Source organism: Thermobia domestica, chromosome 7, assembly GCF_964235325.1.
Source record: "Thermobia domestica chromosome 7, izTheDome1.hap1.1, whole genome shotgun sequence".
In the NCBI taxonomy this organism is placed as follows: domain Eukaryota; kingdom Metazoa; phylum Arthropoda; class Insecta; order Zygentoma; family Lepismatidae; genus Thermobia; species Thermobia domestica.
Genome location: NC_137460.1, coordinates 239,604,777 through 239,676,865, shown reverse-complemented (window position 1 = coordinate 239,676,865; position 72,089 = coordinate 239,604,777). Strand labels below are relative to the sequence as shown.

The window sequence follows — 72,089 nt, the reverse complement described above, 5'->3', positions numbered from 1 at the left end:
GTTTCCTCCCACTTTCTTCATTCCACCATTTCATTCATCAATCATCATCACCGTCTCCTTTAGCCTAACCGGCATAACCGTGGGACGTAAAACTCAAAGATTTCATTTCATTTCATTTTTTGGTTTACTTGAAAGACGGGTTGTGGTTCGACCGAGAATTGAACACGGGACCCCTTGATTTAAAGGTAAAAAGTAGATAAACATAATGCAGATGGTTTGATATGTGGAGACATCACCGTGAAGTTCACACGATTTAGAGCATTTTTCGTTTTCTTTTTTTTTTTTTGTTTAAACCATTTTTTTTTAAAACCAGCCAACCCTGTGTGTGGGATTTAGTTTTCCAGAGTACTTTCACCAAGAAAATAATGTTCCACAAGGCAGTTTCCTTAGCGTCATGTTGTTGGCTGTCGCTGTCAACTGTATTTCGCAGATTCAGTCTCCTGGCGGTAGGCTACAGTATGTAATGACTGTCATTTGCTGTCGCTCCTGACACTTTCGCTGCATTGGTCGATAGCTTCAGCCGACTTTACATCATCTTGTTCACTGGCCAAACGAAACAGGATTTGGATTTTGCGCCGAGAAATCTGAAATGTATGCACTTTCGCTGCCATTTGTAACGCTCCTATCCACCCGTCTCCGCATAAGAATCCGAAGCAATTAATCAAACCAAATTTATCAAAAAAAAAAAAAAAAATTCCTCCGGACTCATACAAGGAAACTAATGGCAGACGGAGCATTGAGGGAAGTACAGGTCTCAGCCGAGTTCTCTTTCGCTATACATCTATGATCCAATATTCGAAATTTGCATAAATATTTATCAATAAATATAAACAAAACACAACAATTTAGATGTTCATATAAATTTTATTACAAACTGGGGTGGTGAATATGCAGTCAATCGTTAGTTGACCATATATACACACCGTTAAAACCAAGCAGGCAAAATACACTAGAAAGCATACACTAGAAATTCGGTTTAGTAGAAATTTAAAAATGAGAATCCGGGCTCTAACTTCTCCCAAAAATTTCAAAAAAGCTATCGATTGGAATCTAATTCCAATAATTGATCAACTAAGCAAAAATATGAAGGAGATAATGCAAATACTAATCAACTGTGTAAATACCGACCAAAAATTTTTCAAAAAAGGCAAAAACAATTCAAAATTACAATAATCTCGTAGTTCGCAAAAAAATATATAAATCCGAGCTTTTACTATCTATTACTTTACTAATCGTGATTCAAATTTCAAAGAAAAAACTCAAACTCTGAAAAATTCATAAATTTCAAAGCTACTTGACTGAGTTATAACAAATTACAATTAATATTTGGAAATTCAGAAAAAGCTACAACAAGGTTACCTCAGCAGCCAGAAAATTCAAAATAAATTCCAACTTCGATATCTCTTATCAATCAGATGAAAAATAATCCAACAATAGCATTAATAAAAAAAAAGTATATGAACTTTTGAAACAACCTAAGAATTTATAGAATTAATCGGGAGAAAGAATAATCTTCCAATCAATTTACTAATTTATCAGTCTAAAGAAATTCAATTCTCGATATGTTGAACTATTTAAAAAAAATGTTAATACTACAAAAATTCAAAACAATATAGAAAAACACAAGTTGTATTAAGTTTTAGCCTTAAACAGTCATATATCCTGCTTTTCTAACTAATCTGAAGCAAAAATACGGCAATGAATGATTTTTCAATTTTTAGTACGAACTTTCGAGTCAACCTAATATTTATTCTGAATTTCACTTAAATACAAAATCACTTATACCAAGAACTTCCATTCCGTAAAGTCAAAAAATCGGATTAGTTTTACATAATCAAAGAAAGTTATGATTTTAAACTTACTCGTTCAATTTCTAAATCCTGAACGATCAAATAAAGTAACTGGTGTTCAGAGCATTAATTCACTTTTTCTCGGCCAATTCAAAACTATCGCAAAAAGTACAGGAAAAAATATTCTTAAATTAAGCAGACAGGAAGGTAATCAAGAATACTGGATCATAAAACCACGACTCGACATTCTTCATGGGGGGGAAATTCTGTAGAGAAAAGAAATTAAAAAAAAAAATTGACAAAATCACAAGAGACAAGCTGAAAGACCAACCAAAATGGACTAATCTACAACCCACTCTTCGGTAAAGCACTTCTACCCCTCTACATATGCAGTCAAAACAGGTCACTTACCATTAATATTATAGACGTAACAATTTTAATCCTATTCGTTTACCTGTCCCAGACTTCTGAATCTGCACCCTTTGGTCTCTTGGTAGACTTGTATTTTTTACACTACTGACCGATCAATGGAATTATAGCAGTGTAACGTAGTTTTTGTCAAAGCGAGCCTACTGTTCAAAAAGGACTCTCGAGAAAAATCCAAAGCAGCAAAAACCATTAATATTGTGCAATAAAAGGCACAAAATGAAAGCACAAACTTCAATAAAATAAGCTTGTAACACACTCATTACTATAGGTCAAACAGACCATGCTGCCCACTTGAATCACACCCGACCATTTTAAACTTTTCTTCCTTTTTAAAAAGAAAGAACAAAAAAGCACAAAACAAATTCGTAATCTTTCACTCGTATTTAAACAGAATTAAGCAGCACTGAAATACGTGATATTGCCTTTCATAAGTCACTCATTTTTAAAACCACGCTACACTGTCGATCCACGTCAACCATAACCAACTACACGAAGCACAGCCAAGAGGCAGAAAACAAGCAAAAGAACAGAACTCAAGGCTAAGACATGTTGTCTCCGAGGAATATAAAAGTCAAGTCATCGCCGGGAAGCTTCCTCCCACAAACGACAGCTTGAATTCGAATACAAGGTTGCCAGCTCTGAACACCAATTTTATTCTCTCGTTCTTTCTAACATTTTTTTTAAAACTACCAAATGATTAATACATTTGAAAATCTTAGTTATATTATTTTTTATTATACAAACAATGAAATCTTTTAAATTTTAAAAGTCGGCATTTATGAACCACTCAGAAAAAGATAAAAAGTACATTTCTTTACAATATCAATTCTCCTTTGATTCAAACCATAACTGAAAAAGGACATCAAAGATATTTATGTAACAGATCGTTACACATTGCACTTGCATTGTTAATCCAGACTTTTATCTGGGTGGCCTTCGTATGTTGATACGGTCCGTTTTATAGCACTGTTATTTGAGAGTCAATTGACCTGTCTCTTTGCTCTGAATCCATTGTATGTTCTTTCCCACCGCACGTGGGGTGCTGATCGTACTGTTCAGTTTCGCTTATACCATAGTCTAATTTATTCCAAGTTAGACTATAGTTGTATTGCTTATGCGTCAGCTCGCTCTTCTCTATTGAGACAACTTGATGCAGTCCATCAGCTGGGTATTCGATTAACTACTGGCGCCTTCCGTACTAGTCTCGTTCCCAGTCGTTGTGTTGGAGCCAACGAACTTTTGTTACGATATCGTCGTGGGCTTAACCACGTATATATGCGCTGTGTTCTTGACTGCTCGTTTAGATTTTCTCTCCTCCTGCTGCACGTCCTCACGCTACATGCCCATGGTTCATCCATGCTTGAGAGAGTTTTCTCCGTGACGATTTCCTGTGTTCTTCTATCTTGTTGCTTACTTTTTGTGCTGTAGCGCATGGCTGCTTTGCCCACTATGACTCGATTGCGCTTATCTTGGCATTCGAAACAACACACCGGTTCCTGGGTATACTAGCAGGATTTTGCAGCATCGTTGGTAGAGCAGTACCCCGATTATAACATTTTCTCTACTGATGGTTCTGAGGATGGGAATTATTTTGGCTGTACCTTTGTGACCGACGAGGGCAGCTCAGAATTCAGTCTGCATCGCGTGTGTTCAGCATTTACTGCTGAACAGTGCAGTTAAGCTTGTCTTTAACCATGTTCTTATACTATCGTTATGTCGTGTGCTCGTTTGCACTGGCTCTCAGAGCGTAGTTATGAGCCTACAGAATGTCTTCAGTAAGCACGCCCTCGTTCAAGACATTCCTGTGAAATAACATCAACTGCATCAACATGGTTGTGTCTTATTTGCTGGGTTTCGAGTCCTGTCGGCATTCGGCGAAACGAGCTTGGTGACAGAACTGCCAAGCACGCTGCATTTGCCTATGTTAGATTGAAGGATAGTCTTCCTTGGTCCAATCTCTGTAGCTATTTTCACATCACGATGAGCTGTCGTTGGCAAGCGGATTAGGACAAGCAAATTAAAAAAAAAAAAACACGCAGTCAGGCCACTGCTTTGAGAGTGACACACGTCATCTCGCTCTACTCGTCGGTATGAAGTGGGGGCGCGGTGGCTCAGTGGTAGAGCGTTCACCTCTGGTGCTTGGGGTCCCGGGTTCGATCCCAGCCTCCGCCAAGTGAACTTTGTGGTGGACAAACACCGTGCTCATGGGTTTTCTCGGGGTTCTCCCGTTTCCTCCCACTTTCTTCATTCCACCATTTGACTCATGTCTCATAATCACAGTCTCCTTTAGCCTAACCGGCATAAGCGTGGGACGTAAAACTTAAAGATTTCATTTAATTTTTTCGTCGGTATGAAGTGGTGCTGGCGTGTTTGCGTATCGGGTACTGTCATCTGACACGTAGTTATTTGCTGCGTAGTTTGAATCGTCCGTATTGTGGGGAATGTATTACCCCACTGAGTATGCGGCACATTCTTATCGAATACTAACTCACAGAGCGTTACGGGCTGCCGCTTACACTTACCATGCATTGGGCAATGATATTAATATTGTTCAGCGTGTATGTGCTTTCATGTAAGCATATTACGTTGCTCAGTGTTCTGTGAAATAATAATAATAATAATAATAATAATAATAATAATAATAAAAAAAACAACTACCCATTGCTACTGCAATTTTATTTTCTATTCCGACTTTTTTTTTTTTTTTTTTTTTTTTTTTTTTTTTTTTACTATTTACTGTTGTATGTTTCATTTCCTATATTTGTTGTTGTATCACCTATTTGTGATTTTTATTTCTGTTTAGCAGCACTTTTTTCTTATTTATTCGTTTGTAGAATTTTTGTTTTATAGTCTATGTGTGAACAGTCGTGTTAATCGTGATGGGAACACACAGCCTCGATGCTGACGTCCCTGTTTCCCCCCATTCATTTATTCATTAACGAAGTTGTAAGTGTTAGTTATTAAAAATGATTTGCTTTGTTCAGATTTTTTAAATTAAAGTTTCTTTTGTTTGTTTTTTGGTAAGTAAGACATTAAACTCTATTTAAGCATGTTATCTCTTTACCTACTTCTGGAATCGGCACTTACGTTCAAACTGCATGTTAAAAATTTAACCCAATTTTTTGCTGGTATTTGAGCTGAAGCTTACAATGAAATAATTTCTTTTTGATCTTCGGTCATAATTACAGGATACGACAGGGTTCATTGACATGAGTAACGTGATGTAAAAAATTTCATGGAGAATTCGCCTTTGTAAAAATTTTAATGCAGAAAAGTGACATTCCTAGGTATCTTTTTCCCGAAAAATTGGCCATACTTAGAGAGCTATCTTATCAAGAGTAAGTTTTAATATCCTGTTTCGCATATGAACTTCTTCGTGGCTAAGCGGTTAGCGTACGCGCCTTTGGCGTGGGACACCCGGATCCGATTCCCAGCGGGAGCTGACGTGGTTTGGATTCCACGTTAATCAGTAGGTCTCGTCTCATATAGCCTCGCTGCTGAAAGGAATGTTAAAATCAACTCAACCTGTTTCGCATATCGCGTTATATAGTATTGATTCCTGTCTTAGAAGAGATTTGACACAGAATACTTCATTTTCTGCAATAAAAAATAATAAAGAAAAGAATCTTCTTTCTTCTGAGGATATATATTCTATAAAGAAATTTAATAATCAAAATCAATTTTGTTTTAATTTAAAAATAACGTAAATATGTACACCATTCATCATTCTAATTAAATATGGAATTAAAAGTTGCTCTTTAGCATTGGATGAGTTAAATAGAAACGGGAGCGTAAAGGACACAAGACATTTAAACATATTCTTATTTAAGCATTTTTTTCGGAAAGAATGTAGAAAATTACTTTCTAGTGTACATTATTGACAAAAAATGTTAATTTCTGTTGTAAATAATTTACTGTTGTAAATAATTTATATAGCTAAAAGACTAATGATGGTCGTTCTACGTTGAGCTGCCTTAAAATACCTAGTTTTTTAAAGCATAAAATTTCTTTTAGAAGAAATATATTTTCAGTGGAAGCTGAATAACCACAGTTAAAAGTAACATACATTCATTTTCTGTGTTGAATAATTTTATTCCTGCTTATCTTTTTTTATTAATATTAATAATTGTCGACGGTAAGATACAACTGCAGATGCAAAGCTCCTTCCTGGTTAAACGGTTAGTCTACAGATCTTTCGCGTGGGAGAACTCTTTCAATTCCCGGCGGGAGCTGATTTCTGATTTCTGCGGGAGCATGTGCTTCTGGTTTGACATTAAGATGTAGGTCTTGGTCTCACATAGCCTTGCACTGAAAGGGACGCTAAACTGGAAAACCAATCGGATCAAATTATGACTACACTACGGTGGGTGGTGATGAGAATTAAATCATCATTATTGAACGTTGTAGGTACCACTTCTATATAAAACTGACATTACATACACATATCATTGTTAATATCTTTTAGTACATTACATCAGTGTCTGTTATTGAATTTTAGCATCGATGCTTTTCACCTCTGAGACTTAACCGTAGAGTTGAAGGTGTAATTCGAACCGCCGTAATGCTTTCGATTTTTGGTTCTCTCCCATCGCGAATTGAAGGAGGAACCCCGTGCAAAGGTGCTCGTACTAGCTACTAGACCAGCAGGGAGAGCTATTTCTATCGATAGCATTGATAAAATTATTTCGTAATTTTACAACACTTTTGTTTTAATATTTATTAATTATTGGATTTGTTTGAAAATCCTTACTGTTTATAATAATAGATTAGTTTACCCATGTACGTAACTTTATCCGTTAAATTTTTCTTTCACAGTTCACAGCAAACCTTGTATAGTATTGAAAATTGTCATTTTTGATTTTAATTTTAATTTTGACCGTTACGTTTTCCTTACATTAATTTTTAAATTTAACTCTTTTAAATTTATGCTTTTTTAAAGGTACGGTAAGTTATAGACTTTCACACAAGCAGCTACAGCATCATCTCTATTTATCCTATTATCATGGTTCGTACCTCATTCTCTTCAGAATACAACCACCTTCCGTATGATGTCACTGAGGCTGGAAAGTTTGTGAGAAGTCCGGATTTTTTTTTTTTTTTTTAATTTCTTTTGGCCCCTCTGGATTTCCCTTCTGTTAACGCACAGATCTCAAAATCAACTGAAAAATACTAAGGGGTATACTGAATGTCTGTACAAAATTTCAGGTTTTTATCTTGAAAAGCAAGGTAAAAAAATATTTATCAATGTGCTAAGAACATCCCCACAATACCTCAGATTTCCGCATAAAACAGGATCTCAGGTAAAAATTTCCTGAGATATCCCTATATATCCTAGGACCATGGTTCAGAATGGAACAACCATTCAATGGTACCATTCACATGTCTCCGTCTTGTATTAGAGGCGGGAAAATCGTGAAAAAGGATTTTTTTGTTTAACTTTTTTTTTTTTTTTTTTTTTTAAATACGTTTTTCCCTCTGGATTTTCTCCGTGTTAACGCAGAGATCTGAAAGAAATCTGAAAAATACTAAGGGGTGAATTGAATGTGTGTGCAAAATTTCAAGTGTTCTAGGTGCAAAAGCAAGTCTGCCCAAAATAAAATTAAATAAATAAATAAATAAAATGGGTATAACAAATAGTAATAATAAGTCATGAGTCATCATCCCATATGTCCCGACGCAGAAAGGTATGAAACCATACGTAACGTGCTTTACAATGCCTCCTGGCTTTAAAAGAAAAAAAAAATGTAGAAAGCTTTTATTGGTACTTTTTAAATCGAATGATGAAGACACAAGCCTATCGTGTAAAATTACACGATAAAATTTAAAAGGGTTAGTCAGTTATTTTTTTCAGATCTTCAATTTTTAACTTTAATTCGTAAAATATTTTATTGTTTTTTCTCACTGTGGAAATAGGTAAAGTTTTATCAGGGAAAACAGTTTACAAAAATCTGGAAATCTTGTTGTCAATGGCTTACGGTATCTTTTCGGAAGTTACCTAGAAGTGTCATATCTATCCTATAAGTACAAGGTAATATTGTGGATTTTTTATGGACAAAAAGTTTAATGAAAAATGAAAGTTCTAGCTTTACGTTCCACGATTATCTGCTTTAGGCTAGAGGAGACTGATAACAGAGCTCCCCTCTCCCCCCCTCACACAAATAAAAGTTCTGTGTACCGGACACCAAGGTATGGATTCAATGTATCTGGTTACACAGAATCCAAATTTCGAAACTTTAGGACGATTAACCGTGTCAATTTTTTGTTACGGGCGAAAAATTTGAGCGATTTTGGATAAGGAGGACAAGTTTTTCGCCCATAAAACAAAATTGACACGGTCAATCGTCCTAGTGTTTCGAACTTTGGATTCTGTGTAACAAAATACATTGTATTCATAGCATGCGCTCCGCTGAAAAATAAAATGAAATCTTTGAGTTTTACGTCCCACTGTTATGCCGGTTAGGCTAAAGGAGACGGTGCTGATGAGTAATGAGTGAAATGGTGGAATGAAGAAAGTGGGAGGAAACGGGAGAACCCCGAGAAAACCCACGCACACGGTGTTTGTCCAACACAAAGTTCACTTGGCGGAGGCTGGGATCGAACCCGAGACCCCTAGCACCAGAGGTGAACATGCGGTCCGCTGCACAGAACTTATATATATGACTGTGTTAAATGTATCCTACCTATTCAAAATTCTCATTCGTCCATTAAAAAAAAAAAAAAAAAAATTGAAACTTGGATTCTGTATAACAAAATACATAAGAGTCCATACCCAAAATTGCTCAGGTTTTTCTCCCATAAAAAAAAAAAAAAGTACGGTCAGTCGTCCTGGGCTTTCGAAATGTGAATTGTGTTTAGCAAAATACATGCAATCCATACTTTGGGGTCCAGTGCATAGAACTTATTTTTTTTTGTGTGTGTGGCTGTGTAATTAATGAAGGAGAGACAACGAAAGTAATGATGAAATGCAAATATAGGAGGAAAGGGATGAACTTCAAGAAAACTCACAGATGTGAAGGACAAACATTTAGCTTTGTTATAAAATAAAATATTAAGTAGATATGAAAAAACTATTTAGTAGATTTGAATATTTATGGTTTTAACCGATACTAATAATCGGTGTTCAGTGCTAGGAAAACTCGATTCTCCTCGCTAATAGGTAAATATAGGAACCGTGACAAGCGGAAATTGTTTCGGAATACTGATTTCGCAAGGGCGTGGTATGCTGCTGAGCAGTAGTGTGTTGGACTTACTAAGAAAAAATTGTCCGAATCCTGGTCGGAAAAAAGCATTTTTCTGCTTTATTCTTCAAGGGGAATTACTTCTGGATGGAAACATTAGAATGCTCGAGAATATTAAAATTAGTATACTAAAATTAAGAAAAGAAAGTGATATTACACTATAGGCAATTTAAATCATATTTGCGGCTCTGTAGGACGTTCACAAACTGCAGTTTTTCACATTTATTTCTTTTGTCGCGGTGGCTCAGTGGTAGAGCGTTCACCTCTGGTGCATGGAGTCTCTGGTTCTATCCCATCTCGTGCAAAGTGGGCTTTGTGGTGGACAAACACTGTGCGTTCTTCCGTTTTCTCCCACTTCCTTCATCCCACTATTTCATTAATTTCTCATCATTTCCGTCTCCTTAAATCCACCCGACATAAACGTGGGATGTAAAGATTTCATTTCATTTTTTGTTTCTCACTTACTGTGTAAATCGAGAATAGTGGTTTACTAAATGAAGTAGATGCTATATGAGTAATATTATTTCATTCTTCGTCTTTTCTCTGCCTGATCTCTGTATAGAAATGTCTGGCAAATAGATTACAAAGTCAGTTTTCAAAGATAAAAAATATATAGAGAATCCTACTCTCTTGAGAGATCATATTGCACTGATGTTGCGAATCTGAGCCGTAACTATGTAGACCTACTCCTTACTTTCCTATTCAAATTATCAACTCTATTACATATTCTTATGCAACCCGTCTTCCTAGACATAGTGGACAGGAACACACTTTTTGATCGTGAGAATATTAAGACTATTCATGGCTTTGGATTGATTATTTTAACAAAAGAAACACTGACCAAAGCTGAAAACCCACTTTATTTTAATGTCTGATTTAAATTCAATTTAAAATTTATTTATATTTTTATATGTATAAATAAAATATAAATAAATATAAAAAAATAAATAAAAAATTAAAATAAAATAAAATAATAAAATTTAAAAGTATGGCTATATATACGTCTATTTTCATTTATTTTCGATAGTGTCTGAAGAAGGATATGCTAGATATCCGAAACAGTTACAAATTATAATTTAAAATAAAGTGGGTTTTAAGCTTTGGTCAGTGTTTTTTTTGTGAGAATATATTCTTTACTTTTCCGCAATAATAGGATTAGGAAATAGATATGTGGGCTTTTGACATCTATGTCTATGTTAGCCCGTAACATACGAGAGATGGTGTCCCTCGGCGATCATACTACCCGGCGAATTGATGAGAAAGAAAGGAATAGGGAAGGAGGAAGCAGCGTGGGACCATTAGTAGGTACCATCCCAGTATTTGCCAGGTGGGAATGAGGAAAACTCAGGAAGATCTCACTCAGAAAGATATTATAACTTTTCCACCGTGCCTCTCCACCGGGAATCAAATTCCTGAATACCACTTTTAACAAGTACACGAACAATAGTAAAATAGAAACACATGTACTCAGTTTACGTAAAATTATATAGATGACTGGATTTATTTAGATTGAAAAGAAAAAGCGTGGGAATTATAAGTAGAAACAACGTGTATGTATACTTACATATTTAGTTAGTTTGGAGGACATCCTCTGTGCTTTGCAGCAAATAATTTTATTCATGATAATTCATTCTGTACGTATTTCTTTTATTGTTTTTGCCATATACATTCATTCTAATTTTGAATTTAACTAACTACCTCTTGTTAATGAACTACAAGCGTTGATTCCAGAACCAAAGATGCTTTGAAATAATCTTGAGGGAATCGTTAATTCGAAAGCTCAGCTCCTGGTGACAAGCTATTGATAACATATCTGGTGCCATTAGTTGAGGTTACCTCTACATTGAGAATTTTCTGGAATTAGTGAAACTTTGGATTGAAGAAACGCGTCGCTATGTTCATCGGCTTTCCAAAGACATACAGGGTAAACAAATGGAACCACTTCATGAACGTAGTTTTTTTCCTTCTTTATCCTGTAATCAGGGTGGTATTCTGGTTATTGACCTCTCACTGTCAGGACAGAACGTGAGAATGCGTTCTTCCAATCACAAATACAAAAAATCTGCCTCATATACTGAAAGTTCAGGAAATATTAGAGAGTTAAGGGAAAGGAATATATATAATATGCTATTTGCTTGGCAAAATAGTAGACGTAAATTTACCATTAACATCTTAAAACAAACACTGCTTCAATGCGACCAAGTCCCAAGATAGACGGGTGATCTACCTAATAAGTAGTGCATGTCTTAAGAGAAATTGCAGGTTCAAGAAAAATGAGACCAAGATAAGCCAGTGCTCAGCTGTGAGAAGTGACAAAGTCAACAGGTTTCACTGTATTAACACATGTTAAAATGCTACTGGTCCTTAGAATGTTCTAATAATGATTGCCCTCGTTTGAAAAAGGGTTTTAAAATGCTGTTCTAAATTAGTTGTTTTACAGTTGAATTTTCTATTTTGCTGCTAATTCACTACCCCCTTCCCCCCTCCCTCGAACGTAAGTCTTGAGTGTTGCTGTTTAATATTTACATGTATATCTTGTTTGTAGAAATGGGGTGTAAGCGGTGCTCCTTTGTGAGCACTGAAATGCCAACCTCACTTCCTCGTAGTGCACCCTGGAAACTGCATTCATTGCAATGCAGGCTAACGAGGCTCTGGCGACTGGTCACACCAGGATAATCAGTGGCTGATAGGAATTGAGTATTTTTTTATGGTTGAATTTTCGATGTGATGGTGTGTCTGTCTTAGTATGAGATGGAACACTTTCTATATGGAATTGATAGCCCAGCTTTGTAAGGGCTTAAACCGAAGTAAGTTAATTTTATTGAAATATTTGGGAATTGGTGAATTTTGGTTTGATAGTCTTTCTGTTTCAAGTACTTCTGTCCATAGCTTGTGACACAGAGCACTTTCTTCGTATTTTTGTCCTTTTAAGTGCTATAATTTGTACTTTGTGTGGGTTTTCTGACATGCTTTGTCTTCTGGTATTTTAATTTTATGTCGCACGCTTTGAAATCATTGAGATGTTCTTTTTTGTGAATCTTTCCGTGTGCAGACAAGCAACAGAAAATAATAAATGCTCACGAAATACAAAGAAATAGAACAGCTTTCTCGTGCTACTTCATTCGCACGTGTGTTGTTGGCTTGATGTGTGCAATTCATGGATTATATCTTCAGTCTGTAAGTTAGTGGTTCTGCAGATTTTGTTTTTTCATGGTCGTTAATTTATCGAAAGTTTCGTGGTGTATAAACAAACTTTCGTAGCTGTGCCCAAGTTTGTGACCACAATTTCAGAGAAATTGGTGACAGATTTTCATTATTTTCAGTTCCTTTTTTAAGATATATAATAAAAATTCTATTGTTCTTCGAAAGGAAATAATATAGTAAGTTTTCAATGGAGTCAAAGTTAGTAGTTGATCGTGTGATATTCATTGTGTATCCATTAAATGACACGAGTATACATTTTATATCGTTACACACGCCACTTATCGCTAATTTAAATATTTGGACACGTTACTGTTTACCCCAAGGTCTCTTGACGTGACAAATTATCTACTTCAGTAACATCTTTGAAGTTCAACTGACTATTCCTTGATCTGCAACCAATCGTCAGCTTGCTCACTTACCATACAAAAGCCTCGAAGGCGTCATGAAATCAGAGGGGGATGGAACGAAAATTAGACAGCAACTTGGACGCAGTTGGTATGTAGTAGAGACACTGAAAACGTTGGAATATGGTGTTAGTAAAAATGATTATAAGAGATTAATTATCGCAACTTCTTGCATGGGGTAATTTTAGACGAGTGCTTGAAGAGATTACCCTGTGTTGCAAAAGACGTTCACGTCGCACAACAATCTTCCATTGAGTCCTTCTGACGGCGGACTGAAGGTTGTAGACATAGTCTACTTAGACTGTAGACTGCATGGAGTCACCCTGAAAGAGAAAGCTAGGAATGCTGCATATTGGACCTCCAAAGAAGCCTAATTTTCACCATTATTTGGCCTTCAGTCTAGGATAGAAGTTGCCCTGGCTTCTTGCACATTGGATCTGGAGTCACCACTGAGATTCCTGACAGGAGTTGCATGTAGGACCTTCTTACCTCGTTGGTACTCCAGAAGGATGACGGGAAAGCGGAATTTATTTTCTTTTGCCATGGCACAGCATCAAACCACATTGCCTGACGGAGATACAAATAATCATACAAAGGGAAAGATCGTGGAACGTGTCTCACGACATACAGTTATGAAAGATGCCACAGAAAGAACTGCTAGCAGTTAGAATAAACTCATTGTTATGCTTGAACATCTGTAACATAATGTCAGTGGAACCTTTTTATTCGAAAACTTAAATGATCCTCTTGTACAGACTATTAACGATAAACAATCAAAGTTACTGCGGAAGTGCATTTTAGTAGGAGTCCTGATTCAAGTCGAAGCACATAACCAATATCAGCAAAGGTGTTGTTACTTGTTCACCCGGTGGATTACTTGAACAGCATTTTGTATTCACCACGCAAGAGTGGCGAACTGCAACCTAGTTTCATACCAGTCTGCTCAGTGGGAAAGGTGACTACTAGGAAATGAAAGACAATACTACTGTTTTTTGTGGACTGGTAGATTAATATACCATTTATTCAAAATATACATCTGTGTCAGTACATGCATTGAAACTATTCTAGAACTTGGTGAGGCAGTATTGACACTCCTGTTTCGGAATTTCCTCCAAAATTGTAATCGAAGGCTTGTGGATGTCGGGAATGACGTCGAAACGCTTTGCTTTCAATGCCAATTTCAGTTTCAGAAACAGCCAGACGTTGCGTGGTAACAGATCTGGAAAATGTAGGGGGTTATCGAGCTCCACGACCCCATTTTTTGCCCACAAATTTGCGTTTCGTTTTGGTCTTGTGGACGGGTGCAAAGTCGTACAACAGAGAACATGAGTTTTGTTGCCGATATTCAGGTTAAATTGTACGAATCCTGGCCAATAGATGTCTCAAAACAACCACAATACTCTGCGTTACGAGTGTTAACCTCTGGAGTGAATTCCTTGTGGACGATGCTTTTGGAATCGAAGAAAACTGAGCAGTTCTGATTCGGTTCTTCTGCATGCGCACAATCTTCGAGTTTAGAGAACAATGCCCTTCTATTCCGAGATCTGACACTTTGTTAGCGGTTCTTATTGGAAGCACCATGTTTGATAACCTATTACAATGCTTGATATGAATCCTGAATCTCTATTAGTTGCTTGTTTCACGTGCGTAGTATTCCACTTTGCAATGCTTTTGTTGGTCGCTGAGTGTGAGGCACAAACAGCGCACAGAACTATCGTTTTCGCAAATTTTCGATTACAATGAAATGAATAATTGTCTGAGGATGTCGCTACGTAGTACATACCCCTAGTTCTCTGGCAAGAGAATCAGTCATAATTTCCACTGAACAGACTATATATCATTACATTTGAAGTTTGACCTACATACCGATATACTGTAGATTACTGCCGCGTAGAGACGCTTTGTACTGTTTAAGATGCCATTATTTTGGCTACTTACCTGCTTTACAATGCCTCTGCAGTCTGGCAGTGTTCTGACGTAGCACATTGTCAAACATAGTTTATGACTCTGCGTAAATCAGGATATTGTAAAGCAGCATATCTGGCCTGGGCTAGATACTGCTCGACATTCAAGGGCTAAAAAGTAATTCGTGATGACTGAGTGCATTCAACCACCCAGGTTAAATATCATTTGAAGCGCGCGCACAATTTTGCATTCATTTTTTCATTTGCTGTGAAATTACTTGATCCCACGGAACACTGTATATGGGCACTCAGACGGGATTTTCCTGTTGCATTAGCAGCGAGCACTGGACAAGTAGTCACCAATGTATATATTCCTACCCAAACTACCACTACTACTTCTGGAGAAATTCCCAGGGATCAAGTTCAACGAACCTTGAGGGAGTTTTTAGAGTAAGCTAAGTCGAAACGAAATAATAAGTTCATCGGACCATGCAGTGGGATAATTTTTAAATCTGATTTGCTCCCTTCACTTGCATTATTTAATTAAATGAACTTGTACATCAGCAGTCTCTTTGAGTCCGGATGAGGAAAACAAATACTGAAAAAGAGCAATTTCGCTTAGTGAGGATCGTGGAACACAGTCTTGATAATAACCTTCTTTTCTTGAATATAAGGAACATGAAATAGAAAAATGGATTAAAAGATTGCGATCTTGGTCAATAATTAATTTTACACGACTTCGGACGACTGCTTCCAGGAAACTGTGACCTATGCTCATGTCACAATTTGATCACAACCTCAACAGGAAGTTGGTTTTGATCAGTTTTGGCACAATTCATCAGTATCACATGAATCTGTTACGGATTTTAGACAGTTGCTGGATGATCGACTGTCATCCTTTCTGGCAGATCCCCTTCTTTCAGCTTGTCTCGCTGGAATAATAACCAAGTGATTTTCGTGATGACACTCAGTGATGCGTTTAGAAAGGTGTCCTCTACATCGATATTCCTGCGGAGCATCACACGAGTGCCGACAGAGACCTACTATGTGTTTGCCAAGGTTTCTGTTTTGTTTACGTCCGCATACACGTAGCTTGCAGGAGCATGTTGGCGGATTTTATCGTAAGGGAATGCGAAGGTGTCTACTGCATGAATTTAGTAGACTTTTACTCTCCCGTCGATTTCAATCTGTTGTAACTGGATTTGGTTGGATGCGTCCACGACCTTTCGTAGGGTAAATTCGAAGAGCATTCCGGAACGAAATATCTATAATCATCGAAAGTCCCTCTATGAAGCGTATTGGTATCTTGTGGCGTTAAATTCCCTTCACGTAGTCGGTTAAGTAATCCAACAAAAGGATTCCCGTCTCGCAGCAAATTTTCAGTCAGCTTGAAATAGCTGAAAGTGGTCAGAGGCTGGCTGTTTGAAAATCAGGTTCCCGTGACAGGTGGGAGTTGAGAAAGGTTTCCAATTATAATTCTGTTGATTTCTCCGAAGAGGAGATATTTATAGCTTGAAACATTGTAATCTCTTGTTAAACTGAGTTCTGCTAAGGGATCCGGAAAGCCATGGGAGGCTGTGGTGCTAATTCTTCTAGGGGATTAGGCGGGAGCATACACAAGGGGAAGAGGCGTTCAGAAATCGATCAGTGCTGATGTCTCAGGACTTGTGTTTGGCTGCACTCAATGGATTCTCAGACTTCTTCGTGTTCGTCGATGTCGCCGCCCGAAAGGGCTGGTGTGGGGGTTGAACAGTAAACCCAGGAATATCGGTAAGAGAGGCGTTGAATCGAGCGGTCCTCCAGTCGTATTGGATGGCAATGCACAATGATTTGATGTCTTCCAATGTGAATTGTTGATTTGCTTCTGCCATTTGTTCCAAGGAAGGGTAGGAGATGAGGATACGTCGGAGTTCGGCCGCATCTCGTGGTTTCAAAGTAAGATCACTTTGTCGGCTCTACAGGTATGCCACAACAGCTGCTACATCAAAAGAGGCTTTATATTGGTGAACTCAGTGTGTTATTTGTAGTTTCAGACTGAACTTCAGAGGTGATGAATTGTAGAACATCCAAGAGAGCTCTATTTGCATCCGGCGTGGTGGGTCGTGATTGGTCATCTTCATTTTGCACCGTTCGTTTCCAAAAAAATATGTAAAGATGATTGAACTAAGCGGCGTGATTTGTCCGCAGGACTTCACGTCGAAGCGACGCTAACACTATCATTTGGAGTACTGGCACTAATCAGTCACTAACGGGGTTCCAGTAGTCGATGTCACTGGTACAAACACTGTCGATCAGTATGACAAAGTTCCAAAAGGAAATGCCGGTAAGGGTGCAACTGGATGGAGATGGTCATCGATGGTCATTGCAGGCGGCGGTGCTCGTGACGCGTCGTAAGCGACTACGTGTATAGGAAAATCAACGTTATAGCGATTGCTAACACAGGCACCGAGACGTTATGGTTACTGAGCTGTTACCGAAGGAGTAGAAAGACTGGAAGATAGCCGGAGAGGGAGCGGGGCTCAACGTACCAATGACGCGGAACTTGATAAATCTATGGAAGTCTCCATGCGTGCGGCTGCTCTTTCACACTTCCCTCACACCTCGTGAATAGGCTCTGCTACCTGGTTCCTAGGTTTTGTTCTCCTGGCAGCCAGGTGGCGAGCCCTGATTGGCTGAGATACTAGATAATCGCCAGGAGTGGCCAAGCGAGCTAAATCAGTAATTCGTGGCAAAGTGGCATGAGATACTGTTCTATAAAATTGTGTCCACTGAGAACAATCGCGTATGACACGTATAAAATTTGATTTCGGTATGCAAAATGTAGGAAAGGCGCATTTCTCCTCTGAGGTACCACTGTCGGCGAATTGTAGAAGCACGGGCAAATACGCTGGTGCGGTGCGGCGAATTTGAAGAGCCTGCGACGGTGGATTATGAGTGACTTCGGAAACACAGCAAAACGTTCCCGGGGTGTCGAAGTGAATATGTTGGGGAATTATTTTATGCACTGAAAAGTTTGCAAACAGAGATTCACTTTGAGGATATTCTTCATCCTTATATTCACTGTTACTCTCATCACTATCACTAAAATATTGGGAATCCGCGGTGGTATTCTCTTGACGGTCCGAAAGAATTTGTATGTTTTGCCTAAAATGCCAGTCATCCTGGAGAACATGCCACGGTTCCTGAGTACGTAAATTCTGTATGATGTCAATGTTGCACTTCTGTCCGGCCAGATACAGGAAGAGAAGTCGTGTCTTGCGATGGCCACTGAATGTTCAGGTTGAAGATCCAGTTGCACAATTTCTGCTAAAGGATCCGGTAATGCCATGGGATTCTGTTGGTTATTCTAGGGGATTGGCGGGAGCACCCTCAATGGGAATAGGCGTTGTGGTGGGCTAAAGTGAACATGTTGGACAGCCAGATTTCAAAATTAAAATACTTAAATATTTGCACCACAATGGTGGAGTGCCCTGAATGGACAGTCCCAAGAAGTATTTAAATTAAGTAATTAACAGAAGTTATGTAAATGAATTATATGAATTACTTGTGATTAGTTAAAATATTAAAGATATAAAAGAAATATTCGGTAGAGCTTTTTTTTTTTTAAAAAAAATAAGTGATTTGAAATATGCAAAATACTCTTTAACTCAGGTAATCAGTGGCTTTACTTCAACTCAGATGCTCCATTGAAATGGTCAGGTTACAACCATACACCCTTCTCTGTACATGTTCTTGCCATGCTGTAAAAGAAAAACATATGCGAAATTTTCTACATACCTTAATTGATGTCTGGAATCCGTACAAGAAAGACTTCCATGTTATTTTGTCGAATTTTTAATGTTGATAAAATTAAAAAAAAAAAAAAAACACCACCACTCCTCCACAGAGATCATACAGATTTTAAACACTGATATTCACACACACACAAAAAGAAATTATTTTATATTCACACGAATATTAAATTGAAGTGACCGGTCAAAAAAATATTTTTCTTTTTATGAAAATTTGGCCATTATATATTTCTGTTCATAGTTCGTGCACGTATTGTTTCGACGTGTTCTTCATTGTCTTCTTCTTTCAGTCCTTTCTCTTCTCACCGAAGTTCGCTCGTCATCCAGAAATCTCCTAGAAGGTATCAATTGCTGCTACTGGGTGCTGCTCTGGTGTCTCTCTCTCAGTATCTCTGGATCCATTTGAAGACATCTGGTTTATGCAGTGTTACTGGATAATTATCATCTGGATTGCCTCAAAGTCTCTGAAAATGTTCTGATTCTATGATCCAGTTCCAAAGTTCTCACTACATCGGCCACATATGACGCACTTAAAATTTTACTTATATGTAAAAGATTTTATACATATATCACACGGCAAACTACATACGAGAGTTATACGCTAGTAGTCATTGTCCTAGCTGCAGATTTAAGACTCGGTCTCTGCTTTAAAAAAAATATTCAAACTCTCCTCTTTTTAACATCTCGTCTCGCAACATGTGTTGCCCGTAAAGCATACACCGAGATTACGTTAAGTTCTGAGACAGTCAGATCGAGACGAAAGAAGAAGAAGAAGAAAAAACTCAATCTCGAGTAACACCGCGATTCTACTATTTAAATGTGCCTGTCTCACAAAACAGACCATTGTCACGATGAGTCTTGCACTAACTGTCACAGAGGATGACCTCTGTATATCGCGTCTTAACACCAACTAACTTGCTCCTTCCCTGTCAAACAGTTTTCTTTCAGAGGAAACAACACGATTTTCAAAGGCTCGCTCCTGACCTACCCAAAATTCAATGTATAGTCCCTTTTCGCGGACCCTAATGGTTTTGTCGCCAAAATGTCTGGGTAGTACACTTTTATGTAATCTTTCATTTATTCTTAGATTATTATTGCTTGTCATCTGTTTTGAGTTTGACCACTGGATAGAGGAAATACTAAGCTTTAAAACGGTGTATCATACACTTTGTTATTCAAATGTTAAATACTTGTTTTCGTATTGTTTTCCCCGGCGTCACTGTACATTTTCTTTGTAAACAATCTTCCTTGCCGAACCAGTCCATGTGCGTTTGTTTACATCGCCAGAGTACTCTAGCGGTGATCTCTCGCAACCTCCACACACACATTTGTTCATGGTTTTTCACTTTTTTTTCACAATAATTATCATGAATCAACAATATATTCTATATTACATTGTACCTAATATTCCTCTGATTATATTTACATAGGATTCCAGCAGTGACGTTCAATTTAGAATTAATAATCAATAAATATACACATATCGGCTGCTATGACATTCACGGTACTGCGTATCGCTGTCGTCTCAATTACAGCAATGTCAACACCAAGCACAGTAAAGTAATAAGCTTTTGTTTTAAAGTTAAGGTAACAACGAAAAATCTTTTCTGACCAAAATTACATCTTATCTTACATTTCTACAATTCTATATATGTAATAATGCTAGGATATGACTGCATTCATAATTTTCAATGGGGGGAAAACCCACTCGCAGGAAGAGCAGAAGCTCTTCCTTGTCGAAACCACGCTTTGAAGAAAAAAAAAATATAGGATAGTTTTCTGGCGGGATCCAACCCAAGCTTTCGAAGTTTCTAGTGTGGAAAATGGTCACTTGAAGAAAATCTAACGCCTTATTGTTCCCAAGAATTCTAACCCACTTGCTAAAATATCTGAGCAGAAATATACAAAGGTAATGGGATAGGATCTATGTCGCCAGGCCACTATCTGCAGCAACGTTAGCAACTCTGCTCACTTCTACCTAACTAAGTTAGAAGTATGATTTAAATATATGACCTAGATAAAATTTCTCTCATATCACAATTCTTCTTTAACTTTAGATAGCAATCCTGGGTGCACGTACACAGCTTTTAACTGCTACGGAACATTTTCTGTTTTTTTTCTTTCTTTTTTTTTTTTAACTCAGTGGAGCTTTTCCAAGTTAGGTTTTCTTTCCTACATATATTTTTATATTCCAAATGACAATGTTTAATTCACCTATTTTATATACTAATTAACCTAACTAACTTATATATTCTTAATTAACCTATAGATATGTAAATTATTCTAATATTATGCAAAAATTTCGCTTGAAATTAACATAAAAATTCTAAATAAAACATAGCTATATGTGTGCCTCCTATAGCGTCCAGAAATCGATCAATGCTTGTGTCTCAGGATTCGTGTTTGGCTGCATTCGATGTTTTTAGTCTTCTTCATGTTCGGCGATGTCGCTGTCCGAAAGAGATGCTGTGGGAGTTGAACAGTAAACCCAGTTATGGCGCTAAGAGAGGCGTTGAGTGCAGAGGTCCTCCAGTTTTATTGGATGGCAATGCAAAATGATTTGATGTGTTCCAATGTGAACTGTTGATTTGCTTCTGCCATTTGTTCCCAGAAAGGGTAGGAGATGAGGATACGTCAGAGTTCGGCCGCATCATCATGCAGCGTTATGTTTTGCAAGAGCTATACGCTTACAGTAGTTTGTTAGATAAAAGTAAAGTGAATTCCTAATTATATATTCATAACACGTAGCAAGCTGCTTTACTTTTCTGCATGTTAAAATCAAACTTGACATTGATGACTAGCTTTGAATTACATATTCCGTGGAGATGTTGTACATAATAATTGTTTTTACGGGCGGTATTTTTATAGTATGACAGTTTGAAGAATGGATACACCTTTTTTCCACATATTAATGACACAGAAGAAATACGATAATGTATGCAAGTGCGGCCGGAGGTTGTATAGAGAACATGACATATAATAAATGTTTTCCGGTGAAAGAAATGTTAATTGAACAAGCAGAATAGAGAAAGACCTTTCGGAAATAAAATATGCAGATCACACACGTAGAACAATTTAATATATTAATATGCATCACATGTAACGCGGTAGCTGTTGGAGAATATTCTGGAATTTTGATCGTTGGAATGGGATATCACGTGATGGACGAAGCATATTAAATATCCAGTGTTTTTTAGTGAAAAATAGTTATAGATTGGTTTTAAAGCATGGATCTACCGAAACCTTTGAATTTTAGTACAAGAGGTGAAAGTGATTTTGCAGAATCATCATCTTTGCCGGGAACAGAGGTTTTATCCCAACCGGTGGTGATCCCGCAACCTCCGCCACTGGAAACAGAAGTTTTCCCATTACGTGATGTGGATCATGAAATAGAAGAATATCCCCCTGCACCTTCACCAACAGTGAGTAATTCCCCGGTGGAGAATTGGGAGTTGGAAGAATTTTTGAATTTACCATGTGACTGTACTGTGGAACGTACATCATTGGATTGTATAAAAGACTGTATAATACGAGGGGCATTCAATAAGTAAAGAGACAAATTGCTATAGCTCAATAAATATTTATTTCAATCTTTCAAAACTAAGGCTATTTTTCAATATAATCCCCCTTTACAGTTATGCATTTGTCCCATCTTTCTTGCAGCTTCCTAATTCCCTTGGCGAAGAAATCTTTCGATTTACCCCGAAGCCACCTTTACACCGCTGCCTTAACTTCCTCATTGTTAGCAAATCTTTTTCCACGTAGGGCGTCTTTGTGTGGTCCAAACAGGTAAAAATCAGATGGGGCGAGGTCTGGGCTGTAGGCAGGATGAGGTAAGACCTCCGAACCCAATTCTTAAAGCTTATCTCGGGTCAGCTGGGCTGTATGAGGGCGGGCATTATCGTGCTGAAGAATGACTCCTTTTGACAAGAGTCCACGGCGTTTGCTCCTGATAGAGGGTTTAACTTTGTGTTCTAGCATCTCAGAATAGTATAGGCTATTGATAGTTCGCTGATCTTCAAGGAAATCGCAATAGATTGGACCCTGTGAGTCCCAAAAGATGGTCAGCAGCGCTTTACCAGCGGAAGGTTGAACCTTGAATTTTTTGCGAACTGGAGAGCTAGTGTGTTTCCACTCCATACTCTGCCTTTTGGTCTCAGGGTCGTAGTGATGGATCCAGGCCTCGTCGCAAGTCACTATTCTTTCAAAAAAAGCGTCTCCTTCAATCAAACTTCGTTGCGTTAAGGCATGACAAATGGAAAGCCTTGATTCTTTATGAGCGTCAGTAAGCTGTCTGGGAACCCATCTGGCACACGTTTTTCTGTACTTTAAAATGTTCCTAATGACATTGTGAATAGTTCCAACACTTACTTGAACTTCCTCAGCTATCATTTCAACAGTAATTCTTCTGTTATCACAAATAAGTCCGTCAATCCTCGATTCCAACGAAGAACCATAAACTTCCACTGGACGTCCACATCGGGGTTCATCACCTACACTTGTTCGGGCACTTTCAAACCGATCAACCCACTTGTACACATTCGCACGGTTCATACAACTGTTACCGTACTGTCTCAACATTCGAGAAAAAAATTCATTTGGTTTTACACCTTCTGCGACTAAAAAAACCTAATGACTGAGCGCTGTTCTTCTAAGGTGCAATCTTCTAGAGGACTTGCCATCATGAATTGATATTTTTGAAGTTATGTTGACATAAAATTACGAAACAGCAGATCAGAGCATATCCCAAGGTTGCCAGCTAACACCCCTGAAACAACAACAACAACAAAAAAGATTAGTGTTAGAAATATATTCTCTCTTTACTTATTGAATGATCCTCGTATACTGGAAACCAGACGATATATGTATTTGTTTCGCTTGCGGGTTCGAAGACGGCAGTCAATGGACACATGATTGTTTGGTGTTGGATACGGAATCTCTTGAGCGGAAAGCTATAGATGCTGTAACAAAAGTTGAGGTTCGTGAAGAATTGTTATCAATTTACAGAAAAAAGCATGGACAGCCTTTTGCGATGATATGGAATTTCATTGAACGTTTCCGAGATCTTGTGTGGGACTTTGAATATAGACCCATTCTATTAAAAATTTTACTAGAAAAAGATTATGGGAAATACGTGGACATATGGTGAATTGTGTATTGTTTTCATTTTTTAATTGTTTGATTTCCTTTTATTAGTAATTATGTATTGTGATAGTGAGAATTGTGGACAAAACATTAGTGAAAGTTGTGTGTTAGAAACGATAACTGTATACTTACGCTCAAATGGAATAAGTGGTATGCAGCATAATCCTGGAACCTTTCTTGAAAAGCACTTGTTGAATGATAAGACTTTAGTAGAACTCTGAAATTTTTCACGAACGGCATCGTGAAATTTCAATCACAAACTTTATGTTAAAAACTGGTGATTGTTTAAAAAATACTGAATTTAATGGACAACTTATTCCAGTTGTCATGGAACGTTCGTATGAAATTTCAGTTTGCCATAAAATGTATATTGTAGACATACAGGGATTTAAGATTTCCCCGAATGAATTTGTGATACGTGAATTTTGTCTTACTGCGTGTGATGATACATTAAATTTTCATTGTTTAGTAAAAGTACGATGTGAATTTAACGATTTACCAATAGGTTGCCAAAAACAAACCGATTGGCTTACAAACCACTTGCATGGCTTGTCATGGTCTAGTAAGACTGGCTATCTCGTATCACATATTCGGAATATTATGTATGATTTTTGTGCATCAGATGCAACTTTCCTTTGTAAAGGTGGGGAAAAATCCATGTAAATAAAGAAAATCTTTGCGTTAGCAGACGTTGTAGATCTGGAAAGAAAAGGTTGTCTACCATTAGCAGAATTACAAGGTACCGTTTGTAATGAAATTTGTTCATTTCATAAGCAAGTAGAATCAAAATCGGCATGTGCATATCGAAATGCACAACAATTGAATTATTGGTGGAAAAATGAGCGATCCACAATCCTTACTAAGGGCATAGCAAGTTTAATGTTTTCATTGTAATCTTAAAACTATTGTAAGAAAGAGATACAGTATTTTATGGAGAAATAAAAATATAAAAATTTAAAACATTGGTATTTATTTATTTCTAAAAATCTACAAACATCTACTTTTTTCTTTTTCATTATGTTTTCTACATGTTGTTTGACAAGCTTATCATTACTTCTTAATTTTTTATGATTAAACATTGCAATACATTTGTCAAATGAAACACCACGTATCATATAATACAGAAAATATAATACAAAATATCCACACATGATAGAATGATTATCTTGAACTTGTTCAGTATTTACAAAATAGAGTTTACAATTCCTTTGTAGAAACTGTTGAATTAGTTTAGGCACACCCTGTGCCAGAGAATCAAAATAGTACCCATGTTTATTGTTATTGATATAGATCGCTACCCAATGGCTACCGGGTAAATCAGACTTGTCCAAATTAATAATCAGTCCTACAGGGTGTTGAACAAGTATAGATAAACGATCAATGGGATAAATTTCAGTCACATTTACACCGGTAATACAGTCCTTCATTAACACTTGTAATAATTGATCACTCTACATGTTTATTAGTCTATTTCATCCTTACTTTCCTCCTTTTGTTTTATTTTTGATGGAACATACGTTGCACTATTTGGATTTACGTATAAAACATAACCATACACTTTTAAGTATTCGGCATCACGCACACAACACTTGAATTGTCCAAATCTATGTTTTAAATAAGCACAAGAGTAAACATGAAATCCCAAGGAAGACGCTTTTGGGCACTGTAGATCTTCTAAATTCACAACAGTCCGTTCCAATAGTTGCTGCAGATAGTCCTGACGTGTTTTACCATAAGTATACAAGGTACACCTTGTCTCAAAAAGGTTGAGCGCATTCTTTATTGGTGTTTTGAGGCAAAAATTTTCAAAGTCCAACTTCGGGTATCTTCGGGAAATAGTAAACCAGGTTCGAACCTCCAAGCCAGCCTTTGCAATCGGGAAAAAGTTTGCAGATGTGTTTCTCTTCTTTTAAATATAATAAGACTTGTTACCAAGTGTTGAAAAAGAGCAACATTGATTGAAATACTTAGTGATACAATATTTCGAAGCCTTGTATTAATGTCAGCACATGCTTGTTTGTCATTTAGCTCTCCATACGTGATGGAACATTTAGATACGTAAACGAATTTTTCCATATGTAAAAGAATGCTCAAAGTTAAGACATAGAATATAATTATCCGCTGAGTACTAAAATAAAAGTCAAAGTAGAACAGAAACAGCGTTTGTAGTGGATATGAATGTCATAATTATCTTGAGAATCTTTATACATCGCTAAAAGCATCTTAGCAGAAGTCCTTGTGTTAGCTCACTGGTAAGTTGTCGGCTTTCAAATCATAAGGTTTATAAGTTTAATTCCCATCTGGGTCGATGCTTTTTTTTAAAAAAATATATTTTCCTCAATGCATGAAAAATTATATAAAATACTTACATTAAAATACATCAGTTGTATATATATAACATAATCATTGCAGAACTTACTAATTATTTTGTTTAAAATATAAAATCTGAGATAATTTTCACAGTAGGTCGGTATTATATATGAGAATGTTAAATGCAAGTTAGGAAAATCGTTTAATAGCAATAAATAATGTAGTGTATTTATTTGCAGCTATTTGTCATACAGATGTAACTTCTCGATATTCTCAATACAGCATGTAATTTACATTCGTGAAATACAGTATATTCCTACGGATATAGAAAGTGTGTAAACAGAGTATCCAAAGTCGGATCCTGATTCAAGACACAACTTTTCCCGATCCCCTTTACGTCACGGGAAGAAACACACATTCCCTTTAGAACGGAATGTCGTTACTTAGAGTCACATTCGAATACGTTGAATATGCTTTTGTATATTCATCTCTCGCATCTCTCGCTTTGTTTATGTGTTGCGGAATATCCCAAGTTTAATACAACATTTGCAAAGTATATGAGAGTAGTTTGCATACCTAACTACGAGCGCATTTCCCCCCTTCCACCCCTAACTGTTAAAAAATTATGAAGCCACCACTGACTTTAACACAGAAGGATAACCCAAAGTGAGATTGAATATGCTTTTATGACATTTAAAATCATAAAAACTTACATCTAAAATAATACAATGGAATCCTACACAAAATATATTTATTGCATCTTAATCTCCAGTTTATAAGCTTTCATATGACACTTGAATCATGAAAATCCGTTAATAATTAGCTTTAAAAACTCAATAAGAAGGAATACATACAACTCCGGAACAGGTGATCTGTCACTGATTCATTTTGAACGATTCTAGTACTAACATTGGAACATCACAATTCGAGATCATAAGAAATGGGTTAAATAAATATGTTTAAAAAATCAGAGTTTATTTCAGCAAAACTGCCGTCGCAGAAATCCTAGGATCCATCTGAGAGGTCAGCGCTGATGTTGTTGTTGTTGTTTCCCCCCCAGATAGATCCTAGGATTTTTTGTTCAATTTCTATGTGCCTTTCTTTCTTTCCTTCCTTCCTTCCTTTGAGGTCTGTAAGCGAACTTGTGGCTTTCCAAAGGTCTTAGTTTTTATAGTCTTGATACTATAAAAACACTTATACACTTAAAACATACTTAAAATTACAAGTTCGGATATTGATAATGGAATCTGCTAACCTCGTTCTCTATAGGAAACAATGACTTCTTAAACTCTGTCCACTGATCATAATTCAAGCTGAATAGACAGCCGTTAATATCAAAAACTACTTGAACTTCGGTTTGCACATTTTTTACAATTACATTGAAATTATTAGTAAGTATAAATTTCTTTTGAGGATCCATTCTATCCACTCCATTTTTTACTTCTGACGACATATTTTTGATCATTTTTATTATTTTTTGGATTTACAAAACCGATCCTCATTTGAAATTTACATACAGAACTCAACAGTTAGATAATTATCTTTTAAACCAGTGTATTTGATTTTTATTCCATCTTTAACGATCTCATCAATCATTTTATCTGTTAAGTGTTTTGTAAATCTAGGTGGAAGAAAAACCTTAAACTCCTCACACTCAACTAAAATGCTCTTTCCATACTTAGTTTTAATCTTTTCCATTTTCACAATCTTATATTTTGTATTTAATTCTAATTCTCTTAATCCAATAACCTGTTTTTGTTCAAGACTTCCAAGTTTATTTAAAAGTTCAATATGACTCGCCATCGTATTTATTATATAGAAAATCAATCAACACTCTTCAATTTTTATCTTCACCAAAAATATTTAATCATTTTTGTCAATTTCGTTTAATGGAAAACTTCCATAAAACAATACAAACATATATTTAACTATGTAAAACTCTTCTACTACTTTCTCATTCTTGGGATCATATGTAAAGTTCTTTTGTCAAATTAAAATCGCATAACATATAGTATCAGCAGCCACAGCTTCTGCAAAGTCTACTACAATCTTTGTTTGTTTTCTCATTTACCGATACATTTTCCCTCTTACTACAATTAATCAGATACATTGGTGTTATCTATAAACTCTTTAGGATCATAGTACATTTCGGTATTGCCACATGTTATTCTCTTAAATGTAGTATAATCTTCGTACATCTTATAATAATCCTTGTTAGCAATATCTAAGTTTCTTGATTCTTTTGGAAATACCTCATTCCTCCCATTCTTAAGATAGATATTCTTTACCTTACAATGATCAAATTTACTTGCATCTGCTGTTTGTTTGCCACTTCTATCAGTTTGGAACATTACAACTACGAAATCAGGCATATCAAATTGTCTAGAATTAAATTGAGTAGTAACATCAAACTCCTAGAAAGAACCTGTAACAGTCTTTTGAACACATTGATAAGTATGGAATGAAAACATAATTTTAGGTTCTTTAAGAATATTCAACTTTAACTTGTTTTCATAATTAGATTCGTATTCAACAATAGGCATTCTTATCTCCATACTTTTTATTATTTTTCCATCATGAGGAGCTGCTGCACCTGCTCCTGATCCAGTCCATTTGTAGAAGACATCGTTATTGTTGTTAGCTTTTGTAAATGTTATTCTCAATCCACCTTTCCACATAACCCCTTTATAATCACTTAAAAAGCCTGGAATTAATCTTAATGGGTACAAAACACTAAAGTCCTTTCTTAGACCAAGTTTATCATCTGTTTCAAATCCTGCTTGTTTTAAATATTCAACTTCTGGTTTGGAAATCTTTAATGTTCCGATAGCTGTAGATGTTATTCCAGGTAGTTCAATCTTATCTATAACAACTCCATGCTTTCTAACCTCAATTTGAGAAAAGAAGAATGGTAAGAAGTTATCTACAAGTTTTATAGTATCATTTGCACCAAATGTTCCTCCAATTGATGCACCAACAACTTCAAAAGTCATATGACAATCTGCTTTGTGCGGATGTATAAAGCCATCCCCCACATCGAAATCAAACTCAATATCTTTGTTAGCTTCAAATAGGTAAAAAAGTTAGGTTGCGTTGCTTCAACTACCCTAGTTTCAACTACCTTTTTTACAATTACAACATTTTTCGAACATCCCATGTACCAAAGAAGTAATTACAACCTGTTCCTCAATATTTAAAGCACTGAAGATTATGGGTGTTGTTTGTTGACAATTGGAACCTCGGCTGAAATTGTTAAGTTCCTTTGCTTTTAAATAAATAGGAGCTTCAACGTCAAAGGTAGTTGCAGACATAGTGACTACGAGCTTATATAATAACATTAAAAAAACTATCAACAAAAGCGTAGGAACGAGTTCACAGATTCTTAACATAAACATAGTAGCAACAGACGACGTAGTGATTGAAGACAATGTTAGTAGTAGGGGTCCCGTTATGCGCGAATGACTCATCCTCACTCTCTTTTATGACCGGGATTTTTGAAATTCGTTCCCTTTTACGGCTAAGATGAGTGCTTTTGTACCTCGATTTTGATTGGTTGAGAGAGGTCACGTGACTTTAGGCCCCAGCCCACGCGGGAAATTCAAATTTCTAGGTCACGTGGTATGACGTCAGGAGTCACCCCGCGGGGAAATCCCTCACCAGGGATTTTTGAAATTTGTTCCCTTTTACGGGTAAGATGAGTGATTTGATACTTGATTCTGATTGGTTGACAGATGTCACGTGATCTTAGACCCTGGGATATTTGAAAATTCGTTCCCTTTTACAGGTAAGATGAATGCTTTGGTACCACGATGTTGATTGGTTGATAGAGGTCAAATGATCTTAAGCCCTGGGACTTTTGAAATTTGTTTCCTTTTACGGGTAAGATGAGTGCTTTGGTACCTCGATTCTGATTGGCTGATAGAGGTCACGTGATCTTAGGTCCTAGGATTTTTGAAAATCGTTCCCTTTTACGGATATTTTCTCTGATGAGTACTTTGGTACCACGATACTGATTGGCTGATAGAGGTCACATGATTTCAGACCCACCACACGGTGAACAGATTACATGGTATAACGTGGAGAAATCCCTCACTCATTTGTTTCCGTTTACAGATAAGATGAGTGTTTTGGTACCTCGATATTGATTGGTGGATAGAAGTTACATGATCTTAGCCCCCCAGCCCATGAGGAAAATTCAATTTTTGTTAGGTTACGTGATATGACGTCATGAGATCAGTCGATCCAACCTAGACCGGGATTTTAGGATTTGTTCCCTTTTTTGGTACCTTAAAGTTCCCATGGAGGTTTCAACCTTCTCTTAAATAACCCTTTTTGGTATCATGATATTGTACTGAAGTTTACATTAAATATTATCATTCTCTTTGACAGATAAGATGATTATCAACTTTCTTACCTTGATGGAGATCCTGTCCTTGAATTAGTAGCCTATGTCTCTGGAAGGAACAATGGTGAAAGAGGGGTCCATCCTTGTCGCTTGTAGTTTTCTTATAACACATTGTTGTGTGTTTAAGCGATTTATTGCTCAGTAAGCGCTTCATTAATGGAAACAGTGTTGCCAGATTTTCTTACCGAAACTGCTCCGATTCTTTTCGAAAACGGTTCCGCAGAGTGCAAGAAATTTTAAACTAAAATTTTTTCGAACTAAAAAAATTTGTAACTAAAAAATTTTAAACAAAAATTTTCAAACAAAAAATTTTCGAACTAAAAATTTTGAAACAAAAATTTCAAAAAAAATTCGAACTAAAAAATTTAAACAAATCTTTCGAACAAAAAATTTTAAACTAAAAACTTTCGAACTAAATTTTCGAACTAAAAAGAATTTAAAAAATTTTCGAACCCAAAAAATTTCGAACTAAAAAAATTAAACAAAAATTTTTCGAACGAAAAAAAAATACTTTAAACTAAAAACTTTCGAACTGAATTTTCAAACCAAAAAATTTTCAAATCAAATCAATTTTTCAAATCAATTTTTGATTCAAATTCAATTTTTGGTCAAATTCAAATCAATTTTGAACTAAATTAAAAACCAAATTTTGGTCACTAAAAATTCTTTAATTAATTTTTCGAACAAAATCATGTAAACCAAATCTTGGATATATTTTCCACCTTAAATTTTCAAGATTACTATGATTTGAAAACAAGTGTTCAAGGTTTCAAGAAATAATAAAACACATTTTTTTTTCAACTTGTTGTATTTTTACGAAAGGTATGTGCTTTTTCTCATACAAGGTGATTAACATAATAAATACAGGATCTAATTAATGAATATGTTGGACGTGTCATCATCTTCGAATCTTGTAGACGTATCCTGTAAAGAAAAAGAAGAAACGACGGATTACTTTATGAATTTCTTTTTTTTTCTGAAACAATAAAAATGAGTAAATATTGATAAGAGAGAAATAAAACTTACTTGTAAAAGATGTATTTGTTTAGGCTCATCTTCCTCCTCGGGTACAGGATGACACCATTTCATCCACTGATGATTGTGTTGGTGGTTTATGAACTCTTCTGGGTACTGCATTTTCTTGGTGTTGCTCCTTTATGGTCAAGGTTCCTCCTTGGATACGAGATGACTACATTTCTTCCACTGATGGTGGTGTTGATGGTTTATGAACTCTTGTGGGTACTTCATTTTATCTTCTTGGTGTTACTGCTTTGTGGTCAAGGAGGTAAAAAGAAAAGGAAAAGGAAAAAGAAATGGTGGCCTTATTGGGTGTTTACAGTTTTTTCTTCTTCATCTTCTTTTTCCAGTTCCAACTTCTGTTTTTTAACGTACCCGTACGGAACCGTATCATAAGAATTGAGTTCTTTAAATCGACGTTTTGTGTATCGGATGCTGTACATTTTTTCTTCTTTGCGTGTGACGATGGTATGGTCTTTGGTCCTGCATATTTTATGGGGGATAGTGATGGTGACTTGTCCACGGCATTGATTTGTTATCATTTCTTTTAGCGTGTTGAAATTTAATTGCTGCCTGCATTGTAGTTTAATGTAAATCCTCTAATTTTACATATGTAGCTGGTGACGTTGGTATCTGGATTGTATATTTCTAGGCTGTAATTTTTTGGTCCTCCACTGACAAATGTCTTGATGTACGCTCGTGGTCCATAAGACTCCATCTCATCCGATAAGCATCCCAAGTACGTAGAAGGTTCAATGGTTGGCTCTCCAGACTTCTCCGTAAATATCACAGAATCCGTGTCGAAATATAAAACACGTTCCTGCAACATTTCCAGGTACTTGTACAGTTCCAGACGTGCCTGACATGTTGTAAATGCACCTAACACGACATTGGTGTTTCGGTTTTGAACAGGCACATTTTCATTGTACTCCCAGAACGCATATAACATCGTATCATTGATGGGTACAATTTGATGGAGTTTAATGTCGGGGGAAGTGAGTTTTTCATAAAATTCTTCCGGCCGATCAATAATTGTGGTCTGGCTAAAGTTTGAACGTTGCGAAAGTTTTCCCCATAATGCATTAACACAAAGCTTAGATAAACTTCTTCGTGCAGGATTATTTTCAATTTTGGACGGATCCAATGCAATACCTTCACGCTCCAGGACGGTTTGTATGAATTTTGATTTGTCTTCTTCGGTGACACAGGAACTGGACCAGCCAGAAGCTTCCATTTTTGATTTCAAAAACGTATTGATATATTCCGTGAACAAGCCACCTGTTTTCGTGATGGGATCATATTGTTCAATGTCATAATCCCAAATTTCAAAGATTTCCACCGGTTGATATCCTAATTCTATTGCCTTCTGTATTTCATATGATACCCATGTTCCAGTGAGGCACCGCTCCTGATCGTTGTGTGTACACGTTGCTGTAGGGTCTGGGTTCATTTCTTCGGCACACGCAGCACACAGTGGAAAGAGTAGTTTCTTGTTGCATCGGTAAGGCAGGAGACCATGATAAAGATGGCGACTTGGTAATATCGTCATTTTGATCAGACCATTGACTTTATTTATTGATGGTATATTTTCATCACCCTGTAGATAAATTCTAGGATGGCCTACAGGGTATTTAGCACATTTATTCACATAAGGATAAAGCGAGACAATATCGAAATATTTTATTACTTCCCCCGCTTTTTCGTCGGCTTGGTGGTACAATTTCACGCAATTGGTCCTTCCTCCAAAAAAGCTATCTCTTGGATTTAATGGTCTGCGGTTCATGTACGGGTGATTCTTCAGATACGTCGCCATTGTTGGATTTTGTTTTAAGAACTGATTAAATTCGCACTCCCACATTTCATGTACAATGTACCCCAATTCACGCAGTCTTGCATTTTTGCGTTGCGTTCGTTCATAACGGAATTCCATGGTGTCTTCTGGATTGCTGTAGATGGGCTGATTACGGCCTGTAGTAATACATACTTTACACCCGTGATAAAAGCAGCCAGCATGCTCGTAGACGTGCTCCTCTAACGTCTCAGGATCTTGGTAGTAGCCATCAACATGGAATCCCGCAATAAACACTTCTTTTTGTCGGGCCGCATGTAAGATTTGTTTTCCTTCGGTTTTTTCAATGTAGGCCAGCCATTGCATTGCAGCGATCGATTGCGTACTTCTCCATCGATAGCCATGTGCCGGTAGAATTCCAATGGTATTGGGTTTGAGGAAATTCCGGCGGAATACTAAATTGGAGGCACTTGCAATCGTGATCGTCTCCAAGAAGGGATTCACTTTGGTTTCTGCTTCAAATGACGTCATAAACGAAACACATGCTTGTCGCAGTACATTGACAACTTGAATACAATAGTTGATAATTTCCTTCTGGAAATCAAACGTGTCATTACGATGATCGTTGTACCAATGCATGAACTTGTTTCTGTCTTCGACGGCCATTTCATTTGCACCATAATACTTCGTTTCTGGAAGTGGTCCAATATACGATTGATTCTCCTTGGTGTTGAAGAAATGCGGGAAGTATCCTTTGGTTGCGGGTAAATTGAACGCTTTTGACAATTTGCTTAATGCCATAGGTAGGAAGTTCAAAGAGTCAATGAACGTCAGATTATTCAAGGTTAAACTCAGTATCTTGGTCCCATTTAATATGACGTCAGGTCTCCATTGGCATTGTTCTACCATGGTCTTTAGGATGAAATGTCCATCGTATCCCTTAGCGTTGTGTGCGACACAGAAAATCCTATTTATATTGGGACGACGTTCCCGCAAGTATTGGAGAAAATGATAAACTGGATCGTCTCCTTGGAAAATATGCTGGCGCTGACCACACGTACTGCAAGACTGCTGGATATTAGCGTTTTCAACACATGCGTAACATACTTGTTGTGCAACCAATAAATTTGGAACGTGTACATACATATTATCATCAATATTCTTGTCTTGCATAGATTCTATATCGTAGAAAATCAATAAGGCTTTCTTTGCGTGCATGAGTGAAGGAACACCGGGTTTCAAGCATTGTCGATCAGGAAGCATAAAACATTGATGTGATCCCGGAACAATCTTCTTACATACATTGCAAAAGATCTCATTACAATCATGAATGCGTTGTCCACTTCGCACAAAAGAATATACTCTGTAGCATTTAGTACATTGCTTCACCATTTTGCATACAGGTTCCCCTTGATGATATACAATATTACGATGTTTGTTAAAACATTCTTCGCCGTAAAATTGACGATTGCAGTCGTTGCATAATATCGGCGTTTGATTCTTGTCGCATAGAGGTCTCTGTAGACATTTGGAGCACGTTACAGGACAATTTTTCACATGTCTGTTACGTTCACTGTATTTTTTATGGCACGCTTCACAGTAGAACTTGGTTGCAAAACAAGCAGTTAAGGATTGAATGATATCAAAGTGGCCAGCCAAACAAATCAAATTTATGGGAGTGCGATTTTCGTCGTTGGGCCCCTCGTACATGATGTCACGACCTGTGAAGCTAGTGTAGACTGTAATTTTATATTCTTTGAGGTATGATTGGAATTGCCGAATTTCATTTACACTGGCACCATGGTCCAAATTCACTCCTGCATTTGCACATAACGCATCCACTTCATCGTCCACAACATATTTCGATTGACGTTGATATTGCCAATATCGTTGCACATCTACATTCTTGTATGCCTTCAGACCAATAGCAATAACAAGGGCGTACGCCAAGCACCTTGAATCTTGATTTTTTACACGTACAATCCCTCGCTTGCTTCGTAACAATTCTTCGTTTTGTAGTATTCCTTGGGCTAAACGATCTCCATATCCGTATCCTCTTGGAATATCCACACGATGAAAATGAACGGTGAATGGCTCGTGCAGGAGAAATGCATTGTTACTTTGTAAAACTCTTTCGAACGAGGCCCACATCGTCTCCAGTGTCAGGTTTCGGGCTTGGCGAAAACTCACCCAAAATGGCTTATTGGTATTGCGTGGTGATATTACCGATAAACCAACCATCGCCTCATCGTCGACATTGGCTAATAAATGGTCCAGCATTGCTTGGAAACTATTATGCACGTATTGGATAATATCGGTTCCTACGGGCGGTGCGTTAAATCGAACTTCGAGCATTCGGCCCTGAATGTTAAATCGTCTATAATGACGAATGATTTCATTACAAACAGTAAAACCCGATTCGGCCATGGTTAAAAACAGGAGAAAACAAACAAACAGGTACAATTACGATAAATGTGTAAGGGAAAAAGGAATTGAGCAGCTTGAATTTACTACAAAAGAAAAGAAGAAAGAAAATATTAATCACCTGATAAACAGGAAATCATAACATTCATGATAAATTCTTAACTAAGCAATTCATGTAAAGGTTCTGAGTTTGATTCCCTGGCGGTGACGTTCCGAATCACATTATGAAAGCACGCGTACTAGAAATCAAAGTTTTTTAAAAATAATTATGTTACTGAAATGAGTGTTTTATTGCTGTCAAACTCGAGACCATTACATCAGCATTTAACTGACCTACCATTCTGTAGTGATAAAAAGAATGCATGAAATGAATGAATGTTTCAACAGTGCTGAGATGTGGCAAAGTACGCGTAAGCATTTTTTCCTCTCACAACGACCTTTAAATGATGCGTTTGCAAGTTGAAGAGATTCACCAAACATTAACGTTACGCATACGTAATTGTCAAAACAAAATCTGTATAGCGTAAAACAACCAAATATTCATGCACTCTTTTTTATTTAAGCGGTTAGCGTACATGCTTCTAACGTGGAAGGCCCTGGTTCAATCCTCGGTGGGGTTTGCTTTTCCACGTCGGATCGTTGTCAAGCCTTTTTTTTTTTTAAATTTAATATTCTCATGCGTTATCATACATTCTTTCAAAACTAAGCTAAGTGGTTGGCGTACACACCTCTGGCCCTGGTTCAATCCCGGCTGATTGTTCGAATATCACATTAAGCTGAAGGGACGCTAAACTAAAACAATGCGTTTGCAAGTTTAAGAGATTCATCAAACATTAACGTTACGCATATGTAATTGTCAAAACAAAATCTGTATAGCGTAAAACTTTTAACCAAATATTCATGTACTCGTGGCTAAGTGGTTAGCGTACATGCTTCTAAGTAGAAGGCCCTGATTCAGTCCTCGGTGGGTTTGCTTTCCACGTCGGGGCGCTGTCAAGCCTTTTCTGAAATTTAATATTCTCATGCGTTATCATACATTCTTTTCAAAACTAAGCTAAAGGGTTGACGTACACACCTCTGGCCCTGGTTCAATCCCGGGTGGTTGCTCGAATATCACGTTAAGCTGAAGGGGACGCTAAACTAAAACAATGGTTTCAAAGGGTATCGAACCATATTATTCTCAGACATAGTTTTTAAAATTCTGTAATGCATTCTTTTCAAAGCCAAGCGAACACATCTCTGGCCATGGTTCATTCCCGACGGGCGCTCAGATTCAACATTAAGCTGAAGGGATGCTAAACAATATCATTTCTCGTGCTTACTTCTAATGTGTGAGGTTCCTGATTTGATCTCGTGAGTTTATTCGGGGTACTCCCACTTTCCCATTCCACTAATTCCACATAGCCCAAATATTTCGTACTAAAAGTAAAACAGTGTACTAGTGATCCGCCCACAAATATGAAATAAAAATGATTTTCGAATCTTGTGTGAAAAATAAAATCTCACTGAACTTACCTCAAATTCAATGAACAAAAAAGTCGGTGCAATGAAGACACTTTTAAAAGTAGACCTTTTCACTTGATAGTTGAGAGCGGTGTAGGATTTGAAAAATGAAATTTAGATTTTTATTTAGGTCGCTGTGAAAACGATGTCATCATCAACCAATCAGAAACGAGGAAATTTATAAAATGACATCACAACGAACCAATCAAAACGCTGCTTTTCGTCATGAATCACGAACCAAAACGATGTGTAACAATCGATCGTGACGTCATTCACGTTTCTCAATAGTTACAACATCTAGTATCGCAATTCCGACCCCAAATGCTTTCTGTCAGGATCATGTCACTACCTGTCGTAACTGTGACGACATTTCATTTTCCTCATATTCCATACGTGAATGTCAATGTTTGCTTTTTTCATGAATCATGCTGACACGTTCGTAGTAAAACAAAAGTAATATGATACAGCATTCGCTGACGTTTGCATTCAATCATATGTGCTTCTATGTCGTCACACAAAGAAGTCTATCAGCATTTTATTTTAATCCACGAACGGAAGCGTTACACTGTCAGATTTATTTTCTTAAAGTATAAGTGAATCCTTTTCAAGGACCATGGTTCGAAACCCACCAAGCATGATTAAATCCGATCTCATTTAAGCGGATAGCATACACATCTTTGGTTTGAAAGACCTGAGTTCGATTCCTGGAGAAACATTTCTTAGGATTTTTCTTTTTAGTTTTCTAAAACGGTTTAAATTTCTAGTTCGAAAATTTTAAAAGTTTAGATCGATAAAAAGTTTGATTTGAAAATTTTTAGATGTGATTTACATCTTTAGTTCGAAACTTTTGTTTTTTAAAAAATGTTTTAGTTCGACAAAAAATTTTCAATTTTTTTAGTTCGATTTTTTTAAAAAATTTTTTTAGTTCGAAAATTTTTTGTTTCAAACTTTTTGTTCGAATTTTTTTTTGGTTCGAATTTTTTTTAGTTACAAATTTTTTTAGTTCGAAAAATTTTTAGTTGAAATTTTTTTAGTTCGAAAAAATTTTAGTTTAAAATTTCTTGCACTCTGCGGTGACCTCTATCAGCCAATCAGTGTCGTGGTACCAAAGTACTCATCAGAGAAAATATCCGTAAAAGGGAACGATTTTCAAAAATCCTAGGACCTAAGATCACGTGACCTCTATCAGCCAATCAGAATCGAGGTACCAAAGCACTCATCTTACCCGTAAAAGGAAACAAATTTCAAAAGTCCCAGGGCTTAAGATCATTTGACCTCTATCAACCAATCAACATCGTGGTACCAAAGCATTCATCTTACCTGTAAAAGGGAACGAATTTTCAAATATCCCAGGGTCTAAGATCACGTGACCTCTGTCAGCCAATCAAATTCAAGGTACCAAACCACGCATCTTACCCATAAAAGGGAACGAATTTTTTTAAAAAAATCCCAGAGCCTAAGATCACGTGACCTCTATCAGCCAATCATCATCGTAGTACGAAAGCATTCATGTTACTCATAAAAGGGAACGAATTTCAAATATCCCAGGGTCTAAGATCACGTGACATCTGTCAACCAATCAGAATCAAGTATCAAATCACTCATCTTACCCGTAAAAGGGAACAAATTTCAAAAATCCCTGGTGAGGGATTTCCCCTCGGGGTGACTCCTGACGTCATACCACGTGACCTAGAAATTTGAATTTCCCGCGTGGGCGGGGGGCTAAAGTCACGTGACCTCTCTCAACCAATCAAAATCGAGGTACAAAAGCACTCATCTTAGCCGTAAAAGGGAACGAATTTCAAAAATCCCGGTCATAAAAAAGAGTGAGGATGAGTCATTCGCGTATAACGGGACCCCTACTACTATGTTGTTGCCCAAATTGCAGCAATTGACTTCAGGGCTTTGTCGCTGGCTTTATCACAAACAGAAAAAAAAGATAGAAACGACGTCAAGCAGCTATAGAAGGTCTTAATCTGACTCAATATGCGGGATCTTCAGCTGACACAAAACGCGTTGTAACCTTAACTACCAACCTTGCACACACAGTGATCCAAGAATGCATAGTTAATAACACTCAACAGATCAACATCAACATAGAAGGTCAAAAAGTTACATGGAGAAGAAACACAGTCAAACAGCTGTATGGAGTTATTCAATCTTGCGTTAGTTCAAACATTTCAAAAGATTTAGAGCTGCAAGAACTCATGACAAAATTAGATCAGGCATCGAGTTCAAAGGTTAAAGGGTTGGACATGAATTTTTTAGCTATTGTTGCAGGTGTTGTTGTTGTGGTTCTTTTTGGAGGCGCGGCTATGGGTACTAAACTGATTTTTCCTGGTATGTTAGCTGGTTCGGTTATTGCCGGTGCGTCTTACATGAAGAGTGATATAAAAAAACGTTTCTGAAAGTAGCATAGGTAATGTCCCAACCAAAGAAACAGCGTGTTCAACACCAGACAAAAAAATTAAAACCATGACCGACACGACGTCTTCTAATGTTAAAGCTGAGTGCCTTGAAACGTGTAATTGTAAAGCGTATGAGTTCGACAGCACCTCTAAGGAAGAAACGTTGTTCAGCCAGGTTGTCTCTTGTAGTAAAGGCTCTGGTAACAACGTGTATGGTGAAGTGACAAGTGAAAAAAATAAAATATATCTGTATCTGGCAATTGGCTTAGCTTGTATTGGAGTGTTTGGGATGGTCATAGACAAGTTTGGCGGCGGCGGTAAAGGTAAAGAAGGAGGCCAGCAAAAAAAAGTAACCATGATCATCTTGCTGGTCCGTTTATAGTCCGTAACGTTTTTGAAGTAAAATATTAAAATTAAATGACAGATGTTCTTTTTGCTATTCTCTTTTTAGTGTCAGCGATCATCCTTAGCAAACAACAAACTAAACAACAAAAGGCCCATACACCAAATGTAAACAGCTTATCGAAAAAAACAACAAAATAAAATCATTAAACACAACACTCAAGGAAACTGTAAGTCTTTTAACTCAACAACTACAAGAAGCACAAGAAGTAGCCTCAACAACCACAATAATACAAGACGACTTAAGGACTACCATAACAAAGCTTAAAAACAGTCTTCAAATTAAAACAACTGAGAATAACAATCTTCAAACTAAACTTACCTCAATCACACAAGCAAATATTGAACTAACGAACTCTCTTAACATCATACAACAAAACCAACGGCTAACACAAGACAATGAGAACCTTAGAAAGCAGCTAACACAAACAACTCAGTCAAACGTTCAACTAATCAACGACCTTAAATCTCAGCTAACACAAGCCACCAACGACTTTAAACCACAAACACAAGACAATGAGAACCTTAGAAAGCAGCTAACACAAACAACCCAGTCAAACGTTCAACTAATCAACGACCTTAAATCTCAGCTAACACAAGCCACCAACGACCTTAAAGGACAAAGACAAGACAACGAGAAGCTTAAGAACAAACTGACCGAAGTAACAACGAACCTTATAGACGCCAGAAAAACGCTTCAAACAATACAAACAGAAACAGACAACATTAAAAAAATACCTTGAACAAAAAATTATAATCATCCAAAGTGAAAATACCACACTAACACAAGCACTTAAATCTGAAGAAGAAGCATCCAACTTAAACAAAGAGCTTTTAACATACAAACAAGGATCGATAATTTCAAAGGCCAACCTTATCAATATTAGCAACATGAAAGAAGACGAGAGAAACGAGCTTGCTAAGGTTGTAAATGGTTTTCTTGGAGAGTTGTTCAAGGCTTAAGAGCTTATGGCTTTATGGCAGGTGCCATAAAGCTTTGAATGTTGGTTTTTAAGGTACTTCGTGTTTGTTGCTTTTGTTAGTCCAATTAAAATTTCTCGTTGTCGTCGTTGTCGATTTTTGTAAATTTGTTTGTGTGTTCGTGTGTAATTTTGTTGACTAAGCGGTCAATGTTCAAAAAGCCAGTGTCGATAAACTCGGCGTTCCCAAATGCAAACTGATATATGTTGTCTTCTTCGTCTCTGACTGTGCCATCTGTAGCTATAAATATGTTTTCAATAATCTTTACTACTTTTCTGTTTGAATACCCACTCTTAGCTGTTGAAATTTTTGTGTCGCAAATGCCCTCGCGGCCTGTCATACAATGGAAAAACATCTCTTTAGGGTTGAGGCTTGTTGAAAAGCTTGACGTTACGAATCCTTGTTGTTCAATTTTGTCGTGTTCTTTTGTTTTGATTTAATGAATTTTTTGAAGCTCCGACTTCTTATTGGGTAGTATGGTATTGTTCTGTTCTTAACGTCGTTTTGAATGACAACCCTTTTACCTTAAACAATTTGCTGACCCAACATACCACATACTTGAGCAACATTAAAGAGATTACCCTTAGAACCACTTTTAACCGTTTTGAGAAAGTTGTTATATGGTTTAAGGTTGTTGATAGTAATGTTCATAGCTGTGTCTGTTGCCTGTGTAAGTAAGTTTAAAGCGTCTACTTCTTCTTTGACTTGAACTAACGATGCTAATGGAAGAATTTGATCTAGAGGCATTGGAACAGGAGTACAGTCGTCTAAGGTTATGCTAAATCCGCTAATGAACATGAACCAGCTAGTCGTAAGGAACATTACATTGTTTATAAAGTTGTAAATAACCGAGCGGTCGTATTCGTAGTAAAGGTGTTTGATAATTTTGTTGGAAGTTGTTTTGTCTATGTAACCTTTAAGCAACACGCCTCTATCAATCAACACATCAGAGGTTTCAAAACAAAACGAATCAGGAAGCAGACAAGAGATCATAGTTTTACCATTAAAGAACAAAGACGACGCAACCTTTTGAATATGTTTAAGTTTAGTTTCAATGTCAAGACCGTCCACAAAGCTCCTAGATAAACACAGAGTAAAGCTTGAGTAAGAAAGAGTGTGTCTATCGATTGGTTCGGCGCTAAGAAGATACAAACCCAGGAGCGCATCTTGAATGAATGAAATACTTGGGTTGCCTGTTTAAATATTTATTATTTGTTCCTGTGGTAAAAGTAATTCGAGCTCTGTCTTGGTTTGAAGTCTCTGGGGTATAAACACGTTCATTTCATCTCCGTCAAAGTCAGCATTAAAAGGTGTCGTGTTGGTTAGTGGTAAGCTTAAAACGTTGGTGTTGTTTATTTGTATCTTAAATGCCATCATGCTTGGCCGGTGTAACGTTGGCTGTCTGTTTCAAAGAACTATGTCACCATCAATTAAAAACCTATGAACCACATCACCATTTTGTAAATTGAATTGTTGTGCTGGTCTCTTTGTGTTTACTTCATACCACTGGCCGTTTTCTTTTCTGTACAATTTGTCATCTGGTTCAAGTGGTGTATTTATGTTTAGTACTCTTATAAGCTTGAACCCATCGTCGGTAAATCTTTCACATGAATACTGACTATTTTGGCTTTTGTGGCTGTTAGGTTGGATTGAACATTTACGTTTGATGATGTCGTCTGGTTTAAGTTGAATCTTATCAATGTATAAGTTTGTGAAGATAGTAGATTTGGTTCCGTTTGGGAATGTTCTTTCTACGCACCTAACTTGCTTGGTGTTTACTAGGGTTTGAAGACGTTTCTTATTAAAATCACAATGTCAGGGAACTATAAAGTCTTTACCATGTGTTCTGGGAACCCTATTTCATCCATCCTAAGATGTGGGCCTCCTATGATCACTGCCCTTCCTGAAAAATCAACACGTCCACCAAGTAAATTTTCTCGTATGCGTCCGTTTTTTCCTGTTAACCTTTCTTTGATACCTTTAAGTGGCCTCTTTGTTGTAGCATGAAGCGTTTTTTCTTTGCTGTTGTTAAAGTAAGAGCTTAGTCTAAAGTACAATGCTTGCTTACCGCGTTTGTTTATATCGTTACATGATTTGATAATTTCAATAAGGTGTAAGGTTAAGTCATCATCACAAAAAATATTATTAAACTGAACAAATGGACGAGCACAAATTGCTATGATAGGAAAGTTACTTACAAACATTGATTTGGGGTGTTCAACTCGAAGCTTCTCAAAATACCAGGACGGAATACTCTAAAAAAAACTCTTAATCTCTTGTTCTTCGATAGGTTTGCCGTTCTTTGTTATAATCTTGATTCCTTCTTCCGTACTCTTAGTTTTAAACACAGTGTCTAGCGAGTTCTTACAATGGAAACACTCCTCTTTCTTGCATATTGTTATGATGTTTTGAATGGTTTTGTTTTTGTCTTCATGAGGCTCAACTTTAAAGAACACCTTCGAACAAACACTCAAAACAAAACACCTTAAGAAAGTTAGCAATGTATGTTATGTAAAGAGGATTGATGATAACGTATGGAAACTCAAGCTTACCGTAGTGGCCAGGACAACGATCGCCAGTCATGTTACATTTTTTGCAAACGTCATTAAAATTGTTTGATGGTCCTGACGCGATGTCGTAAATTGTTTGATCGATGTCCTTTGACGCTTTGGTTGTTGTAACTGTAAAGGCCGCATGCTTGGTTAACTTTTCATCTGTAAGTAACTTAAATTCAATCGACTTAATTTTTGAATACATTGTTGTTAGGCTTCGTCTTTGTTCCTAGATTGTTTTTTTTTATCACTTTTGTACGCTTGATGGACTTTATCCATAAAGCTAATGACATTTAAACGAATGACTTAGGTTGCTGTGACTTGGCTTGTTCTAAAAATTTTTACTTGAGTGATAAGAAACGCTTAACGAACGCTGAAGATGTATAAAAACAACCGCCCAGAGTACCAGAAACAGCCTTATCCTTAATAAATTGTTCTACGTAACTTGGGGTTTCATCCCTAAAGGTTTCCTTAGTTATAAACACAAAATTTTGAATGCTAACAAACGTCGTCGGAGACTTGAAACCTTTTGCGTAAACCTTTGTAAGACGATGCGTTGAAAAGTTGGTTGCAAAGAACGTATTAGTCTGGTAGTTAAAGACAAAGATGCACGACACTATGTTAACGTTTGAGTCTGTGGTGGTTTTAAAGAACAATCTTCTCTGGCCCTTGGTTTTAACTTTGATATAGTTGGGTTCGGTAGACATTTTATTTTGTCACTGTTAGGTGTTTGTTTAGTTCATTTTAACGATACTCCAAAGACTTTTCTCTTAACAAAAATACAAAGCTCTTAGGTCATGATGATTTAAACTTACGCCTTAATGGAATAACACCCATGAAGACTACTTAACCTACACGTCAAACATCATAAGAGTTAAGAGGAACCAGTAGAACCAAAACCATCACAACCTCGTTCGCTTTCATCAAGGTCTTCAACTACTTCAATTTGTGGAGCTTCATAGCGGTGTATTATCATCTGTGCAAACCGTTCGCCTTTCTTTATAACAACCTCGCCATAAGGAGTATAACCAAACAACCTAATCAACCAGTTAAGACCGGATAACTGAAGTAAAAACCATACAAAACAAAACCGCTTCTTCATCACAACTTTAAGCTCACCACGATAAGAACTGTCAATGATCCCTGCAAACACGTCAACATCTTTTTTAACACACAAGCTTGACCTAGAACAAAGATTGCCATACATTCCTTCTGGTATTTGAACGCTTATTCCTGTGTTAATTATATGAGTACAGCCTGGTTTAATGCTGATTGTTTCGTTGGAATGAATATCGAAACCTGCTGAACCTTTTTTGCTATTCTCGGGACTATGCTCTGAGTTGTCAAACGTTTAACCTTTAGACTTGTCATCTTTGTTTGTTGTTTTAATAGCATTAGAAGGATTCATTTTTTGTTTTACGGTTAACTTGAAACGACTTGACCTTGACGAGAAAGTTTGTTATGGACATGTTGAGTTTGAAGCTCGTGTTCTTGTTTGTACTTTGATGTTTGTAGACGTTGGTGGACCAATAGATCCTTTGAATTCTTTTTGATATTTTCTTTGACGCTTCTCATACTCTAAAATTTTGGTAACGCCTTACCTTTGAACCATTGCTCCGCTATCATCGAACAGTTAGAAGCTCTTGGTCTTGAATTTAAGCACGCCATTGGTAACTAGTTGTCTTATGATTGTTAATGCTGATGGATGCTTTGGTGTTCTGAAGTTGGTAAAGATGCTTTGGCGCCAGATATCGAAATCTACCTTTAACCAAACAACAAAGGACCTGTGTCGATAACCATGTTTGTAAAACTCAAAATGTGAGTGTCGTTCCGATGATTCAGACTGCGCAAATGTGTGTTAAGGAGAGTCGAAGGTCATTGTACAACTTAACTAGAAAAAACTAAAAACATCAAATAGGAAAAAAAGTTAGGTTGCGTTGCTTCAACTACCCTAGTTTCAACTACCTTTTTTACAATTACAACATTTTTCGAACATCCCATGTACCAAAGAAGTAATTACAACCTGTTCCCCAATATTTAAAGCACTGAAGATTGTGTGTGTTGTTTGTTGACAATTGGAACCTCGGAAGAAATTGTTAAGTTCCTTTGCTTTTAAATAAATGGGAGCTTCAACTTCAAAGGTAGTTGCAGAGATAGTGACTACGAGCTTATATAATAACATTAAAAAAACTATCAACAAAAGCGTAGGAACGAGTTCACAGATTCTTAACATAAACATAGTCGCAACAGACGACGTAGTGATTGAAGACAATGTTGTTGCCCAAACTGCAGCAATTGACTTCAGGGCTTTGTCGCAGGCTTCATCACAAACAGAAAGAAAGAAAAAAAAGATAGAAGACGACGTCAAGCAAAAAACAGAAGCAGCTATAGAAGGTCTTAACCTGACTCAATATGCGGGATCTTCAGCTGACACAAAACGCGTTGTAACCTTAACTACCAACCTTGCAAACGCAGTGATCCAAGAATGCATAGTTAATAACACTCAACAGATCAACATCAACATAGAAGGTCAAAAAGTTACATGGAGAAGAAACACAATCAAACAGCTGTATGGAGTTATTCAATCTTGCGTTAGTTCAAACATTTCAAAAGACTTAGAGCTGCAAGAACTCATGACAAAATTAGATCAGGCTTCGAGTTCAAAGGTTAAAGGGTTGGACATGAATTTTTTAGCTATTGTTGCAGGTGTTGTTGTTGTGGTTCTTTTTGGAGGCGCGGCTATGGGTACTAAACTGATTTTTCCTGGTATGTTAGCTGGTTCGGTTATAGCCGGTGCGTCTTACATGAAGAGTAATACAAAAAAACGTTTCTGAAACTAGCATAGGTAATGTCCCAACCAAAGAAACAGCGTGTTCAACATCAGACAAAAAAATTAAAGCCATGACCGACACGACGTCTTCTAATGTTAAAGCTGAGTGCCTTGAAACGTGTAATTGTAAAGCGTATGAGTTCGACAGCACCTCTAAGGAAGAAACGTTGTTCAGCCAGGTTGTCTCTTGTAGTAAAGGCTCTGGTAACAACGTGTATGGTGAAGTGACAAGTGAAAAAAATAAAATGTATCTGTATCTGGCAATTGGCTTAGCTTGTATTGGAGTGTTTGGGATGGTCATAGGCAAGTTTGGCGGCGGCGGTAAAGGTAAAGAAGGAGGCCAGCAAAAAAAGTAACCATGATCATCTTGCTGGTCCGTTTATAGTCCGTAACGTTTTTGAAGTAAAATATTAAAATTAAATGACAGATGTTCTTTTTGCTATTCTCTTTTTAGTGTCAGCGATCATCCTTAGCAAACAACAAACTAAACAACAAAAGGTCCAAGACACCAAATGTAAACAGCTTATCGAAGAAAACAACAAAATAAAATCATTAAACACAACACTCAAGGAAACTGTAAGTCTTTTAACTCAACAACTACAAGAAGCACAAGAAGTAGCCTCAACAACCACAATAATACAAGACGACTTAAGGACTACCATAACAAAGCTTAAAAACAGTCTTCAAATTAAAACAACTGAGAATAACAGTCTTCAAACTAAACTTACCTCAATCACACAAGCAAATATTGAACTAACAAACACTCTTAACATCATACGACGACGAAACCAACGGCTAACACAAGACAATTGAGAACCTTAGAAAGCAGCTAACACAAACAACCCAGTCAAACGTTCAACTAATCAACGACCTTAAATCTCAGCTAACACAAGCCACCAACGACCTTAAAGCACAAACACAAGACAATGAGAACCTTAGAAAGCAGCTAACACAAACAACCCAGTCAAACGTTCAACTAATCAGCGACCTTAAATCTCAGCTAACACAAGCCACCAACGATCTTAAAGCACAAACACAAGACAATGAGAACCTTAGAAAGCAGCTAACACAAACAACCCAGTCAAACGTTCAACTAATCAACGACCTTAAATCTCAGCTAACACAAGCCACCAACGATCTTAAAACACAAACACAAGACAACGAGAAACTTAAGAACAAACTGACCGAACTAAGAACGAACCTTATAGACGCCAGAAAAACGTTTCAAACAATACAAACAGAACCAGACAACATTAAAAAAGACCTTGAACAAAAAATTATAATCATCCAAAGTGAAAATACCACACTAACACAAGCACTTAAATCTAAAGAAGAAGAAGCATCCAACGTAAAGAGCTTTTAACATACAAACAAGGATCGATAATTTCAAAGGCCAACCTTATCAATATTAGAGGATTGGAAACATAAGAGAGGATTGGAAAATATAAATCGGAGGATGGAAGAACACTGCATTTTACAAGTCCATAAATGTTTCGCACATTGGGGAAATTGGGGCCATTGTGTACTTTAGGTACATTCGCAGGCATGCCTCGTTTACACATTGTTGCGGGGTAAAGCGAAGTGACATCTACGTAAACCACGTATTCGTCCTCTGCACAGTCTACATATAACTTAAAATTTTCTGTTCTACCTCCTTGATAGGCAGATTTCGGAATGAGAGGATCACGAATATGTTTGCACCGTTGTTCGAGGATATTCTGTATGTTTATCACGTTTTACCATTGCATCCCATTCACATTCCCAAATTTCTATTAAATTATAACCTAATTTTTAAAATAGTTGCGGCAGTGCACTGTTTATTCGTATCTCTTTTCAAAAGTGTTGTACACAACATTTTCTTTGCATAAAATGCTATTTCTATTTGGTCTAGGAATTAATTCGTGCGGTTGGTACGCACACATTGAAGCTGTAGTACAAACACAAAATACATAAATACCTTAAGAAAAATATTGTGCATCGCTAGCCACCACTTTCGCCCATCTGTCAGGCAATGTACGGATTCCGTGGCGAAAGAAGTCCTCATCCTTGGAAGCGATCCAGTCAGAGACCCATGTTTCGATATCTTCTGAAGAAGTAAACCGCTGTCCAATCAAATCGTTGTTCATGCAATCGAACAAGTAGTAGTCCGAAGGAGCAACGTCTGGTGAATACGGCGGGTGGGGTAAAACTTCCCATCCGACATTTTCTAAATAGGTTTTGACCGGTTTTGCGACATGTGGGCGAGCGTTATCATGTTGAACAATAAGTTTATCATGTCTGTTCTCCCATTCTGGTCGTGTTCTGGCCAAAGCTTGCTTCAAACGCATTAATTGTCGTCGATAACGTTCTCCATTCATAGTTTCACCCGGTTTCAGCAGCTCATAGTACACCACACCTTTCATATCCCACCATATGCACAGCATAACCTTTGCACAGTGAATATTTCGTTTTGGTTGTGATGGACCTGGTTCACCTGGTTTCACCCAGGCCTTTTTTCGTTTAGGGTTCTCGTAATGGATCCACTTCTCATCACCCGTAATAATTCGATGCAGAAACCCCTTTCTGCTCTGTCATTGAAGCAGCAATTCGCAAATGGTTTTTCGTCTTTCAACGGCTCTCTTTCAATTCATGTGGAACCCAATGTGACATCTTTTGAATCATTCCCATGGCTTTCAAGCGTTTGGAGACTTGTTTGATCAACGCCTAATGCTGCTGCAAGTTGTTCCTGCGTTTGACACGAATCCTGCTCGAGCAATGCTGTCAATTCTTCGTCTTGAAATTTTTTTGGCTGTCCAGCTCGCTCTTGGTCTGCCAAGCCGAAATCACCACTTCTAAACCGTGCAAACCACTTCTGACACGTTCGCTCAGCTAGAGCATGGTCACCATACACTTCCACCAAAATACAATGACTTTCAGTCGCACTTTTCTGCATGTTAAAGTAACGCAGCAGGACATCCCGCAAAAACACTTTATCAGGCACAAATTGCGACATGTTCACTTAACTACAAACTGGTGTTGTTGACGCTTTAATCTACTGCCCTATACTACGAACGATACGCGATGACAGGGGTTTGCAACACATGTGTGGATACACGGAACTGTGGGACGCTCCGTTCGTTGCGCCATCTCTTGTCCACCCGCACGAATTAATTCCTAGGCCAAAATATTATCTTTATAGCAGCTTTTACAAGCGTGCCGAAAACATCCCATGAACTGGTATATAGTGTTTGTTTTAGCGTCAAAACCATCAACTTTATGTCTGCCAAACCGTTCCTCCAACGCATTATTCGAAGTAACAATAGATCTCTTTGTTACGTGTTCCATATACTTCAACCATTTTAATGCTTTAATACTCTGTTGTTGAGTAAGTTGGAACCCGTTTGGAGGAATAACTGGAATTGTGTTTTCAATCAAGTGATGACACCGGTACGTCAACATTGCTAGACTGGCGATCGTCGTGCTGGAAATAAAACATTGAATACCATTTGTTTTCTCTTCAATCATGGAGGTAAATTTAATTACTGCCTCCGTCAATATACGCACATCATTCCGGCAGTACTCCAACAATTCCTTCTGAAAATTAAAAACGTCACCATTCCGTACTCGCTCTTCATGCCACAGCAAAAGTTCTGCCCGGTCTGCCGTACTACGTGAGTCCGGATCATAATAATGCAATGCCGGCCATTCTCCAACATAATTTTGATGTTCCTCTGTATTAAAGAGATATGGAAAATCTCCTTTTTTCAATTCAACATTCAATTCTAATGTTTTCGGTAATTTGGATAATTTTACACCAAGACAAAGAAAAGTGTCCCGAAAATAAAACCGATTACTAATACTAATTTGAAATATCTTTTGACCGTGCATAAGATCCTGTGGAGTTATTTTTTGTTTTTCAATAAGTGCCCGAACACAAAATAGGCCATCATATCGCGAATTATTGTGAGCAAGTGCCACAATGATCTGATACTCTGGCCTTTCCATAAGCACATGTTCAATAATTGCCTCCATAGTTGTGAAAGAAAACACACGGTTTCCGGCTATTTTATCTCCGCACTTAAAACACAAACTATCTACTTCTGTATTTATGCAGTGAAAACACATTCAAACAACAACATAAATTTATGGCATGCTCCCGTTCACCTTTCTCATTTGGTGCTAATAGCATGGTTTCCACATCAAATATAATGTACAAAAAACGTTCAGTGCGTTTTAGCTTACAGTTTTGAGCGAAACATCGATGGCCAACAGTTACGTGCAGTTTACAAAGACTACAATAGTAGTCGCCGCATAAGTGAGGAGATTTTCTTTTTCTCACATCGTAAATTACACCACATGCGTTACAGAATTTCTCCTAACCACATGTGGATTTCTTTACTTTATTTAGTGTTGAATGGTTATTAAAGCAAGTGCCTTCAGCAAAGTTTCTGTTACATTGTGTACAATGTACTAGTTTCGCGTTAGTTTCTTTACTATGAAAATGTTCACAGTACGGACATCTCATCTGACACTGGTGAGCCGCACGTGTTCCATAAAATCCTTCCAAGAACAAAAAGCAAAAACTTGTCTTACCCATAAACGAAGTAATATTCTTAATGGGTTGAAAGTGGCCCACAGTATCCCCTCTCTGATACAAAATAAATACCTTTTTCTCCGCATTTATTCCTGGTTAGCGTACCACAAGTGTTTTGGAATCTTCCGGTAGTTCATATATTACAATTGGATTATTGTTGTTCACTAAATAATTTTGAAAAGCAACTACATCTTCTAAATCAAATCCCTGTTTCCGTTCAACGTACATTTTTGCATCATTACACAATTTTTGTGCTTTATTTTGCCACGTTTTCTTCGTAGGCACGGTCATATCATATAAAGCCTGCTTACTTTGTTCATGTTTTGTGATCCAATATACTATGGATTTTGGCAGACAAAGAAAATCACTAGCCTTTGTGGCCATCACATGATCCTTGAGAAAAACACTCATTTCTGCAAATTTTTTTTACCGCTGCGCGTTTAGGTAACCCTGTCCGTGTAATCCATCAACAATGTCAAACCAGAATTCTAATTGATTCCTTAAAAGAAATGATTCATTGCTATTTAGTACGCTTTCCACCGTTCTGAGAACCACATCGGTATTCAAATTTTGACGTTTTCGCCATGGAACAAACACTTCTTTATTCAGGAGATCTCTGTCGGAATTTATTCTTAAACCGACAAAATCGTGGGGTCGTGTATCCCTCAGAACGGTAGAAAGAGCATAATCCATCATGGACGTAATATAATCCATGGGATTTGTAATTACATGTTGCGCCGTTGGTTTTACAATTATTTCCACCCCTTTCATATTGAAACGCGGGTACTCTCTCACATTTCTCCCCACAATTTCAAACATATTACAATCTGTTTCATTCCATCCATACCCTCGCAATGAAGGGTGCTGAGAAGTTGTGGGCCGCATATCTTCTGAATAATGTGCATTATTCAGACGATCAACACGCGCATTTTCTTCCTCAATTTCTTGTAATTTTTGCCACAACATCTCTGTAAAGTCAGTTTCAGAATTTTGAATTTCTAATGGTTCATCCAAACTAATTTCATTTAATAGTGCCCAATCAATATGTAATGAGTCATCATCATCATTATGTTCTGATTGAACATTTTCACGATTTCCCGTAAATGAAAAGAACGCGGATACACTTTTATCACTCACTCGTTCTAACTGCCCCTTCTCAGAGGCCATATAATTTAAATATGACATAAATGCCGCATCATACAGTCGAACTTCACGGAAAAAACCGTGGTCAAAAAGATCTATAATGTCCGCTGCCGAGCGAACATTATTCAGTATGATATATTGATTATTTTTAAAATAGAGGTACAAAAGCGATAGTAGATCACTTACAATTTCAGAAGATCCAATATATCCTGCTGCTTGCAGGTCCACTACTTGTTGCTACGTATGTAAAACATGATCAGCAGTATCCAAGCCTCTCAGTCTTCCTTGGAAAATGGTTTCATCAATAACGTTAACTTCTTCGAAGTAAAACTCCATTGTCTGTAAAATACAAGACAAAAAAGTGCAATCAATATATGTATACAATGAATAAAAAACCTGAAAACAAACAAAATTTTGAAAATAATAATAATAATACTTACCGAATATTAGTTTATCTCTGTTTAAGTAATGATCCAATTCAAATCCACGTCCAAAGCGAATATGTAGAGTGTACTTTTAGTTACCTATTGCACGTATACTATATCAGTAGTATAACTATGATCAATATGTATCGAAATTGTGTAATAGAGCAGATTAAGACTCACGAGCTGGAGGTTCGATCCTCAGACTACCCTCAACCAAACAGGACTCACCACAAACTAGAGACCAGAACTAAAACTGGGAATCAGACGCAGAGCCTCAGTTCACAAGTTGGGAGAAGAGAGCAGACGCGCGCGTGGGGACTTCAATGGATTGATATGCAAAATATGAGAGGCATTTCTCATTTGAGGTACCTCTTCTGTAAGACCACTGTCGTTCAATTGTAGAAGCAAGGTGTAAATACTCTGTTGCGGTGCGCCGATTTTGAAGAGTCTGCGACGGCATATTATGAATTACTTCTGGGACACAGTAAAACGTTCCCGGGGTGTCGAAGTAAATATGTTGGGGAATTATTTTATTCACTGAAAAGTTAGAAAACAAAGATTCACTTCGAGGAAATTCCTCATCAGTATATTCACTGTAACATTACTATCACTAGAATCTTGAGAATCAAAGGGGATATCCCTTGATCCTCTTGATGGCCCGAAGCCATGTCCGAAAGGATTTGTATGGCTTGCCTCCAAAAATGGCAATCATCCGGGAGTACATGCCACTGTTCCTGAATACGTAGGTCCTGTATGATATCGATGTTGCACTCCTGTCCGGCCAGGTACAGGAAGAGAAGTTGTCTCTCTTGCAGTGGCTAATGAATGTCCTCAGGTTGAAGATCCAGTTGCACATTGAGTTCTGCTAAAGCCATGGGATCCGGTAATGCAATGGAAGGCTGTGGTGGTAGATCTTCTAGGGGATTGGCATCAATGGGAAGAGGTATTCAGAAATCGATCAGTAGTGGTGTCTCAGGATTCGTGTTTGGCTGCACTCAATGGATTCTTAGACTTCTTCGTGTTCGCCGATGTCGCTGCCCAAAAGGGCTGGTGTGGGGGTGGAATAGTAAACCCAGGAATATCGGGAAGATAGGCGATGCAGATGTCATCCAGTCATATTGGATGGCAATGCACAACAATTTGATGCGTTCCAATGTGAATTGCCGGTCTACTTCTGCCATCTGTTCCAAGAAAGGGTAGGAGATGAGGATACATCGGAGTTCTGCCGTATCTCGTGGTTGCAAAGTAGGATCCATTTGTCGGCTTTACAGGTAGCAGCTGTTACATCAAAAGAGGCTCCATATTGGTGAGCTCGTGTGTTGTTTGTAGCTTCAAACAGACGCTAAACTTGAGTGGTGATGGCTTGTACAGCATCCAAGAGAGCTCTTAGCATCCGGCGTGGTGGGCCGTGATTGGTCATCTTAATTTTGCATCGTTGGTTTCCAAAAATTATGTAAAGATGACTGAAATAAACGGTGTGATTTGCCCCCAGGTTCTGATGTTGATGCAACGCTACCACTTGTAGTAGAGTTACTAGTCACAGTCACTAACGGAGTTCGAGTAGTCGATGTCACTGGCACAAACACTGGCGATTGGTATGACGAAGTTCCAAAGGTAGATGCCAGTGATGGTGCAACTGGACGGAGTTGTTCATCGATGGTGACCGCAGGCGACGGTACCGGTGAAGCGTCGTGAGCGACTATGTGTATAGGGAAATCGACGTTATAGCGATTGCCAACAAAGACACCGAGACGTTATGGTTACTGAGTTGCTACCGAAGGAGTAGAAAGACTGGAAGATAGCTGGCAAGAGAGCGGGGCTCAACATACTGATGATGCGGAACTTACCGACAAATCAGTCGAAGTTCCCACGCACGCGGCTGGTCATCCTCACATTTCGCTTACACCTCGTAAACTGAGGCTCTGCCACCTGGTTCCCAGGTTTTGTTCTTCAGGGAACCAAGTGGTGAGCACTAAGTGGCTGATCATTTAATAATACACTATTGAGATTTCGTCAATAATGAGCCACTGGACAAACTTCCAATCCTCCACGAACTCTTCGAGCTTTCGACCAGTAAGCAGTGACTTGTCGAATTTGTTCTTTCGATCTTTTTGAGAAGCCGAGTGTACGATGAAGAGTGGATTCACGAACACTTTTTGCTGCAACACCAGTTGGAGCTGCAATTTTATAAGCTTTAAATTTTGAATTGCGGTATCTTACCGGTTAGTAAGTCAATGACTTGAGCTCGTAAGTCAATGGCTTGTAAGATATAGTATAACTCTTTGCCTGTACCACCGGATATGAAAACAGTGGAGAATGTCGCTCATCTTCAGCTTGCTCCTTATCCATTCGATATAATATACTTTGATTTCCATTGAAATTCGCCACTACATTCAGATGGGGTGAAAACGAAATTTCAGTTATACACTGGCTGTCGATATCGGGAAGGTCGTCATGTTCGTCATCGAGGGGTGTAACATTTGTTTCACTGCGTAAGTTTGTCTTTCGCGAATTGCATTTATTCGTTTTAAGCAGTTGCTGAGTAGTTTCGAGTAGTTATTATCGTAATGTTCCTGTAGCAAATCTTGTTTAGCCTGCAGCGCTTCTACTGCGAAATTGGAACCTTCTGAGAGTTCTTACGCTTTTCGAAAAGTGGATAACAAAATCAGATTTTGAGTACGCCCTTTTGTCTGTATCTGATGGAAGACTCTAGTAGGGAGTCTTCACCATAGGAAATCTCTTCCAAATCCCTGGTCTTGAGCTTCAAATGTTGAGTTGACGAACACAGCTTATAAACTGCATTGTCGCATTGGAAGACGGCAAATATTGGTGACATCTTCCTGTAAGTATATTTCGCGATTCTTCATAATCATCTGGCAAGGAAGAATCAAGTTACTCCGAGTATTGTGCTCTGGTTTGTCTTTTGCTGCTGATCCCTGTCGACCCAATTACTGAATGTTTATATTGCTGCAAAAATGAATAAGGATTGACAGACAATAGTAATTAACAGTTTCTTGTAGTAGTCTTTTTTCACAAAAAGGCAGCTCTTCTGTTAGAAGTCGGGTTTGCACACACGGAGGACGAGGGAAATCGAATTCTTTTCCTTCGAAATAGTGAGGGCGATGCTAATGGTCTTCACAAGTGGTCCAAGAATTTCATTGTCTTCGGTAAGATAACATTTCATCATATTCTCGATCAGTTCGATCAATCCTGAAGAATTTGTTGTAGATCTTTTATCCCAATAAGATAATGAACATGAACACTCCCACGCTTCTGCAGTTGGAATCGGCACAAAACATCCGACTTCTGTACCAAGAATGTTCTCATGCTTGTCTTGAACCTTGTTAGTAAAATGCGTCCGGAAACGGTTGTACAAGTAGCGGGTGACGTGTACGGGAAACATACTAAATCCATCCTGTCCTTCAGATTATGAATTTTATTTTACAATTGGGGAATTCAAAACGGTGGATACAATATGGCGGTCAAAGTTTTGAAAAAGAATTAATAAGTCCGAAACTTATGTTTATATATTGATAAGTGAGGTGATGATGAACCGTCCAGGAAATGTTCAAAATTCAAAAGGGTAAATAGTTGATACAATACGACAAAAATTAGAAAATGAGTCTCATATGATATTTTAATTTCGTTTTATCTTGTTTTTATAATTAAAGAAAGACACATTGATAAAAGACAAACAATACAAAATTTGCTTCTTTATAATAAAAAATTCACATTTAAATGTAACATGCTGAGTTTTCTTTGAATCAATGTATTCAGCTGGTTGTTATTGGGAGTATTCATCAGTTTCAATTCCAAAATCGCTGTTGTCCCCACTTGAACATTCATCTTCGTCAGAATCGCTTTTCTCGTCGCCTGAATCTCCTTCACGGTCTTCCGTAATTGGACTTGAGACTAGAAGAGCTTTGGCTTCTGGTAGTAAGCTTTTTTTTTAGTTTTTTGGACGTTCTTGACGCAGAGATGCAATAACAGGATCGGTAGTTGCTAGCAATTTTCGGAAAACATCCTCCATATTTTTCACTCGAGAACATTTCCGAGCGTGATATTCTCTATTTCTTTTTATCAATTTGTTTGTCGCTTCCTGCGCTTCTTCTGAAAGGTTACCTATGGGTAACTGCAGCTGCTACTATATCTGGCCCATGGATCAGTAATCGATGGACTCCAGTTGACATCTTGTACCAGGGATATTACTTGGTATTATAGTACTTGGCCGTTTCTATAGTATATAAACGAAATTTCTCAATGTCGATTGATTCTCCAGATGAATTTTTTTGTGATATGGAAACGTTTAATTAGTTCTTCGTCGACTCGTTATGCGACCAGATGTAGTCGCGTTTTCGAAAATACGTCACGCGGTATTACCGTCGTTTTTGCTACCAAAACCAGGTTTCGGCATGTCCAAAAAAGTTCTAATTTTTTTCTGAAGCCATCTTGAATCGGAAGTTTTATTTTGTCTACAGCACCTTTTTCTTCAGTCTTGCGAGCTTGACACTTTTGGGTGCCACTTTTGTATCCTATATGAATGCAGCATTCAAGACACCGAATCCACGCGTGAAGAGTTGACAAACCTAATTTGTAATTTTCAATTTTCACTGGCTTCTCAACATTTCATCAATGTAGTTGAACATTGTCGATGTTGCATTACACAGGTAACACCGTAGAGCAGATTTAGTCCCAGTAATGGCGTTCCACACTTTTTCATCTACCATCGTTATAGCTAATTCGTATACTACTGAAAGATTTCTTGCATCGATAACTCATTCCAAATGTGTTAATTGTTGAATCTGAGTTTCAAAATAAGATTTTTCATTTAAAGACGTTTCATTGTTTTTTTCACGAATTCTAGTTTTAACGGCATGCAGAACTGAGTTGATGAAGGCTTCGAATTAGACCACAGTATACACTCTGCATTATTTTCTGTATTGACAGCTTTCAGTTGTAGTGGAACAAGGGACGTGAATAACAAACTTGAATCAGATATGTTAGGATCATTGAGTTTCATTTTATAAATACTCTGACCTGAAGTTCCATCGAAACTCCACTTGGAGATAAATTTCATGTGTTCCTATTCTGAGTCACTCATTTCTGCGATTTGATTTCGTTTGAGTGATTAAATACGATCAATAGTGTGATCCAATAAGCCTTGCAATCGAATTTCAGTCTTCGATTCTGAGAAACAGAAAATCGTCATGAGGGTAACACGCTTTTTTTTTGCAGCAAGTGCAGTCGCGTATGATGGTACAATATCCATTCCTTTTGCCTTAAAACGGATTCGCATCAGTTGATATCCTTTCGACATACCGGTGTAATAAACGAATTGTTTGTAACACGCATATAAGGTTTTGAATGATGTGGCCGTAGTAATTCTCTACATTTTCTCTTCATTTCCGGATGAGAGTCGGTATAAATGTCAGCTAAATACAACAATCGTAACACATGAATGGCTTGATCTATTGTTGACTCCTCCTTTAATATTAATGCCTGGACATAATTTGAAGGCAACGCCTTATACAGTAGGCGTAACAACTCTTTCTCTCCAATTTCAGGTCTTACGAATTGCCAATCTCTTACGCGAAGTTACTATGTGGAAAACGAGGACGAGGTAGTCGTTTTCTCTTTAAATTTTGTTCAAGCTGACCTTTATATAAATCGTCAAAAAACGCGTGAGAAATCATTTGCTTCAATTCCCGAAACTGCAACTGTTGAATGGCTTCCTTACGACATAAGAACCACTCAAGAGCCGCACTTTCGAAACAAGCCGCTAAATAAATATTTGGTCTAGGAATTAATTCGTGCGGTTGGTACGCACACATTAAAGCTGTAGTACAAACACAAAAGACATAAATACCTTAAGAAAAATATTGTCCATCGCTAGCCACCACTTTCGCCCATCTGTCAGGCAATGTACGGATTCCGTGGCGAAAGAAGTCCTCATCCTTGGAAGCGATCCAGTCAGAGACCCATGTTTCGATATCTTCTGAAGAAGTAAACCGCTGTCCAATCAAATCGTTGTTCATGCAATCGAACAAGTAGTAGTCCGAAGGAGCAACGTCTGGTGAATACGGCGGGTGGGGTAAAACTTCCCATCCGACATTTTCTAAATAGGTTTTGACCGGTTTTGCGACATGTGGGCGAGCGTTATCATGTTGAACAATAAGTTTATCATGTCTGTTCTCCCATTCTGGTCGTGTTCTGGCCAGAGCTTGCTTCAAACGCATTAATTGTCGTCGATAACGTTCTCCATTCATAGTTTCACCCGGTTTCAGCAGCTCATAGTACACCACACCTTTCATATCCCACCATATGCACAGCATAACCTTTGCACAGTGAATATCTCGTTTTGGTTGTGATGGACCTGGTTCACCTGGTTTCACCCAGGCCTTTTTTCGTTTAAGGTTCTCGTAATGGATCCACTTCTCATCACCCTTAATAATTCGATGCAGAAACCCCTTTCTGCTCTGTCGTTGAAGCAGCAATTCGCAAATGGTTTTTCGTCTTTCAACGTCTGTCTTTCAATTCATGTGGAACCCAATGTGACATCTTTTGAATCATTCCCATGGCTTTCAAGCGTTTGGAGACTGTGGTTTGATCAACGCCTAATGCTGCTGCAAGTTGTTCCTGCGTTTGACACGAATCCTGCTCGAGCAATGCTGTCAATTCTTCGTCTTGAAATTTTTTTTGGCTGTCCAGCTCGCTCTTGGTCTGCCAAGCCGAAATCACCACTTCTAAACCGTGCAAACCACTTCTGACACGTTCGCTCAGCTAGAGCATGGTCACCATACACTTCCACCAAAATACGATGATTTTCAGTCGCACTTTTCTGCATGTTAAAGTAATGCAGCAGGACACCCCGCAAAAACACTTTATCAGGCACAAATTGCGACATGTTCACTTAACTACAAACTGGTGTTGTTGACGCTTTAATCCACTGCCCTATACTACGAACGATACGCGATGACAGGGGTTTGCAACACATGTGTGGATACACGGAACTGGGACGCTCCGTTCGTTGCGCCATCTCTTGTCCACCCGCACGAATTAATTCCTAGACCAAATACATTGCTCCTGGTCGAGCCAATTAAGAGCACGAGCGATGGTTTCATATTCATCAAGGAATCTAGTAAAAGATTCTTAAGGACTTCCTTTAAATTTCGGCAATACCGGTACACTGGCTATTCGATCTCCATTTTCTTCCCTTGCACTTGATTCATCAAGATTTCGCCTATTTTCTACCTGAGGTTCTTCCGAAGGGGGTGAATTAACTTCTAGTGACTTATTCTCTTCCAAAGTTAAGGGATCCTCTGAGGGAGTCTTTACTTCGTGATTATCTAAAATTTCTTGCCTAATATTCTTATATAAAAGTAGTGCAAGTGGGTTATCAGCAATGGGGAAATATTTCACTTGAGGAGGGGGAGAAGCAACTTGTGAATATTTAGGAAAACTTAGATTCTCAATACAAGGTTTTTCATCTATAAACTCCTTGAGTTTTTCGCCTGAGTCATATTATAGAGGACTCGGAGTTAGCACCCCACAGCAAGTCTTTTCCTGATAGAGTTCCTTCTTCGCCAGTTGTTTAATTTCATCGTTGGAATCATTTACTTGATTCAGGTGGTGAATTTAAAAGTTTACCCTCGAAGGGTTTTCCCACGTGAGGTGGTATACCAAACGGGAAATAAACTTCCTCATCCCCAACCACTTCTGAATCTATAATATGCTGCTGTTCTTCCTTCTTTAAAGGTGTTGAAGCTAACTTGGAATCGAACTCAAAATCACTCGTCATAACACCAGGAGATTCTTCGGAAGAACCCCCTCCATGTAGCGGACCGTCATCGTCGGGGAGGGGGTGGAGCTGGGAGGGCTGTTTCATAAGTCATTCATTTATCACCCCTCATCTTCATATTGCCTGCCCTCTCAGCCGCGAATACCGCTACCTGACTCGCGGGTGGTTGGTGGGAGTCGGGAAGAGGAAGGTCTAGTGGACGTCTTCCTCTACTTGGGGAGGACGTGCACCCACCCTGCCTAATATGTTTGTCCAGTGCTTATGTTCTCCGGCGTGTTAAGTCTTTGGAAATAAAAAAACAGAAAAATCGCAAAACATAAAATCATTAAAAAACAAAAAATTAAAAATACAAAAAATCCGTACTTTTTGTTTTGTTCTTCCTGGGCTGGTGGGGGTCTATCCTTTTGTTTGCCAGGCCTCTTTTGTTTTATTTCACTTTTCCTTTTTCGGGCCACGCGTTTTTGTCGACGGGAATGGTTTTTGCACTTCCATTCCCCTTCACCGCGTTGGCCCCACGCTGATCCTAAGGTGTTGGGCGTGCTGGTGGGATTGCCAGGGGGCAGCGTTAGTTCTCCCCGTTAACGCCCCGCTGTGACCTCACTTTTTTCCTTTGTAAATGTTTCTTAAAAATCATACTTATATGGGTACAAAACCTTCAAAATCTGATCCGAGCTCTCCCTCACGGAAGAAGCCTAAAGAAAGTGAACCAGAGAAAGTGGATAAGACAAGTATCGTGACCCCTGTTGTCCGATATCTTGTAATCAAAAATAAAGATCTTGACAGTGCCACTTCTGAGGAATACCGTCCGAGTTCTATTAAGGGCTTGTCCCCTTTTGTTATTCATAAAGCAATCACCTATCATGCCGGACAGGTTAAGGGCGTGAAGAAGTTGCATATTGGCACTTTATTGGTGGACACGGCAGACAAGAGGCAAACGGCGAAGCTACTTTGGTTAACTTGTATTGGACCGGTGAACGTGTCAGTCGAACCGCATCGTATGCTGAACGTTTCCAGAGGAGTAGTATCGTGTTGGGATCTCCTCAATGCAACTGAAGAGGAGATTAAGTCGGAGTTAGCGGACCAACACGTTATCGACGTAGCTCGAATCAAAAGTAAGAAGTCAGGTGAACTCGTTGCTACACAGTCCCTCATTCTTACTTTCAGTTTGTCCACGCTTCCGTAGTACGTCAAGGCTGGATACTATCGTTTGAAAGTTCGGCCCTATATACCTAGTCCCTTGCGCTGCTTTAAATGTCAACATTTTGGCACACCAGCATCTCGTGTAATGCGAGTGCTGCTCTTTGTGCGATTTGTGGCCAGAGTGGTCGGTGCGGAACCCTCCAAGGCGACCAAGCCGTTCTGTGTGAACTATAAGGGTGAGCATTCAGCTTGGTCTCGAGACTGCCCAGCCTTTCAGCGCGAGAAGCGTATTCGAGAACTTATGGTTGTTGAGAAGATTTCTGCTGCTGATGCTAAGCGTCGTTTGAAAGAAAGCACCCCTTCTTCGCTTTCTGTTCCATTCGTTACCGTTCCAGCTAGTTCTCGAAAATCTGTAGCATTCCAGACTTCCGACGTTTCCACCCAGACAGATTCGGTCCCAGAGAATAGTTGACACGAAGACCCCAGTTGCAATGACAAGCGAACTTCCCAGAACCCCACGTGTCTCTGTGAGTGGTGGTCTTCGGCGTATTCCAGCCCATCGCCGATCACCTTATATCACCGGACTTAAACTTAGCCAACATATTCGCCGGCTGAACGAGACTGTGCTCATTCCAAAGCGCACAAAATCAACACCAATTCGTAAGCCTCCTGCAGTTTCGCTCAAGTGTGACATGGTGGAGGACGAACTTATGGACTCCGAGTGGGCTGTTATTGGACCCCGTGGGAAAGTTCGCCTCAAACGTTCATCATACCACTATGGCGCTTCTTCAGTGAAACCGCAATGGCTTCTGTGGTCACCGTGAGGAATTGACCCAACTGATCACTGACCACTCGTCTGTACTTATGCTTGGCGAGTGGTCACTTTACAAAACATGTTTTCCCTGCCTTTACGGGTCTGCAATTAAAATAGTAGAGGGATATTGAAACTTTAACATGATGTACTCAAATGAATGCATGCAATAGAGCTTTTGTTTTATATACTCACTTTCACACACACATTAAACAACGAGCTTCTAATGAAGCGATCGAACAAGAATAAATATTAAAGCTTTCTAGTTAAAATAGTCATCCATTCATTTAGTAAACAGTAGATGGCTCTGTCTGTTTCTACAGTCGTCAGTAGTTTGTAAATTTCAAGTCTAGCCCACGAAGTATAAAAGGCTGCTAGTATAACATTGGAAAACTCAAGAGGTGTTTTCAGTTTCAATGTCTCTGTATGTAATAATTAAATGATCATTAATTGAAACCACACTTTTAATTTCATACCGTGCCGTTGTTAAATACCTAAGAAACGTGACTTCGTCACTAACGATTACACTATGTGACATAACAGTGGGCTGTCCCCATTTTTCATATAATGAGTTGAGGTAAAATTTTGCGCATTGCCTATATCCCGGGTTCGTTCTGATGCTATCATAATTTAACTGTACGTCTTCAGGCCATAATAGTCCTCGATATATTTTTGTTTGTCTTGTTCAGTTTTACAATAAGCAGGAACACCAGAGGCTTTCTCCTTCATCTGAAGGAAGGAATTCAAGTAAGTTCCGAACAAACCCCCTCAATTCCTCTGTTCAGTACCCATGAGTTCGAATTCCCATATTTCATGTATATCGAGTATTTTGTGTGCTTTTTGAAGAGCCAGGTGTAACTCTGGAGGACAAAATGTTCCTGTAAGAGCTCACTCATCTTCACTATGAATACAATTGTTATTGTTTTCCTCTTCCATACATGTACGGCAAAGACCGAAAAGTAATCGATCTCCCGCAACGTACGGAATATACAAGTCTTTCGGAGGCAAGATAGTGCTTTTTACTACACCATGAATACTTTCCACATCTGGAAAGTCCGGCCCGGTATGTATCTTAGGCGATTTAACAGGCATAGGTTTACGTGACTTTACATAAGGATATAGTGATAGAATATCGGCATACACAATTTGCTCATTACCCTTACAATTGACGTAAGATTTGAACACTTCAGTGCATCCGTCATTGTAACAATTCTTTGGAATAAGGAAATCAGGCAGGTTACTACAACGTTCTTTAATAAACCTTTCTACGTCCGTATCCGTCTTTACCTTCTCATCCTAAGAACATTCTCGTATATCGTATAGGTTTATACCTAAACTTTCAGGTACTTCCGGCGGAGCATTGTTTGTTCATATCTTTTTTCCACCGTATTGTACGAGTCTTGAGCATCATGCAGAATGGCATCGCGGTTAAAAAGGTAACAACGCGGGCACGAATGCCAGTAGCAACCCATGAAGTCGAAGGTAGCGTTGAGTTCTTCATCCATCCACCGACTTGGTACCTACCAATATACTATCCCCACCTCTCCTAGCATGCTGGATTTGTATCTCTAATTGTTCTTCCATATACATAAGCCATTGCATAGCTTTTGTACTATACTTTGTCTTGTGATGGAAACCCAACGCGGGAATTACGGGGATAGTATTCTCAGATAAGTATAAAGTACGATATGCACGCATCTTAAAAATTGCAATGGTGGATGATGTGATGAAACATTGCAAACCATTAGTTTTCTCTTCAATAGTGTTACTACATTTGATGATCGATTCTGCTAGAATTCTAATATCATTTTCGCAATAAGCAATCATTTCCTTTTCGAGGTTAAACTCCTCGGAATTTACGGCACGTTCTTGGTGCTAGGCTCTTAATTCTTCTTTTTCATCGGTGCTTCATGCTTCAGGGCCATAGAACTCAAAGGGGAATAGGGACCAACATAATTTTGATTTTCTTCGGTATTAAACAAATACTTGAAATCTCCCTTTCGTAAATTTTGACTAAGGTCTAAAGTTTTTGGGGAGTTTATTTAGTTTCATCGAATGAACAAAAAAGAATCTTTAAAAAATACGATTGTCTATCCTGACAATAAAAATTTTCTGACTATGAATAACTACATTAGTAGTGATATGCTGCTCCTCCATTAGATTTCTAAGACAAAAAAACATCATAACGGCTACCATTGTGCACCACACAAATTATAAGCCTAAAGTCAGGTCTGTCTACGAGTACGTGATTAATAAAGCCCGTCATTGTCTTAAAAGAAAACGATTTTCATTATTATCACTACATGTTTTACAGGACTCATCAATACCTTTAATTATGCAATTGTAGCAAATATGCTTACAGCATATGAGCACTACTACATGTTCCCTTTCACCGCGCGCATTTGGTGCCTTTAACATAGTTTCTACATCATAAGCAATGTACTTAAACGTATTGGTATGTACAGGCTTTTGTCCTTGTACAAAACATGTATGGGTGATATCTACATGCATACATGTTGAACAGAAATGTTCACCGCATACATGATCTGATTTTCGACGCCTGCTATCAAAGATGACACCACAATTAGTGTAGACGTTAACATTATCACAAACAGATCTACCGTTTTTTACGCTTCACATTATTCACAAAACAGACACCCTCAGCAAACTCTATTGCATCACATTTAATTTTCTTACTATCATAATTCCGTTCGTGTTTGCATTCGCAAAGAGAACACTGAGATTCACCCTTATGTTCATATGCTAACCCATTATATTCTGTAAACAATAATAGCAATACTTCTGTTTCCCAAGAAAAATTTTCATATTTTGAATAGGTTGAAAATGACCAACACTGTCACCTTTCTTATAGTAAATAAAGACCTTATATTCTGCATACTCTCCTGGGTAACGTACTGCACGTATATATTCCCGGTTTTTTTCAATTTCCTCATAAACTACGATTTGATATTCTCCAATCAAATATGACTGGAACATTTCGAGGTCTTTAAAATCACATCCTCCCTTCGGTAACTCCTGCCTTCTCGCAGAGAACTTCTGCTCTAACAACCCATGATATGTTATTTCTTTTAAGGTTACACAAACTTTGTCTACTTGCAGTGTGTTTGGTAATCCACCACACAATTGCCATGGGCAGACAATACGTATTTTTGTTTTCTATGCGTATTAAACGCTTTTCCAAATTATCTTGATGTTTGGAATATTTTTCAAGGGCACTTCTTTTAGTAGGTCTTCCTTTCCCATACATACTCTCGGCCAAGTGGAACCGAAAAAGAACTTCTTGCCCGAAAAGGAAATGCTTGTTTGAATTTAAAACTCGTTCAATTGATAAAAGGACAGTTCTAGCAGAAAAAAACGTGCATTCTTCTATATAGGACATACAGATTTTTTATTATTATTACTATCTATGTATAGTCCAATTTAATCTGTAGGGGGAGCGTCAGATAACACATGTTCTAACGCAAAGTTAAATAAAACTTTCAATATAGGCCTCTGGATTATCAATACGTCTTTCATTATCCACAGGTCTAACCACGATTTCATGGCCCGTAAGATGAAACTTAAAAACCTTTTTCTGCTTTCTCTTACAACTTCGAAATTACTATTCTGATTTTCCCCATCATTATTATTACTACCACTTGTTTTACTACTACTATCACCACTACGTTTAGTACTACTTGTACTATTATCATATTTCTCCCATATCCAAGCAGTACTGGATCAGTAGCGTATGACGGGCCAGGGTGAGGACTAGATTGGGTCCGATAACCATGATCATGCTGTACTCATTATTTAGGCTCAGGGTTCTATACAGGATTTTGTTCCTGAACGTCTTGCATTTGTATATACATAGCATTGTTCGTATTTTCAACCAATCTCATTTCTTCTTGAACGGAATTTAGATCTACCCCATCTAAAATGCTAAGTCCTCATTCGTTAATGAATGTAAATTATTATCACTCAAGTTATGACTTTCTTGGGTCACGGTTATATTTGTTTCAGATGGGGTTAAGCATTCAATCGAAACAAACCACGAGACAAAATCAAAAAAGTTGGATATCTCTGCATCTTTTATTCTATATATTTGACCTCCGCATGCCATCAAATACATAAATTGGTCTTCAGCACAATCATAAGTTTGTTTAGTACGGAAGAATCCGTAAACAAACATCCGATTTCAGTACTGCTTAAGCAGTGCTGTACAGAGTAATAATAAAATGTCATTACCTTCAAAGACACGAAGGGCGCCTAGTAGTGCCTCGCATTTCTCCGACCCACGATGTCCTAATCTCTGCAATCCATGATTGCCTTCGACGTGCTAAAGACACGTGGGTAATCATTGAGACCACGTAACACTTCTTGCTGGTAGATTTTATCAACCATATTCAGCTCCCGACTTGGGCAAAGGAAATCCATCTAAAATAGACAACAGAGAAACAAAGATTTTGAGTTCACTTTATTAAGTAATAAAAAAGTTTAATAAAATTAAACCTGACAACAACAGTAATAAAATATTTTCAATAAGCAGTTAAAGAAATGTTCAATGACTTAGTTTCGCCCTACGATTATATATTGGTAAAAAACGAGAGGGGAATCAAACTAGTTATGGCAGACGCTGCAGCAAAATTTTTAGGAAATCTTGTTTTCTGACTGTAGTTTACAAAGAAAACAGAAAAACGTGTAAAATGGGTAATTTGTTTTTAATATGTATAATAATAATAATTATGAAATACACACATTTTGTTCCTTAGTTGGTGTTCAGTAATGACGCTCTAAATTAAACAAATGGCCAGTGCACGTCGGTACTGTTGATGCTCAACAAACAGCTTCTCCTTAAACAGACTTGTTTTCTTCTTCTATTGCAGGCTTTTTTTATTAATTCCAGCAAGAATTAGCACGCTGTAATATAGGGATAATAAATTTAGACTTTTAATAAGTTCTGTACTTTAGATTCAGTATTACTAATAATATTTTATTTTAAATTGATTCTTTAAATCGTAGGTGGAAGAAACACGTATTCAATGTGTTACATCTGACGGCGTACAATATATCAAAACCGAATCACATGCTTATGTATATCATTGCATCATAATTACCAACAAGTTCACATATGTTTTCAAGCAACCCTCTAGTAAGTGCTGCCCCTATCGACCAAAAGTTAATGCACTCAGTATACTCTAACACAAGTGGGAGGTGGTTCATAAACAAAGTGCATTGCGGTGTCCTCATTCCATAAATGTTTTCGATATTACAGTGTGTACTCGTATACGTTATTTTTATTCTGAAACTAAGCATTCGCTCATGCCTAATTGTAGTCAAAGTATACGAAAAATATCTCCATTTTCCTCTTGTCTGTGAGTAACCCAATAACTAAGAAAATTATCCTTAGTATACCGCTTACTTGTCTCTGATTAAGCAATGATTAACGAAATCTTCCTTACCAAAATCATTTGAAGTGGGGTGCATTTCGTTAAAATTATTACGTTCTTCTAATTGTTTTATCTCTTAAAAGGTTATGATTTTCCTATTATTATTATTATGTGAAATGAAAGGGATGAGATCTGTTAACAGATTTATTGTGATAAACAATTAACAAAGTTACAATCTGCAATTCGCTATTTCAGAGCACTGTTATAGAAATGTTATTAGTGCTATTAGTGTTATATATTCAAACAAAGTATACAATGATTAATGGGAGCCAAAGAACTAAACAAACTTGTAATTGAAACAAGTACATAAATGTGAACTGAAATGAATTGATCATTGCCTCGATAGCTAGGTCCTGTCAAAAGGAGACCTACCCACAATCTGAATAGCATTGTCATCGTAACTTAATCAGGTAGGAAAGGAAAGACAACTTACAAGCCTGGAGAGTGTGCTGCCATGATGAATCGAAGCCTCTTCAAAACGTAAAGTAAAGTCTTCTGGTGTTCCAAAGACGAAAGGAGTGGAAGAGAGAGAATTTGTTAACCGAAGAGAGGCTTTTATATATCATTCTGGCAGGACACTTTCACTTTCACTTGTACGTTGTTTACAGTGTATGTTCAAAGTTGTTTTAATCCATGTTTAAGCTAAAATCTTCATGGAATATTGCTATTACTTTAATATCTATAATTTTTCAATCATACTCAATTCTATTTTGTATTAAACAACACACAGCCCTTCTTAATTGAAACTTGTTCTTAGTCATAGTCGTAAGGACATGACTAAAAAGAACAGCTTTACACTTTAATCATACTCAATGGTTTTTTTTAAAAATTGAAACAAGCAAGAAGTTAAATTGAAATGGCTGTGAAAATGCAAAACTAAAACTGTTGCTAATTTGCAAATTTGCCTATAGGACTTTGCCTATGGTTGCAAAGTAAATTATAATATGTATACATATAAGCAATGGCAACCAATATTTGAGTATGGATGTAAAATACATATAAGTAAAAAGTATAAAATAATAACATAAATTGAGTAGTGAATAACATGAAATATTTGAGAAGCAATTAGTTCGTAATTTGTTAATGATACCAGTACAATGTTTTTGTTTGTATTTAAGAAGAAGCTAAGAATGCATTATTTAAACACTAAAGATGAATACTGTAATGCAGTTGTGAATATCGGAATTGTAGTATATTAGTGTTTTGGAACATCTAAAGCTATGAATGCTGTACAAACTTCCTAATGATGTGAAGAGAGTCTTATCCGTGTGGCTGATGCTCTCTGAATAGGCGTCGATGAGCGATGACGTGAAATGTAAAACCATGGGCAGGAGCGCACTGATTCTCATGGTCGCGACTCCATAGAATCACGCTGACTGCGTAACAGGCAGGGCGACGTAACAGGGAGGATCCTTGTTGAGTGGTCAGCTCTTCGTGGGATGACTGCACTGAACATCATGTCGGACGACGAAAACCTTGGCTGCGAACTGATGTCATAAGATGTTAACACTGCTGCTGGTCATCTGCAAGTCTGTTATAGGCGCTAGCTACCAAAACAGTGATGCTGGAGAGCGAGGATGAGGATGTAAACGAAAATGAATGTTGGAAGTTTGCAGGATCCAACATGGTGACGGTATTAATCTGGAAGACATCATCTGGATGTTGCGGCTGATGAGAAGTGCTGGAGTGTTGAAGACGATGCTGGATGATGGATGGAACAGCAGTTGATCCGTGATGTGCAGAAGCAGGCTGGGCAAGACCATGTATCGACTGGGTGTAGCATTCCCAAAGGCCAAAGCGGTAGTGGGGAATGGTCAAGCCACCACGGTGAATATGTAGAATTGCTACGACAGCTGCTCTGGACGACAGATAGTGTAGCTGGAACCAAGTCCAAGCTTTACGACGGCTGCTCTTATAGAAAACCTCTGGGGTGGCACCTTTTGTACTGCTGGGTGGACGTCTCCAGGGATGTGGAACTTGTCAGGCTGCTGCAAACTGCATCCGGTGATATCATCTACTCTATAAGACTGGAGCCTGATGCTGGAAATGGGTGTCTGTTCTGGGAGCGAACAGATCCTGTTGAAAACATCTGCTTCATGGTAACAAGGTCAATCCTGGGATCGTATTGAAAGAACACCTGGGATGGTCATCTGGGTCGGGTTGGCTGCATTAAAATCATCTTCGTTCTTGGCCTACGGCAGGATAGATAGCATGTTCTGGTAAGACATCTTCTTCTAAAAGGCCTTTTCTTCTAAGAAAGCTTCTTCTGCTCTAGAAGGCATCTTGTTACTGGCTTCTTCTTAACGGTAAATGATGAACTGGTACTGGACAAATGCTGGACTGGCTGGCATCTTTGGAAACTGGATGGCATCTTCTTACTGGCTTCTTTTTCTGAACAAGGCATCTGTGGTTGTTGTCTCTCTATCTCTGGCCAACGGTTGATAGCTTAGGACAGGGTGGGGTGATGGGTGATAAAACAAAATATTAGTCTTAGGAAAGAGGTAAATTTAGGTTCAACATAAAATTAATTATGTTGGGTGGGAATGACTATTTAATTTCATACCAAATTACTTGTTAAAATTTTGAGTTTTAAAATTTTGAAATTATGCTTATTACTCATATTTGAAAACTAATTAAATGTTGTTTCTAAAAGAAGTGCTGAGATTATTGTTATTGAGAAAGCACTAATATGAACTAACATATTTTACTATTTTAGAAAAATAGAACATCATTATCCTGAGTAATCGTGGGTGTAGAAGGAACCTGAGGTGAAGAGAAAGAATGCATAGGAAGAAAGTGTATGGTAGTTGGTGGGGTAAAAAAAAAAGGCATTTATACGTTGCAATTTTTTATAATTTATATGTTATATATATCTTTGAAATATATATATATATATATATATATATATATATATATATATATATATATATATATATATATTGACAACCCAGTCACTAATAGTATTAATCACCAAACTAATAATCATAATCAAAAATATGCGCTAAAATTATATCTTATACGTATATGAACCTCTAAATACTATTAATCCTATTTACAAAATTCCACATTCTAGTTATATTTATGTTGACAACCGTGGTGTCCTGCTTTGAATAATCCTGCAAATGCTGCTAAATCTAGTAAGGATTTATCACTTGCCACAATAATCCTCGATTGTTTTTCTAATTGAGCTAACGTTGACACAAAATCAGATATTTTAAGAGCCTGAGTGCAATTATAATTAACTCTAAATCTGTCTAGCCATCCGTTTACCACGTCCTGGCTTGCACCATTAGCAAACAATGCACATATTTTGTATCTTATTTGGCCTTCTTTTACTGCGAAAAACACAGCATTCCTTATTAATGTGTTGGTCTCGGCTATTCCGGACAAAATTGACAAATAATGTCGTAGAAATCCTAACTTTATCAACTCTTGAATGTCAACATTTCTTTGAGAAAACTCAATTAGATAGTAATGTTTGTACGCATAGCCTAGTACATTACCTCTAAAAACTTTCTCTTTATTTTCGTTGTAAGTTGGCCAATACTCGGTAAAATGTTTTAACACTCCTAAATCTAAACAGTAATAACGAGATTTGGAGAACATTGATACTGGTTTCCCATTGTCTTTCAACACCGGGTAGTGTACCCTATGATTATTTTTCAAAGAAAGCATGTTGCTTAACCTTAATAGTAATAATCTAAAATCTACAACGTTAATCTTTATTATTATTACTAGAATAGTGCATGCTCATTCCACTGTGATTCGTTTCTCTGCTCGTCGCTGTACCTGCGACCTTGATCCAGTCTATCTCATTCAACGACTTCGCTGAACGTCGTAGCTGCTCGGAACCGTTCGGCTTTAAACGCTTGCAAGTGGTCCGTGCGCTTCTCACACACATCGGCTAAAATGATGCTTGTCTTGTTCTGACTGTTATTCTTACACAGTAATTTTCCTTTAACTAATATTACTTTAATTATAATTTCACTATAAGTCCACTTATAACGAACACTCCCTATAACCATGAATATATTATTATTCTTACTAAAACTAAAACTAACACTAAGATATATACGCAATAAAAATCAAACGATATTGAAAATCTAAATATTATCCCTTTAAGTACATAATTATTTTCATCAGGGATCGAACCTAAGTACCACAGGATCACGTACTCACTCTTGTCAACCCTTTTACTCATACTATTCGTCAGAACGGTTTAT

General features: G+C 37.7%; 2 protein-coding genes across 2 annotated transcripts; both read right to left on the bottom strand.

The window, feature by feature from the left end:
• Nucleotides 1-41,669: 41,669 nt before the first annotated feature.
• LOC145689617 (uncharacterized) lies at nt 41,670-42,137 on the bottom strand. The gene has a single exon (XM_081763802.1). The coding sequence runs from the start codon at nt 42,135-42,137 to the stop codon at nt 41,670-41,672; it is 468 nt and encodes a 155-aa protein (XP_081619928.1).
• Nucleotides 42,138-44,570: 2,433 nt separating this feature from the next.
• LOC145689616 (deoxyuridine 5'-triphosphate nucleotidohydrolase-like) lies at nt 44,571-45,364 on the bottom strand. Its single transcript, XM_081763801.1, has 2 exons — nt 45,298-45,364; nt 44,571-44,839 (listed from the first exon to the last, which is right to left on the bottom strand). Exons 1-2 carry the CDS (start codon nt 45,362-45,364, stop codon nt 44,571-44,573), a joined length of 336 nt encoding a protein of 111 aa, XP_081619927.1.
• Between the last annotated feature and the right edge of the window lie 26,725 nt (nt 45,365-72,089).

What these genes read in the sequence shown, in the direction of transcription:
- LOC145689617 (XM_081763802.1), bottom strand. Translation starts at nt 42,137, where the DNA reads ATGATCTCTTGTCTGCTTCCTGATTCGTTTTGTTTTGAAACCTCTGAT.
- LOC145689616 (XM_081763801.1), bottom strand. Translation starts at nt 45,364, where the DNA reads ATGGCGTGCTTAAATTCAAGACCAAGAGCTTCTAACTGTTCGATGATA. An exon ending in AGCGGAGCAATGGTTCAAAG is followed by an intron (nt 44,840 to 45,297) that starts GTAAGGCGTTAC and finishes ACGTGTTTGCAG; the next exon opens with GGATCATTGACAGTTCTTAT.